Here is a 72,089-nt window from a genome sequence, read left to right as displayed (position 1 = left end):
GTTAGTGTAAGGGGAAAGACTCAGATACCCCCTTTCTTTTTCTTTTTTCTTGTGGTTTTTATTCTGCAGATGGACTCCGTTGCCTTGAAAGTAATTTTTGGACAACAGAGTGAGAAGCTTGTGCTCTCTTCAGGAATACCCAGGACTGTTGAGGAGTGTCATGAGACAGTGAGAGAGACATTTGGGCTAGTTGAGGATTTCATATTGCACTATTATGATGACTCATTTGGAGATTTCTTTACACTTCATTCTCCCAACCAAATCAAAGATAGGGGTACAGTCAAAGCTGTGGTCATTCCATCAGTAGTGCTTACATTGATTCCTCAGTGTGAAAATCCCTCAGATGTAAGTTCACTGAATGAAAGTTCAAGCTCTTCAACCTATAAAACCACAGAGGACCAAACAGATGGATCATCTCTGTCTTCAGACAACACTGTCATACTCTCCCCTCTTCAAAGTCCTCTAAAGACTACATGGCCAGATGAAATTGTCATTCCACTTTTCTCTGTGGCAACAGAGACTGTACTGAAAAATGCCAATGAAGTCTTTGTTCAAAATGGCACTGTGCTGAACAATACTTCAGTCAAGTCAGATATAATGGAAAAATTAGCTGATTATATGTACAGCTACACAGCCTACCCTACTGGCCTTCAGATTGGAGAAGTGGCAGAGGCTCTGGTCAAAAAGCATCCATGTCTGACAGAGCCAGGCAGTCGTAATGGCTGGATGGGATGGATGTATAGTCTTAAATACAAGATGGGAAATTACAGGTCAAAGTTACGAAGTCTTGGAGTTCCAGAGGTTACTTGCAACTCACTGAAGAACAAGCACCCTGATGACAAGGCTCCAGCGAAGAACATAAAGAAGGCGCGGAAAGGAGAAGTGCTGTTTCTGCCACACTATCCAGGACAAGATGGTAAAGAACAGCAAGAGCTGGAGCGACAACAACTGATTGATGAGTGTAAGAAGAAAAACAGCACAGCCATCAAGGATTTAATGTGCAAAACCTTTGCACATAGAAGACATGATATTATCAGCCAACAGCTGAGTGTCAACGACATCAAGGACAGATGGCCGGCGTTGTTTGACGTCTCCCAAGTAAGTGTACATTTAAAGGGATATCCCCTTGTAAATAAAATTTGGTCTGTTAGATCCCCCATCATAAGATAAGTGAGGAAAAACATGTTGCTACCATCCTAGTGATTTTGATGATCTTGCAGCAGCCAGGTTGCTTTAATTTGTCATAAGACTCTAGAATCGCTAGGAATTTGAATCAAAATGAGGAATCTGAATCAAAACCAGAATGGTTCTAATTGAAACCATTCCCAAGCCTATGGAACAATAAATAATTTCCGTTCACTTAACTTGTTTTAGGCTAAGCTAATGTAACCTGACTGAAGAATGATTGGGCTGATTGCAAAGTGCCTTTGTCTCACTTATCTAACTCTGGAGCACATAACGACAGACTAGATTTTACTGAAGAGTAAAGAGTGAAGAGTAATTTAATATTTTTATGAAACGTTGGTTACGTATTGTAACCCCAGATTCTATGAGTATAGGCGCAGCCCTTTAAGTGGGTATTCCCCTTGTGCGCGCAGCACTGAAGTATTTTAGTCCACGCCCACCTGCTGTGTGGGCCTCACCCTGGTCTAGTATAAGTTACGGTGAGACCAGGAAATCGACTCTGCCGTTTTTCTTCAGCCAGCCAGAAGATGTCCAGCGAGACCATCCGTCTGTGTCCATCCTGCCAGACCGGCTACATCATGTCGTATGACCGACATGCCGTCTGCGTGGGCTGCCTCGGTCCTCACCATGCAGACCTCGCCCTCACACCTTAATCCTATTGCCGCTCCTGTTAGCTCCTCCCGCCAGAGGAAAAGCAGCGGAGGTCAGCCTTTTTCAAGGCTGATGCTGAGGAGGCGTTCCCGCTAAGAGAGAGGTACTTGCTGGAAGAAGCCATCGAGTTCTTCGATGGTGGGCCGGAATTGGATGATTCCACCCACCGTGAGGAAAACGGCAGTGGTAGCAGCTCCACTGCCTCCCAGCTGGGCAGCCTGGCGACAGAAGGGAGGCGGATGAGCGGACGCTCATCCACCCCTGGCCTTCACATGTCGGCGAGGACGCCGCTCCCAGTTGTTGGTGCGCTGCTCCTGGATCTGCCTGGCATCATCCAGGAGGCAGCTGGTGAGAAGGGACTTTCCGTCCCTCAGCCTGCTCCACCCCCCATTGGATGATCTGGCGGGAAGGTATGGCTCCGCTCACTCTCGTTGCCCAGATCCCATCTGGCCCCAGTTCCCGGCGGTGATGACCTACCTCTCTGAGGCAGCAGCAGAGCCAGCGAAGATTAGAGCGCCGGTCTCTACTTAGGGCTACACAGAGGGCTTCACAGACCGGAGTTTTCCGCCTGTTCCCCCTCTAGAGCCGAGCCTCGCTTCAGTTTTCGGCACCAAAATGACCAAGGTCGTTGGACAGCAACCGGCCCATCCCGCCAAACTTGACCAGCTGATAGCAAGGCTCACTGATCGCACACATCAATGCACTGTTCAGTCAGCTGCAGTGACTAACAACACTGCCTTGCTAGCGTTTGTCATCTCCAGGAAGGTGGAGGAAGCAGAGCTGCCAGAGGAGCTGAAAGGCTTTCTCTGTAAAGCCGCTGACACGATTCTGAATATTTGCGCCACTTCAGTGGAGGTGTGTTCCTCTTGCATCGCTGCCTGGCAGACGATGGTTCAGAGGGCAACCTGGCTCCGCCTCTTCCCTCCAAGATTATACAATCTCACAGGGAAATAGTGCAAGCAATTCATAACATAAAATTTAGAAGCTTAGTGGAAGATAATACTTTATGTTAAGGCTTTAGTCTGCATACTGAACAACTCCACTTATATGGATTTATGTCTGGATGAGTAAATTAATCTTTTGCATGTTAGAAAATAAGGTCCAGGTTGCAAAAAATGGTAGTTCCACTTAAAGATTTTTTTTTTGATTGAATCAGAATTTTGGCCTTCAGATTTTTTGTCCTTGGTTTTTTGTCCTCTCCCATCCAGGCCAGTGCAGAGTTTCATAGGATCACGACCCTGAACCTTGAACCAAAGTTCATGTCATCGTTGGACTTGTATTCATGCAAACTCCTGTCCTTGTTTCAAGCCAAGAAAGGTGCTGCTGGACAACGCCACAGGGCACAGTTAAACCTTCTGCTTCAGGTAAGGAAGATTGCATTTTCTAACCACAAAAACGTTCCAACACAGCATTGAAGAGGCCCTTCCACTAAAAATGGCTTTTCTTAGGTTTCTGTTCAATATTTTAGCTCCACAGGTGTTCTTACCTTGATGGTGGGTGTGAAAACAGGTCAACAACAGAAAAAAAATAGTTATGTTTAAGCTAGAAATGGTAAGTCATGTTTTAAATGTGCAAATTTTGCCTCAGTTGAGACTTCCTGTTTTACAGAGTGGAAATTCCATCGAGAAAAAACAAGAAGTCATCATCAAATGTCTCATTGACCATCTGGGAGAGGATCCAAGTGCCTTAATCAAAACCTTTGAGGTTGGTGCAATAAATCTGTTTTAGGAATATTAGTAGTTTATTTTAGCTTGTGAGATCATAGAAAAGTGTTAAGATACTGTTCTAAAGGAAAAAAAAACACTTCAAAGCATACAAAAGAATAGCATTTGCTCAAAGACTTTGGAGCACAGTGTCCACATATTATGAGTACCGGTGATGGCATACAAATGAAACTTTTTGTTTCAATGTTTGGAAATATGTGAGCTGAAAACAGTTCTTTCTCTTTTTAAAGGACGGTGCTGTTGCTGTCTTTGTTGAAGAGGCTTTGGCTGAGGAGGTGATGAAGATTTACCTGCTACAGAATCAAGACAGGTCAGGTGAATCTACTGATGTGGGTATTGTTATTGAAGGCGTTACTGTTCTGGGCAAACTTGGGAATCTGAGCAAAGCCTGTTGCTATCTTTTGGGACTGTGCTATGCTCTGGATCTGAAATACCCCAAGAATTTCAAATGCACATTCGAAGCATTTCAAAAAGTGTTCATGGAGCTGGATCCAGGAAACCTTTCTGTCAAGGTTCAAAGACTGAAAAATGACCTCTGTTCATTGTAGACAAAATTTCACAGGGCTGTTCTTAAAGTGTTAGACTTGTTAAGTGACATGTAATGCTCATCAAAAGGTTCAGTTGCGGCATTACATTGTGTTGACATTCCTGTTCATAAATAATGTTTGTACCATAAACTGTTTTTGTATTAACTTTCCAGATTCACATTAAGGTGTAAATGGGAGAGTATCTTCTGTATGGTTTTTTTTTGTTTTGTTTTTTTTGTTTTTTTTTAGCGCAATCCTTTTTGAAACCTTTTTATTTAAATTATGGATGTTTTTTGGTCACTCTTTAGTTATAATCTTCCCAATTTTTTGGAATCAAAATAAGATGTTCAAAAACTATGTCACAGTGCAAAAGTTTTGTTTTTTTTCAGGATTTATATTTTTTTGGGATCTTAATTTTATTTTTGTCATTTGACCTTTTCTGAAAAGGTAAAGCACTGCGTTCACTTGAGCCACTTTTATTCTTTGTATGGCAGGTACATTTTTCTTGTTGTTAGCATCAATATGCCAGTTTTACAGAGTTTTGTCAAGCATGCCAATTTGGATGCAATTTTATTATATAAGGCTGTTGTGACTGAAATTTTATCCAAGTTCTATCCACTGAATGTAGAACAGATTTCAGCTCACTGTGTTCAGAGAAGGAATCTGCTAAATGTGTGATTCACAAAAAAGCTGTTTAAAATAAATCATTGTGAACAATGATGAACTGACGTGGTTCTTTTTTCCTGTGTGTGTGTGTGTGTGTGTGTGTGTGTGTGTGTGTGTGTGTGTGTGTGTGTGTGTGTATATATATATATATATATATATATATATATATATATATATATATATATATATATATATATAAATAAAAACACTTAATTGTAATTAACGTTTTTGCTTAAGTTAACTTAAAAATATTAAGTAAATTGAACCATTATTTAAAAACAAATAATTGTAATGGTGTTGGTTAAATGTGCCAAGCATTTCAGCATTTCCTAATTAATATTTTATGTATTTTGAACTTTTGGTTACTGTTGTTTTAACTTACATTTTCAATTGTATTTACTCAATTTTGTATGTTACTGTAACATCTTTAATTGTTCATAACAACTTATTCCATTTTAGTTGGATTTACTCAATTAATAAGGTGTATTTAGTATTTTAGTATTTATTTATTTATTGTCATTGTCAAGAACAATGAAATTGCGTTTGGGGCTTCCATACAACCCCAAAAAAAAGAAGAAAATAATAAATACCCCTTAAAACCCAAGTGTACATATTTAACCCAGTGTGACTCCAATGCAATAAGACAATCCTTAGCAATAATGTTCGTAGAAATTCAGACAAAGACCTGAGAAACATGACAAAATACAACAATGCAACCCATTCAATATTATTGTACTGTGAGATATGATATCAGATATGATAGTTATCTATTTAAGAAAGGGGGGGGGCAGGAGGGGGAAGAGAATAAAGATATGATGCACCAATGCAGACCAGTTCATTGCTATTAAGAAGTTGGATATGGTTATTGTCCGTGAGAGGGGGGCAGAGAGTTCAGGAGCCTCACAGCCTGTGGATACAGGCTGTTGGCCAGTCTGGATGTTCTGGCCTGTATAGACCTGTACCTTCTCCCTGAGGGCAGCAGATGGAAAAGGTGGCGCGCAGGGTGATGTTGGTCCCGCAGGATACTGTGCACCCTCCTCAGACAGCGAGTGGGGAAGATATTACTGATCTCTGGCAGACTTGTTCCAATAATTCTGCCAGCTTCTTTCACCACCCGCTGGAGTGCTTGCTGATCGGCCTTGGTGCAGCTGGGGAACCACACTAGAAATCCATACGTCAGAACGCTGCTGATGGCACAGTTGTAGAAGTTCAACATCAGAGATCTGGGAATGTGTGCGCTCCGCAGTCTCCTCAGGTAGTAGAGGCGCTGTTGGGCCTTCCGTACAACTGAGGTGATATGGTTGCCCCAGGACAGGTCCTCGGTCACAGTTACCCCCAAGAATTTAAAACTGCTCCCCCTCTCCACCGCCTCACTGCCAATGAAGAGAGGCAGATGGTTGTTATGACCCCTCTTCCGGAAATCTACAATGATCTCCTTGGTCTTTTTGGTGTTTAAGACCAAGTTATTGTCGTGGCACCATGACTCTAGTTGTTGCACCTCTGTCCTATAGTTTGTCTCATCATTGTTGGATATAAGTCCGAGCACTGTAGTGTCATCTGCAAACTTAACAATGAGATTGGACGCGCAGGAGGAAATACAGTCATGGGTGAAGAGAGTGTATAGCAGAGGACTCAGAACACACCCCTGAGGGGCACCGGTGTTGACCACAAGGGTGGAAGAGGTGTTCTTACCCACTCTGACACTCTGTCTACGGTTAGTGAGGAAGTCCACAATCCAGTTGCACAGAGAGGAGTTAAGTCCCAGTTGGTGGAGTTTGGGACGGAGTTTGTATGGCCGGATGGTATTAAAAGCCGAGCTGTAGTCTACAAAGAGGAGCCGTGCATAGGTGTTCCTGTGTTCCAAGTGCTTCAGTAATGTGTGCACCACTGTGGCGATCGCATCCTCAGTTGACCGGTTCTCCCTGTATGCAAACTGGTGCGAGTCCAGGGATGGTGGAAAAGCAGCTCTGATGTGTTTAATGACCAGTCTCTCCAGGCATTTGGCGGGAATGGGGGTGAGTGCCACAGGTCTGAAATCGTTCAGACATGTGACATTTGACTGTTTTGGGATGGGAACGATGGTTGCTGCTTTGAAACAGGATGGTACCAGTGAACAGGACAACGAGGTGTTATATATAGAGGTGAAGACGTCCGCCAGGTCCACAGCACAGTCTTTTAGCACCCGGCCCAGCACTCCATCCGGCCCGGCCGCCTTCCTGGTGTTAATGCTCCGGAACACACGCCTCAGCTCATGAGTGCTCAGGACCGGAGCAGGGTCGGTTGAGGGGAGAGGGGACAGGACAGGGTCGGTGTTCTCCCTGTCAAAACGGGCATAAAAGAGATTTAGATCCTCAGCCAGAGTAGAACTGTCGGCTGAGGGTGATGGTGTTCTTTTTTTGTAGTCCGTGATAGCCCTGATGCCCTCCCAGACCTGCCTTGGGTTTGTGTTGTTCTCAAACCTGGCCTCGATACGCCTCCTGTGCTGCTGCTTGGCAGTCTTGATGCCTCTTCTCAGGTTGGCCCTGGCAGCACTGTATGCCTCCTGGTCCCCGGATTTGAAAGCGTTGTTCCTTGTTCGAATAAGTTGTTGAACTCCGTGTGTCATCCAGGGTGGATTATTAGGGAACACACGGAATCGTTTCCAAGTTGTTACATTGTCCACACAGAAACAGATGTAGTCCAAGACAGTGGAGGTGTAACTGTCCAATGCGACACGATTGTCAGTGTCCTGCACCTTGAATACATCCCAGTCTGTGCAGTGGAAACAGTCCTGAAGCATCGGAATAGCGTCCTGCGGCCATGTTCTCACGGTTTTGGTTGTAATCCCAGTGCTCTTGATCTTTTGTGTGTATATTGGGTGTAGCAGAAGGGAGAGATGGTCTGACAGACCCAGGTGGGGATAAGCCTGGGCTCTGTACGCATTCGCCATGTTGGTGTACACCTGGTCCAACGTTCTATCTCCTCTGGTAGCACACTTCACATTACGGTGGAAACTGTGAAGTACAGATTTCAGGTCCGCGTAGAGATGTGATTGTTTTTGCATTTACTCATTATTTTTGAGTGTAAAAGTGTTGCACCAAAATATTTAAGTAATTATCAGTTTTAGTTCTTAGAGTGTACAAACCCCAAGTATGAATGTGTGTGAATGCTAGATAGAAGCACTAAGACAGAAAAAAGTTCTTGTGCAAATGGATGAATGAGGCAAGCTGTGTAAACCCCTTTGAGCGCTCAGAGTAGAAAAGTGCTATAGAAGAGCCAGGCTATTTACCATTACCATTTACCTATAGTTATGACCTTTGGTTGGTGGCCAAAATGAGACTGCGGAAACAAGCGGTCTAAATGAGCTCCTTCCCAGGAATGACTTCGTTGTCCCTTAGCGATAGTACTTTGCTTTCTTTAAAATCCTTTTCTGTAATTCTGAATACTTTGTGGCTTATGGTGTTTTGGAAAACTGTAACTTATGACAGACAGCAATAATAACACATTTACATCCTTCATATGGTCTTCGGGTCAAATTAACCCGCATACACAGAGACACACAAAAACATGCCCACACACACATACAGAAACATACAAACAAATAATGTTGATAATTATAATTATTATAATCAAAGCAGAGCAAAGCTTTTTGCTCTTACTTTCCCACACTCTTTACTTTAATTATCTTTAATTATTCTGGATATAAGGGGGGATGTATTTTCAGTGACCATTAAAAGAATGTGGACATCACGGACCTGTATGCCTATTTTGCAATGCTCATCCTTGCTGGTGTCTACAGGTCAAGAGGGGCATTGACTGAATGTCTGTGGGATTCTGCGACAGAAAGAGAATTGTTAGAGCTATGATGTTTCTGAAGAGCTTTCATGTATTCTCAAGGATTATCAGATTTGATTACCGGGAATCAAGAGCTATTAGAGGGCAGGAGCAGTCTGCACTGTGTGGGACCAGTGGGTGGACAAGCTTCCCCATCTTTATGACACTGGGCACTGTGTAACTATAGAAAAATGGTTTGTGGGGTTCAGAAGCCGCTGCACTTACAGGCAGTATACGGCCGCATGTACATTTTTACAGTGAAGGAGAAGCTGCTGAAAGAAACCAGGGGACACAGGTAGTGCTAGATCAGCATCGCACTTGTGTTGTTACCAGTGTTGGGCAAGTTACTTTGAAAAAGTAATTAATTATAGTTACTAGTTACTTCTTCAAAAAAGTAACGGAGTTAGTAACTGAGTTACAAGAGTCTAAATTTTATTAATTACATGAAAAGTAACTATTGTATTTTAACCCTCTGGGGTCCAGGTCATAATTGGCCATTTTTGACCTCTTTTGATGTTTCCTCTACATTTCACCTTTAAAAACGTTTTACTTTGCCTTGCATCATCCTTTTCAGCACAACCTCACGTGTCTGAATTTACAGTTATGTTTTCATTTTGACATACTGTATTAACACAATTGATCTAAAATCAGACAAAAAACATAAAATCCGAGTAGAAAAAGTTCTATTTTTTACCGTAACAACCACAAACATGTTTATTGAATCATATTTCACAACTTTAAATGCAAATATAAATTGTCAATTTTAAAAATCCTATGCACAAGTTTTGCAAACAAGTAAAGTAAAGTAACATTTTATTTATATAGCACCTATTAATTGTCAATTTTAAAATCATATGCACAACTTTTGCAAACAACAAAGTTATTTGCAGCCATTTACCTTTTACCCTCTTTTAATAACCATTTCAAACTGTTTACATAACAATCAGGTGTTTTGCATTCAATAAGATGCCACACAAATTATTTGTGCCACTCCAAAATAATAATTTCTGTGCACAGTAAAGGAGAACATCACAGCCTGATACCTGCAGGTCTGACAGCAGCCGGTGTATCACTGCTCCTGTTTTTTACCTGGAGACAGCAACCGCCTCATTGTTCTAACACACAACACAAAAATATCCACAACAATACACACTAACTACACACTCCAAACATGCTAAACACAGATCACAGATCTCTCACATCTCAAAACTCGCTGTCTCTCTTTTTTTGCTGTCTTTCTTTCTCTGTCTCGCTCTCTCTCTCTCTCTCGTGGTCACTCCTAAAACTTCCCCTCTTCCTAAACATCCAAATTTCATGTTGCCATATGATTTTTGATTGGTCGACATGGTGCATTTTTCCACCAACACGAACGGGCTGTTTTTTTTTAAATTTTTTGGTCATAAGCAGAGAGCCCTCGCTGCGCTGTCCTTAGACAGTAAACGTGACGAAACTGTTGAGGAAAAAAAACGCCGCGTATATATTGTTTATCATGACTCTGGTTTTACGTGGCCTACCAACACAATTTCAAAAACTGGTATATATCACCTTGTTGCTTTGTCATCTTGAAGTGGTCATGTGATTGGCTTACCATGACTACTTTATTCTTCCTCAGTCAAACAGCAGCACTCATGCGATTGTTTTGCTCCCTTAGCTCCAGGTGTTGTGCCAAAAAGTGATCGTCAGGCAGAAAGTGACTGCCGTCCGCAGGAGCGCCCGCAGCTGCTTAAAGCTGTAGCGTCCAGATTACTTACAGCTACGTCCGTGCAGCTTACTTGTAACGCCGTTATTCCCATCACTGGTTGTTGCTTGTGTTCTGGTAGAGACTGAACACAATCATTAAACATATAAGTTTTCTCTACTGTTTGAAACTGACATAAATACAATACGTGTTGAGAGCTTATGAACTAAAATTTTAGTTCGGACTTGTTTTAAAACCCCAAATATGTCCCAGGTCAATATGACCCAAATCTTTACATGAGCCAAGGTGTTTGTATGTGACGATTTTCTCCTGCCTCCTCCAAAAGTCCACAGGCATGAATGCACAGAAGAACATGTAAACAGTTTTTACATTTCTGACCTGACACATCTGTAGGGTATGCAGGTTGTCATAATATTCCAACTCTAATAAATATAGGCTGTAGCAATGGACTGAGCAGTCTTCGGTTTGTTTGTTTGTTTGTTTTTTATGTGCTAATGTCTTTTTTAAAATTCTGTTACAGTCTGCCTATAGTCCCCTGGCTGCACTTTAAGAACACTAGCTGTAAAGCTATTAGCTTATTAGCTGACCCAAACAATCCCAGCAAAATGTCCAAAACATCCTTGTCCAAAGACATTAAATACTGGCATTTCAATGAACAAAAAGCAAAAGGCTTCCAATTAATTCCACAAGACTCCTTTTCTTATTGTCTTGTCTGCTGCTCTTGCTTGCTTGGTGACCTGTGGAGCCTCTGACAAGCAACTACAAAATCTACCTTGATACAATCAGTTCTATTCAGACAACACCCTGTCTGATGGCCTCAGCTGACTCCCACTTCTGCAATATTTATCTCAGTGGAACCTATTTGCCATTCATTTTGATCTTGAAAGACATAGTAATAAATAAATATATGCAGTGGAACAGTGCGTAATGCAAAAAGAGCGGGTGGCATGGAGCCTGAACCCCACTCAAAGGGTACTTGAAGCAGATGAGATAATAGAGTGAGCAGAGACTGCATGCATGCGCACGCGCACACACACACACACACACACACACACACACACACACACACACACACACACACATTAATGCAGAGTTTTGGTGGCCTGTAGCATCTTTAGTGGCTTATGCAGCACAGGATCGACCACATGCTGTGTGTTAGAGCCCTTTTAATGGAGGAAGATCAAAGACACAAACCCACAGATACACACACACAAACACACACACACACACACACACACACACACACACACACACACACACACACACACACACACACACAGAGAAATCTGCTTCACATTCTCCTAACTAAGCTCCACATGAGAGAAATTAAGAAAAAGTTAATTTTCCATGCCATTTAACATGCATTGTATTTGAAGCTGCATGATCTTAAGGTCACAGACTATTTGGAGTAAGTACTTGAATAGGATTTTATATCACGATCTTTACATTTCTGCGTACTTTAAATGTCTATTCCAGCAGTTATTTACTGTGTGAGATTGCTACATGATTAATGCTCACTTTTTTCTGTCACAGCCATAGAGAGGTCTTTATCCAGTCACAGCTTTGTAACCCAAAATACTGGGGTTCATGTTTTCACCTCACGTTTATGCAGGACTTAAAGTTCTGTAATTCTGACCTGTGGCTCTTTTATTTTTGACCTTACTTAATAATATTGTAAATAATGATCCCACGGCTAGACTATAGGTGTATGATAATCAATTACACATTCAAGCTATGTACACATCCAAGAAGGCTATTTTTTTAATAAGGGAGAAAAAACTAAACTAAAAACCAAAACAAAATATTTGAAAACAATAAGCAAGCCTGGCTTCATTTTTATCTCTGTTTTGTATTTTTCTTGACACAAATAAAGACTGTGCAATGTTAAATTTCCTACCTAATATTACACAAATACTTTAACTTGATTGATCGTTGTTGTGGGAATTTCTGAATGAAGACATGAGCAACATTAATATAGAAGTGACCAATATCTAAATGACAGAATGCATCCATCCATCCATTCTCTCACACTTATGCTTTTCAGAGTGGCTGGGGGAGGGCTCTGGAGCCTAATCTAGCTACCACAGTGTGATAGGCGGGGTGACCCTGGACAGGTCACCAGCCTGTCACTGTCTGAATGCAACTACTTTAAAACAGGGGCCACATTTGTTAGGGAGGATTTATTTACTGTTGAGTGCAATGTTTAAATAAGTTCTTTAAAAAGCAAAATATTATATATTTAATATGAAGGCAAAATGAGCAGACAGTAAAAACATGTTGGCTGTGTTAGTTCAGTGAGAGAGTTATTTGTAATATATGTATATATATATATATATATATATATATATATATATATACTGCCTCTGCTATGGTTGGGCAGTCAGCCAAACTCCTTCCCCACATCAAGACTCTGACGACACGATTTCCGGTTCACAGGTTTATTGACACAGGGAAAGGTGAAACTGTAACAAACAGTACAAGGCATAATCACTGTACTTATTCACCATGTACATATATAACGATGAAAATATATTAACCCAGTTTTTTAATATGTCAACATGCAATGTTCATATGAATTACTTCCCTTTTTAAGTCAAATACAAACATCAAATTATGATTTTAACAAGTCTTACTATAATGAATGCCTCCAATTCGTTTGTCATTCCCCTTTAACTAGCTCCATAAGCGATTGCTAGCTTAAACTGCATAAGATTGTTTTCATCATTAAACTTACAGAAAAATGAACTTACTTGAAAGAAAGTGGTCTATACATGAACATAAAATATAAAACAAGAACATACATACCCACAATGCTACCAAAGGCATAGGATGTATGTGGATGCCACTGGATTTATCTGGCTAAGGCCACCATGCTGCACATGCCTTCTCCTTAATTCACAGACTTACTTCCTGTTTACCAACGACATCATGTCCTATTACAGACTACAGGTTTTAAGGTGGCACCAGAGAGTTACAATTGCATATTTAAACATTTACCAAATCCATGAAAACAGTCTACCTTAAAAACTTTTGATATCAGAACAATATATATATATGTGATATATATATATATATATATATATATATATATATATATATATATATATATATCACTAGTAGTTTAGAACTAACATGTACACTTATATCTGCATTTTTATTTTGTTAAATATGAACAAAATGGTAGCAGTAGTGTGGCCACAAAGAGCAGACCAGTTTGTTTATCTGGTAGTTCAATGAAAGGCTTCAGTTAGTTAAGAGTGAGAAAAAAAACTGTGTTCACATTTACAGTTTTGTCTTGTTAGGCAATATTTGAAATTTTTAAAAACAAAACATTTTCAGAAATATTTGAGGGTGTTTTCTTGCTTGTTTTTTTGGACTACTTGAACACTAAAGTGGTCCTCACAGAGATGACAGTGCCAGCAGTGACCCACAGCTCAATTAAGTTTGAGACCCCTGCTTTAAAATGTATTACTATCAATGTCTGAAATGGGCTTATACCTTTTAATACAGTGGGGCAAAAAAGTATTTAGTCAGCCACCGATTGTGCAAGTTCCCCCACTTAAAATGATGACAGAGGTCAGTAATTTGCACCAGAGGTACACTTCAACTGTGAGAGACAGAATGTGAAAAAAAAATCCATGAATTCACATGGTAGGATTTGTAAAGAATTTATTGGTAAATCAGGGTGGAAAATAAGTATTTGGTCACCTCAAACAAGGAAAATCTCTGGCTCTCACAGACCTGTAACGTCTTCTGTAAGAAGCTTTTCTGTCCCCCACTCGTTACCTGTATGAATGGCACCTGTTTGAACTCATCATCTGTATAAAAGACACCTGTCCACAGCCTCAAACAGTCAGACTCCAAACGCCGCCATGGCCAAGACCAAAGAGCTTTCGAAGGACACCAGGAAAAGTATTGTAGACCTGCACCAGACTGGGAAGAGTGAATCTACAATAGGCAAGCAGCTTGGTGTGAAAAAATCAACTGTGGGAGCAATCATCAGAAAATGGAAGACATACAAGACCACTGATAATCTCCCTCCATCTGGGGCTCCACGCAAGATCTCATCCCGTGGGGTCAAAATGATCATGAGAACGGTGAGCAAAGATCCCAGAACCACACGGGGGGACCTGGTGAATGACCTGCAGAGAGCTGGGACCAAAGTAACAAAGGTCACCATCAGTAACACACTACAACGGCAGGGAATCAAATCCCGCAGTGCCAGACGTGTTCCGCTGCTGAAGCCAGTGCATGTCCAGGCCCGTCTGAAGTTTGCCAGAGAGCACATGGATGATACAGCAGAGGATTGGGAGAATGTCATGTGGTCAGATGAAACCAAAGTAGAACTTTTTGGTATAAACTCAACTCGTCGTGTTTGGAGGAAGAAGAATACTGAGTTGCATCCCAAGAACACCATACCTACTGTGAAGCATGGGGGTGGAAACATCATGCTATGGGGCTGTTTTTCTGCCAAGGGGACAGGACGACTGATCCGTGTTAAGGACAGAATGAATGGGGCCATGTATCGTGAGATTTTGAGCCAAAACCTCCTTCCATCAGTGAGAACTTTGAAGATGAAACGAGGCTGGGTCTTCCAACATGACAATGATCCAAAACACACCGCCCGGGCAACAAAGGAGTGGCTCCGTAAGAAGCATTTGAAAGTCCTGGAGTGGCCTAGCCAGTCTCCAGACCTCAACCCCATAGAAAATCTGTGGCGGGAGTTGAAAGTCCGTGTTGCTCGGCGACAGCCCCAAAACATCACTGCTCTCGAGAAGATCTGCATGGAGGAATGGGCCAAAATACCAGCTACTGTGTGTGCAAACCTGGTAAAGACCTATAGTAAACGTTTGACCTCTGTTATTGCCAACAAAGGTTATGTTACAAAGTATTGAGTTGTATTTTTGTTATTGACCAAATACTTATTTTCCACCCTGATTTACGAATAAATTCTTTACAAATCCTACCATGTGGATTCATGGATTTTTTTTCCACATTCTGTCTCTCACAGTTGAAGTGTACCTCTGGTGCAAATTACTGACCTCTGTCATCATTTTAGGTGGGGGAACTTGCACAATCGGTGGCTGACTAAATACTTTTTTGCCCCACTGTATCTACCAGCTCACCAGCGACCCACTTTGGGTAAGGTGTTTACCTCTTTATATAATTGGTGCCTATGTATGGAAAAGCTTTTAACACAGAAACAGCATAATGCAACAAAGAAAGTATATGAAATGCAAAATGGTGTAGTTTTGGAAAACCCCTGGAAATCTTGCCCCTACTTCTAACCTCACATGGATCACCACCAACACAGTGGATGTTAATAGGTTTCTGCCTTCATTTCTGATTCTGCCAGAAGAAGCAGGGGAAGAAACATGGTTCCCATGTTCTCCTTCAAAGAGACTTTAAAGAAGGTGATCAACGGGACTCAACAGAGCTTCTCTCCTTGGCTGCTACCTGACAGGTACTATTAGGCTTAGTCTGGCTGCATGCTTCCTTCTGTTATCCACCCATGTTGTCATCTGAAAGTGTTGAATACACACTCCAATTAGCTGCAAACCTTAAACTCTGTACCGAGTGGCTCTTTTTGGTAAAATGATGGAGTTTAATGCCCGCTCTGTTGCTAACAAGTCATTCTTTTTAATGTTCTGCCGTAGGAAATGTAATTCTCTGTTTATCTCTAAGACGTGGCAGTATGAGAAGGAAGTCTCACATTTTTTAGAATCATATCGCTGTTCATTTTTTCTCTGCACCATGGATTTCTGGCCAAGGAGGTGGGACTGCCTTTATTTCCAAGTCATTTTTATGCCAGATGATCTCTTCAGGGTCTTATAGCTCCTTTGAGATGACTATGACCAAAATTGCAAGAGCTCACCCCTTGTATTATATTTTAATATACTGCCAGCCTGGCTCTGCTGCATCTCTTCTCTCTGACTTTGTAGCCTTTTTATCTTCTATTATTAAGCTAATCAGGATTATCATAGTTAGGGTCTTAAACATTCATGCTGATGACTCATCAGACAGTACTACTGAGGAGTGCATGAGCATTATGGACTCTTTTAACTTTGTTCAACATGTATCTGGCCCTACTCATATGGCAGGACGTGCCAGGGCTACCAATAAATGACCCTGGCATGTTTTGGTAACGGTAACTATGATTATGTATACGATGTAACAGGACATGTGTGCACGTTGTATGATATCAAAAATAAAATAAATTAAAATAAAGCACAGCAGCCTACCAGCGTTGACCACAATAAGTCAGCCATTTCCATTTTCAGGTCATGTCATTCGTTCTAGTGAATGACAGGGTTTGTGAAATCCAGCTGTGGGTGAAACCTAAAGAGCCCCTGCCTCTTTGTGGAATGAGGGCTAAAATAGTCTAGAAATATGTGATCTCCCTGTGACTCCTCCACTCCTATTTTAACAGAAAAAGAGAGAGAGAGACTCTGGACTGTTAATTTCACCAGTGTTATTTCTCTGGTTACCAATCAATGATAAATCATCCACTTCAGCAACGTTTTACTAATGATAATTAGATGATAATAATAACTGTGGGCTGTACCACCTGCAACTGTAACTTCATGTCAAGCTAAGGTTGGACCCCAAATCTACTCAAAGCATTATTTACAGTGGGGCAAAAAAGTATTTAGTCAGCCACCGATTGTGCAAGTTCCCCCACTTAAAATGATGACAGAGGTCAGTAATTTGCACCAGAGGTACACTTCAACTGTGAGAGACAGAATGTGAAAAAAAAATCCATGAATCCACATGGTAGGATTTGTAAAGAATTTATTCGTAAATCAGGGTGGAAAATAAGTATTTGGTCACCTCAAACAAGGAAAATCTCTGGCTCTCACAGACCTGTAACGTCTTCTGTAAGAAGCTTTTCTGTCCCCCACTCGTTACCTGTATGAATGGCACCTGTTTGAACTCATCATCTGTATAAAAGACACCTGTCCACAGCCTCAAACAGTCAGACTCCAAACTTCGCCATGGCCAAGACCAAAGAGCTTTCGAAGGACACCAGGAAAAGTATTGTAGACCTGCACCAGACTGGGAAGAGTGAATCTACAATAGGCAAGCAGCTTGGTGTGAAAAAATCAACTGTGGGAGCAATCATCAGAAAATGGAAGACATACAAGACCACTGATAATCTCCCTCCATCTGGGGCTCCACGCAAGATCTCATCCCGTGGGGTCAAAATGATCATGAGAACGGTGAGCAAAGATCCCAGAACCACACGGGGGGACCTGGTGAATGACCTGCAGAGAGCTGGGACCAAAGTAACAAAGGTCACCATCAGTAACACACTACAACGGCAGGGAATCAAATCCCGCAGTGCCAGACGTGTTCCGCTGCTGAAGCCAGTGCATGTCCAGGCCCGTCTGAAGTTTGCCAGAGAGCACATGGATGATACAGCAGAGGATTGGGAGAATGTCATGAGGTCAGATGAAACCAAAGTAGAACTTTTTGGTATAAACTCAACTCGTCGTGTTTGGAGGAAGAAGAATACTGAGTTGCATCCCAAGAACACCATACCTACTGTGAAGCATGGGGGTGGAAACATCATGCTATGGGGCTGTTTTTCTGCCAAGGGGACAGGACGACTGATCCGTGTTAAGGACAGAATGAATGGGGCCATGTATCGTGAGATTTTGAGCCAAAACCTCCTTCCATCAGTGAGAACTTTGAAGATGAAACGAGGCTGGGTCTTCCAACATGACAATGATCCAAAACACACCGCCCGGGCAACAAAGGAGTGGCTCCGTAAGAAGCATTTGAAAGTCCTGGAGTGGCCTAGCCAGTCTCCAGACCTCAACCCCACAGAAAATCTGTGGTGGGAGTTGAAAGTCCGTGTTGCTCGGCGACAGCCCCAAAACATCACTGCTCTCAAGAAGATCTGCATGGAGGAATGGGCCAAAATACCAGCTACTGTGTGTGCAAACCTGGTAAAGACCTATAGTAAACGTTTGACCTGTGTTATTGCCAACAAAGGTTATGTTACAAAGTATTGAGTTGTATTTTTGTTATTGACCAAATACTTATTTTCCACCCTGGTTTACGAATAAATTCTTTACAAATCCTACCATGTGGATTCATGGATTTTTTTTTCACATTCTGTCTCTCACAGTTGAAGTGTACCTCTGGTGCAAATTACTGACCTCTGTCATCATTTTAGGTGGGGGAACTTGCACAATCGGTGGCTGACTAAATACTTTTTTGCCCCACTGTAAAAATGAATCTACTAATAAAGGCAGTTCTCTCTCAAACACACAGTTTGTGCACAAGACTGTAGTTTTGCACACAAATGACACATAACTATATTTGTAGTATCGTGCATGTCTTAAGTCTGACTGAATAAAATAACTCTTGCAATAATTTCCTGTGTTGAGTGTTTGCACATTTTGGGCCCAGATACTGATTAATCATTTCGTATCATTTTAAAATTGAACGAATTCTAACTTTTTTTTTTACATTTTCAGTTTTAACTCACAATTATTATTATTATTATTATTATTATTATTATTATTATTATTATCATAATTATAATTATTATTGATAAACACATCCCAAAACATTTTCATTGTTAACTCTCTGTGCACGCTTACATGTGGGCACCATCATTCATAATTTTTTATTTGCTTCTGATGCAAGGAAATAATTTTTATTCGTATTATCTTACAGTTCAATTCAATTCAACTTTATTTGTATAGCTCCAAATAACAACAACAGTTGCCTCAAGGTGTTTTATATTGTAAGATAAAGACCTCACAATAATACAATAAAATAATACAATGGAGTACAGGATTATCGGAGAACACAGGAGTCCAGCCTTTGGTACTGTTGCCCATAATCTTTCACTTAATAGGTTTAAGGTTTTGGCTGGTATCTCCGGCTCATTGTTGGAATGGTTTTCTTCCAATTTATCTGATTGAACATTTTCTGTTTGGCAACCAAGCTCTCCTGTAACACTGTTTCTCCAACCTGTGGGTTTCTGCAAGATTCAGTCCTTCCACACCTGGACTATTTCCTTTTTATGTTCTTCCATTAGTATATATCTTTCAGTTTTTTTAATTACATTTAATGACACGCTGATAACATCCAGCTTTCTTTTAAACCTCACTTACTTTACTGGCTATCAAAAATAGGTGAGTGACTCTATTGTACATCTGAGTGATTGCTCCTTTTTGCTCAGTTGCTAAATCCAGCATGTGTTATGTTGGTGTAATACTCCACTCTGGACTTTTACTCACATGTAAAATTAATGTCATATTGCTATTTCTTTAATTTAACAGGCATTACTCAACTACAAGCTAAAAGTTCTACAGTTTAACTGAAAAAAATAAGTCAAGCATGCAAGTCATGCCTTTGTCTCTCTGTGCTCAGACTATTGTAATGCCTTGTTTAAATGTGTATAGAGCACTAAATGGACAAGCACCATTCTATTCTTATCTTATCCTTAAACACACTGTGATTTGCTCTTTCTAATCGCAGGGAGAAAATTTGTTAGTTTCTCCTCACTTGAGATTAAAAACAAGGACATTCACTAGGTTTACAGATGAGGTCCTGTAGGAGTCTCTTTTCACTATAATGACTTAGAATAATTACTGACCCCTAAAAGGAAAAGCTGGAAGAAGAAGAAGATTAAAGCTTTTTTAAAATGTTAAACTTTTACTTGATAGGGGCTTGCGCGATGGTGCAGTAGTTGGCACCATTACCACACAAGAAGGTGGCCTTAGTGACATGCAGATGCCAGGCCCTCTGTGTAGTGTTTGCATGTTCTCCTGTGTCTGGGTGGGCTCTTTCTGGGTGCACTGGTTTCCTCCCACAGTCCAAAGACATGCAGTTGGTGTTAACTGGTGAGTATGAAAGTGAATTGTTGTCTGTCTCTCTGTGTTGGCTTTGCAAATGAAGAAAATGGATGGATTAACTAAAGCTAACCAGTAATTGTCTTTTTATGTTTTTCCTTGAAAATGATCTTTGATGTTAGAAATTTAACAGTTTATCTCTTATACAGTGTAAAAACTAAGAGCTAAGCATGCCTCCTTTGTGTGTTTGTGCACATTTTAATAAAGCATGAATAATAATAATAAAGTAGCATTATTAGTATTTATATACAGTCCCGATCAAAAGACCACTTGAAAAATGGCAAAAAATCATATTTTGCTTTTTCGCATCTTAACAAGGTTCCAAGTAGAACTTCAACATGCAACAAGAAGAAATTTGAAAAATATTTTGAGCACGCAATGTATTGAAAACAACGCCTAAACTGAAACAGGCTGTTTTTAAAGAATATACACTATGTCAACAACTGGATATTTTACTTTTTCAATAGTTTTTTTTCTGGCAAAAAAGGAACTTTTTAGAAGAATGAAATTACTTCACTAATGTGTCTTTGTGCTCACACTCTGCTAGCAGCTTGGAGCAATTTCTTCTTTTTTGTCTGTGTAATTTTGACAAGTACAGGTCATGAGGTCATTTTCACAATCTAAGGATGAAAATTATCTGTCTAAAAAGAAGTTGAAATAAAATAACTCTGACGGTTTTGGTTTCTAGGCTCTACGTTCGTTCAGTGAATGGCAATGGTTTCTTGTGATGTAATCAGTGTTTATTTATTTATTAACAGCCCAGAACCTAAGGCAACACAATTTGAAATACCACATATGGAATTATGGAGTAAATAAGTGTGAAACACAAATATTTTACATTTAGACTCTTTGTGTTATGCACATTTTAGATAGATCTGCAAACTCACTTTAAATTAGTATCCAGGAATCCTTATAAGAGGCTCTACATATGCTTGCAACCTAATTTCCATTTGTACTTCATCTCAACTCATCCCATGCCAAATCAGCAGGGTAATTATGGAGCCCAGGTCTCCAGCACTCCAACATGCTGCTTCTTTGTGAACAAAACTCACAGATGCTCATGGTCCTGGCATGCTGAGGAAGCGACAAACCTCTAAGTTCAGCCCAGACATGTCAGAAGACATTGCAGTACCTCATGCTGTTATAAATGGTACGCACTGAAACTCTTTGATAGAGCACTGAATTCTGAGAAAACACACACAAGACATTATAAAAGACCAGGTGCACTTACATCCCTAAAGTTATTATTTGTAGACATCCTTGCTGCACACTGAACACATTGTTCTCTGTGTCTTTCACATACAAACATGCACAGTTGCATATTCAGGCTGACATGGTGTATCACCGCTTCTTTGTTTGCCTGTGATTATCAAACCCACTCATGTTCTATTTCTGCCATGCATTAACCTTTAGAAATCATAGCGTGTCCCTCAGACACGCACAGCTTTCACTGACATCAGTGAGTAATGCAGACGACATAGGTGCCTCCTGCAAAAATATGGGAGAAATTGGTGTGTCACACATTGAGCTTCTCAAGAGCATGCTGACATGTTTTGTGGCTATTCTAGTGGTACTCACATTGACTCTTGTTACAGTGCATACACACATCTGTGTGCAAATTGTGCATATGAACATTTCATGCCCGGACGCCATGTCAATGGTTTAAAATCATTATTCTATATTTTGGGGGGTTAAATTAGTTTTTCCTTTAAAAACAAACATTATTATTATTATTATTATTATTATTATTATTATTTACAAAATGACATAAGTCACAAAAGTGCTCATAATCATAATTACATTAAAAATAAAATAAAAACAATAATTTACATATTTAAAAAAGTATTGTTACATCTTATGTATGTAAGAATAAAATATGGTAAACAATACTTTTAGACTGAAATGAAGATTTATGGGGCAGACGGAGGAATAATAAAAGCAAGAACATAAAACCACACAGTGCAAGAGAAGGCAGTGTTTCCTAGAGGCTGTGACATTAACTACACCACAAATAAACAGTGATTATGCAACCTACCATCACAGTTTGCCTTACAGATGATAAGATGGCTTTTGTGAAAAAGTGATATTCAGTCCTTTAGTTAGCAGCACATGAGAAACACTGATTTATTATCCAGTAATGGATGGTTTCATCATTAGAAGTACATTTGTGTGCTTTCTAAATAGTGTAGGCCATTAGAATTCTCTGCCTTTAGAATATTTACACGGAAACTTCTGTTTGGCTCATAAATATACAAAATCCATTTGCATGTTGGTCCTTGTGTCCACAGCAATAGTATTTAAAAGTATTCCAGTATGCTTTAAAATGTGATCATATATTTGCATTAGCAAACCCATTCAGTTGCAAAACTACTACAGTCCACAGATGCTGCACTGACAGAGACAGAAGCAACGGCAAGAATAAATAGTGACATGCTGACAGTGTGACAAGGGGACGTCACGATGTAATGTGATGTTATTTTTTATTATTTAGGCAACAAAAGCAGAGACCTTCTAAGAAACATCGTCAGACAAGTTTGTTAAGCCTTTAAAACATTGGTTGTTTTTGCTGACATTCATATGAGACCATATATTTATATCACTTTGCTTGTGACCTTGTAAAAGTGCAACATTATTGCATGGATTTTGTGGCTACATATATGACCAGATGAGTGTTTTCCAATTCTTTTGTGTTTTTTTTGAGTCTTTCAAGCCAACTTATTTCAAGTTTTAAGAGCATCCATCAGTTAATAACATGCAGTGGTACATCCTTCTTTGCTCACAACATTTCTAACAGTACAAGCTCATCTCATCATCGGTAACCTTGGCTACTTGTTCATTTGCAGAGCTGCTTTTATCCTAATCCAAATAAAACAGGTTTTTCATTATTGTGCAAGTATTTATTGATTGGTTTTAAGAACCAGAAAAATAGTGCCCAATTCATAGACACCTTTCTATCTCATAGTGACCATTGGTTTCCCAGTTACCTAAGTCACCAATGCCCATGTCCTCAAAATCATAGGTGTAGATTATAGTCTGCTGTAGACACTGGCATGGATAGCTGGAGACACAACAACTGAGTAATCATTCCTTTTACACTTTAAGGTTGGCTTGGAATTTGCTGTATGAGGCTGATGTGTAATCTGTGCAACGTAACATAAACTCTCTTTAAGTATGACAGAGGTTTTTGTGCTGGGTCATTTTAATACTGGAAAGAATTCTGACATCCTTCGTCTTATATGTGTCCCAGTACACAGTCTCTCAGCCTTAAGAGGTTACCATCAACTGGAAGACCACCAGTATAGTAGATGCATTTCAAGGACAACTGATAGAAGTAGGTTACACAGCAGCTCAAAGTGTAACGGTAATGGTTGTACCAATATCTTACAGTTAAAAGCATTTTCAACTACATTCACATTTATATAGCGGTTTATTCTTATTATTTAAACCAAATTATCAACCTCAAACTGGTGTGTGCGAGTGTGTGGTAAAGTATCTTGCCCAAGGACATTTGATTATCAGACTGGATGAGCCAAGGATTGAACCACTGACCTTCTGATAACAGTTCTCAATACTTTACTTTACTACTTTAGTGTGAAACGTAAAGGTATAAGTCTGAATATACTGACTGAACTGCAAATATATAGAATAAACCTTCAATATACTGAATGAAAACATCTTGTGTTTTAGAAGTGTACTATTATAGCATGTTATGTCGCCAGCAGCATTCCTATGAGGAATAAAGACATTATTCCATGGAAATGTTTAGACTGTATAAACCAGTCACAGTATTCATTGTTGTACTACAAATGACAAAATTTGGGTAGTACTTCAACATACAAGTACACACTATTTAGTGACATTTAGCAGTGCTAAAGGAGGAATATGTGGAATGAAATTTGCATTTCCTTTCCTGTCAGTCTGTGGGACCAAGACCCCAATACAGCAAGTCTAGATCAGGTTATGTTTAACAAGTCCAGACTTTAATCCTGTGAGTCGTATCCAGTAAGTTTAGATGGAGCTTATGGGTGAGGGGACTCGCCCAGTTCTAACTGTCTCCTCTAATAAAAGCCTTGCAGGCCTGGTACTCATCAGCTACACCCGTCACGAGCAGCTCCCCTCAAGATCAGTGCTCTTGGAATATGACTGGGTTTAGTTTAGTGGTTTGGTAAACTAAGCCACAGGGGTTAGAAATGATGGGGAGAGAGGGCAAGAGTACAGTTAGTGTGTAGTGTTGTGTAGTTAGTGTGTAGGCTAGTATTTATTTATTTATTTTTTGCTTTATGTGTTAAAACAATGAGGTAACTATTGAATGTCAGAAATGCTAGCCCTCGGCCCTCGTCTCGTGTGTGTTTTTAGTTTGTTTGCCCTTCCTGACCTGCTTATCTTTGTATATTAATTAGAACTTCCTATAAAGCTGTTTAAAGTTTTACTTACCTGCTGGTGATGTTACTGCTGACAGAATTCCAATAGAGCAGCCACACTGATAGTAATACAAATACTTTTTAGAAGAAGAATAAAAACTCTATGGAGCAGCAAACATCCCAAACAAACGACCTTAAAATAGGTTTCCTTTATGTTGTGGCAGCAAAAAAGCTTGTACTACACTCAAAAAAATCAACTAGGGCATGTGTTTGATTAACAAAGTAGTAATATGTTTACATCACATGAAGAAATCATTTTTATGCTCATTAAATGATTCATTCTTTTTTGTTGAATATAAATCAAAGAAAACTTTGATGAGTTAAATTCGTTCATGGCAATCCAATGAGAATGAGGTCCATCAAACCAACGGCTCTGATAGCGTCATGTATTGCGCATGCTCCACGCCCACCGGATGCGGAAAGGTCCGTTGAGAAGTTAACGAGCGCACGTGGAGTTACTTCTTTGGCATACCTGATAGTGAGGTAAGTAATATTTCTTGATATATTTATTTAGGTTAGTGGAGTGAGAGATAAATACTATTAGTTAAAATTTTTTACCTGTGTAGTGTGGAGATTTATATATAGCAGGGAGGTTGTAGACCCAAACATTTTTCAAATGTAAGTCGGTGAATTTAATGTTTTTTTTAAAAACTTAACCGGAGTCGCTAATTGTTGCAACAGAGCAAAAACTGATGAGGTTATTTTGGTAAGTTCGTTTTTTTGTTTTTGTTTCTGTCGACTTTGAATGAGGTGTGTTTCATGGTTATCTGCGTTGGTAGGACTGTTTTTCTTCTCTGGAGTTAGCTAACTTTGAAGAGCGGGAAAGCCGCATAGAGCCGTAACGTCTTCGCATATAGCTCCATGAATGAAGGGTTACTTTCTGCTTAACCGGAGTTGGTGATTGTTGGTAGTAGTGGTAAGACTGACCGACATGGTTTTGGTGATTTTATGAGTGTTTTATGATGCTCTATCTAAAATTCCAGTTTTTGTCAGTGGAGTTTAGTCGCGGGCAACCGCATTAACTGGATTGATGAAAGGTTTAATTCAACTAAACCAGCGTTTAGGGGAGTTAATAACAAGGAGTAAGATAAAATCTGTCACAATAATTGCATGTGCATTTTCTTTTTTGTAATATATTCACTTAATTTTTGAATTCAGAATGATTTAGGTGGATAATTGTTTGGGTTATAGTTTCTCTGGTGCTCTGCATTAGGCTGACTAACGGTGCGTTCACACCGAACGCGATAGATGCCCCTAGCTGATCTCGTGCACATTTGCACCTCGAAGCGCGTCCAGCATGAACTGGTCGAGGTTTATATGCAATTTTCACGCGTATGAAGAAGAGATCTGGGAGGAAGTAGTGGCAGACGGTATGTTATTAAAATGGCAGCTGTCAATCTAGCGTTTGAAGAAAGAGTCTCCCTTCTCTATTTGCTGTGGAGAGCAGAGCAGTGCCTAAAGGACGTCCTCACTGTACCTGGGTCCATCAGGTCTTCCACAAGCGTGAGCAGTTTGGTGAGTTTCACCACTTGCTCCAGAAGCTCCGTCTGGATGACGGCCGCTTTCAGCTGTACCACCTTCTGTCCCTTGCCGAGTTTGAGAAGCTGCTGTCCCGCAGATTTTACCAACTCGAGCGGTAGACGTGATAAGCGCGAATGCACAAAATGCACCACACAAACTGCAGTGCGTATTTTACTTCGCGCTTCAAAGGCGTCAGTCGTGTGAAGTAGGCAGAAAAGCGTTTTCTCAATGCAAATCTGCTTCCGAAGTTTAGCTGGACCCCCAGTCGCGCTTCATCGTGCTCCTCCATTGACTTTACATGTAAACCTGAAGCTCTGGTCGCGTCTATCGCGTTCGGTGTGTACGCACCGTAACAGTCTTCACATTTCACAGTATGTAGATATTAACACAAATTTGTCAGAGTAATAACTTTGTTTTAATTAATTTCTCTCCCCAGAAATACATCACAAAATAAAGCCACATTCCCATGCTCTGAGATTCTTATGCACCTCCTCAACAATACATGGTAAGTTCATGTTTGCCTTATTATTATTATGTTATTTATTTATTTTTTTTGGATGATGCAGAAGTTTAATCTCCTTGACGTTTTCTAATGCATATTTCATTTTTTATCAGTGACGTGTATGTGGCAGTGCAAGCATTGTGTTACCAGAGAGAGCAGCAGGTACAAATTACTTCAACATTATAAACTACATCATCATTACGGAATAGGTCAACATTATCTGTGCATATATGTTAATTGTCCGTGCACATTTAAGACTTGGAGTGGACTGAACACTCATGTCTATAAAGCTCATTCATCTCAGTTTACACAGACAGCTTCAAGTTCAGTAACTTTTAAATGTGAGTTATGTGACTGCAGTGACGTCTTCTCTGAGAGAGATTTTTTTGTCCATACTGGAACACATCTGCGAAGTAACGAGACAGTTAGTTGTGTGTTTCTTGGTTGCCCTTTCAAGACAAATATTTACAATACATTTTATACACACAAAAAGAGGAAGCATCATCCACACACACTTAAAGATTTTAAAGCCAGTGTAGTTACACGTGTGGACCCAGTTCAAGTGATAGAGTCCTCTGATAATGTAAGGGCTAGCTGTTCTGAAGATGTATCCTATAGTGAGTCAGTGACAGAATGTGATAATAGTGCTGTTGAAAATCAGCCCGAACTAATTGAACGGAAATTAGCAGTAATATTGTGGAAATTGGAACACATATTTCATGTTCCAGCAAAAGGATTAGATGAGTTCTTAGAGGAGTTAGTTTTTCTGTTGAGTTCAGCTAGTGTACCTCTGACAAAACGTACAATTACAGAAATTTTTAAGAGCCATAACCTCCATATTAGTCAGGCTGTTATTGAAGAGCTTGCAAATTCTGTATGTGTTTCTAACCCTGTGGCTAAAATATTGGGAAAGTGTGGCCCTCTTGCCACTCCTTATAAAAGAAAACTATACTACATACAAAATTTTAGGGTTGTAGAGCCTGTTGAGTATTTTTTATCGATAGACCAAAGGAAGTCATTTCAGTACATCCCTTTATTACAGTTATTGCAGGAAATATTGAGTCACAATAAATTGCTGGATAGAGTGATTGAAGAACAAATAGCTCAAGAAAATAGAGAGAATCTGAATGGTGATCAGAGGGTTTACAGATCTTTTCGAGATGGGGAGCATTATAAAAGAAATAGCTTTCTAGATGGTGAGAAGTTGAGAATTTCTATTAACCTTTATATTGATGATTTTGAGGTTTGTAATCCTCTTGGGACCTCACGGAAAAAGCACAAGCTTTGTGGTGTATATTGGGTCTTGGGCAATTTACCACCTGGTTCTCATTCAGCCCTTTCATCCATTTATTTGGCAATCCTTTGCAAGAGTGAAGATTTGAGGACATTTGGGTTTGAAAAAGTCTTTGATCCACTTTTGAGAGATCTGGTAACTTTGGAGCAACATGGTGTGTTCATCAGTCAGTTGAACGAGTGTATTAAAGGAACTGTGAGCTGCGTCATAGCTGACAACCTAGGAGCCCATGGGCTGGCAGGTTTTGTGGAAAGTTTTTCTGCTGAATACATATGCAGATTCTGTACAGCTAAAAAATCTGAAATAAAGTCAGTGACTGCTGGTGATTTTGAGCATAGAACACCGGAACTTCATGAATTCCATTTGAAGCGTGCACAAGAAACAGCAAGTGCTTGTTGTGGAGTTAAGCGAGATTGTATTTTGAGTAAGAATCTGAGCCATTTTCATGTCACTGCAGGCTACCCTCCAGATGTAGCACATGATCTGCTAGAGGGCATAATACCAGTGGAGCTTGCGCATTGTTTTTCTTTTTTAATCTCTAAAAAGTATTTCACCTTAGAAAAACTTAACAACTTGATCCAAAATTTTGAGTATAAATGGGCAGATAAAACCAACCGGCCTCATGCAATTCCCCAGACTTTCTCATTAAAAAAAAATATTGGTGGAAATGCACATGAAAATTGGTCTCTGCTTCGTTTGTTGCCTCTAATTATTGGTCCACTTGTTCCAGAGGATGAACCTGCATGGCATATTGTTTTGGATCTGAAGGACATTGTGGAGCTTGTTGTAGCCCCTGTCCAGTCTGATGAGTCGATTTCCTACCTTGAGTGTAAAATCAGTGAACATCGCCAGAGATACCAAGAACTTTTTCCAAACAACAGTCTTCTCCCTAAACATCATTATTTGGAGCACTACCCTGCTCTGATTCGGCATTTTGGGCCTCTTGTCCACAAATGGACAATGAGATTTGAGGCGAAACATAGTTTTTTTAAACAAATTGCTCGCTATACAAACTGTTTTAAGAACATACCTGTTACACTTGCCAAAAAACATCAGCTCGTGATTGCCTCTGACTTGCACTCTTCTGACCATAAGACACCTTTAATGGTAAATGTTGGCTCATCAGTACCAATTGATGTTCTGAAAAGTGATATCGCAGTAGCTATAAAGCAAAGATTACCAGATGAAACTGATGTCCATATTACAAAAAGCGTGTCATACAATGGCATGAACTACAGCACAGGAATGATAGTTGTTCATGGGCAAATATTTGGTTTGCCAGAGTTTGCAGAAATTCTGCAGATTTTTATTTTGCATGGCAGAATATACTTTTTTGTAAAAAAGTTCTCTGCTTGGTATCGAGAGCACTTCAGAGCTTTTGAGCTTGACATGTCACATGCAAGAGAGGTGTCTCTGATTGAGCATGGGGAACTACTCGATGACTACCCGTTAGCTGCCTATTCAGTGGGAGGCCTGCGTCTGGTTACTCTGAAGAGACACACTAACTTGCAGGGTAAACAGGAGTGATGTTTGTAAGTATTTTCCCCCTATATCACCTGGCACAGTAAATAATACATCATACTTTGCAGACCAATTGCTACTTAATTTATTGAGAGTAGATTTCTTTTAAGCATCTTATGCAAGAATTGTCATTAATTAGAAGAATGCAAGACAAATCTGGAAAATGCACTATTCACTTCTCCAGTAAAAAAATTCCTCGAGGCCAAGGTGACATCATCAAATTATCGTTGACATTAGAATTTGTTACACACACTCGCACAATAGTCAATGAGTACATCTTTATTTATTTTTTAAATATTTGATATTTGTCCAGGTCAACATGATGGCCCAGCCCATAAGACTGAGGATCATTCTCGGAGAAGATGATGCCAGGAAACTAATTTTACCAGCTGGGATATCAGACTCCATTGAGGAATTGTGTCAGGAAATAAAGACAAATTTTGGAGTGCAACAGGATTTTCGTCTTCAATATCAAGATCCTGATTTCGGAAATGATTTTGTAAATCTGACTGCGATCTCTGAAATTAATGATAAAGCAACTTTAAAGGTTGTATACTTGGATAGTGTGCAGTTGCAAAGTTTTACAGAAGATGGAGTGACATGTCAACCAGTGCGAAGTCCAACACATTCCTTTTCAAGCTCTTCAGACACAGACAATACAAGGCCCGTTTCATCGTCAGGTTCATCACCGTCTACAAGACTGTCAGTGTGGCCAAGTGTCTTCACAGTCCCTCGTTTCAGCTATGAGGCTGAACTGCAACTTGAAAAGGCCAATGCTGAGTTCATTGCTGGTGGAACTCATTTGACCCCCTCACCAAAACTGAAATCCCACCTTTTAGAAAGGCTGGCTGAAGAAATAATAAAATTTAAAGTCTATCCAACTGACAATGACCTGAATGAAGTTGCAGAAGCCCTTGTCAAACAGCATCCTTGTCTGAGGGAGCAGGGATCCTTTAATGGCTGTTATGGTTGGAAAATTAGCCTCAAGTATAAAATGGCCAATGTCCGGACCAAACTGAGAGGCCTGGGCTGTGCTGAGGTGTTGGTAAATTCACTAAAGAACAAGGCCCAAGACAAAAGTAAGGCAGCATTGAATGTGAAAAAGCCTAGAAGAGCAGAAGTCAATTACTGTCCGCAGTATCCAAAAGGAGAAACCACTGACAGCCTGGAAAAAGAGAGAATTGCACTGCTTTCAGAGGTTCAGAAGAGAAACAATGACAATATAGTGACAATGAAAATGCAGAAGACTTTTTCGTACAGAAGGCAAGAAGTTATTCAAGGACAGCCCTTTATTGCAGATTTTAAAAGCAGATGGCCAGCTCTGTTCACCGAGAAAGAGGTGCATGTCCTATATGTCTAACTTTTAGAGTGTGTTTATGGTTGACCAGTTATTTCTTGCTTCACTAATATTGACATAACATAGTGATAAAACAGCTAATAATTCCTGGTATGTCCTTCCTCTGGTGCATATTATAAGTGCATTGTTCATGTTTTTCAGATTGACAAGGAATTCCTGCGCATATCGACAGTACCGCTGCTATCTAGATTCTTTTATGAGCTAGACTTGTACACTCCAAGTTCAAGTTCAAGTTCAAGTTCAACTTTATTGTCACTTCAACCATATACAGTTTAAAAATACACAGTGAGGCGAAACAACGTTCCTCCAGGAACCAAGGTGCTACAAGACAAGTTAGTGCAAAAAAAAAAAAAAATATATAATATATCTAGGTAATATATAATATATCTACGCATGATGGAGCTCTTTCGAGGCAAAGGTGGGGTGGCTGGCAGAAAAATGAGACACATCATGGTGGCCATCTCTAAGGTGGGTTAGTTCTGTGCTTAAGAACATTTTATGCCCATAATCTGGCAATTTTATGAGCAAAGATATCTATACATATGGTAGGCAAAAGTCCTAAGAGGTTTTCATATTTTATACAAATTATATAAGCATCAGTCTTATATTAATAAGTAATTGATAAAATCGTATGGTTAATTTTGATCAAAATGGGGAAAAAAAAACCCCAAAAAAACATTAGTGTTGCCTCATTTTGTGTCTGATTTGGTTTAGACAGATGTTTTGAGGTGGCTGTAGCTCAGGTGGTAGAGCAGGTCAGCTACTAATCAGAAGCTTGGCGGGTTGGTCCCAAGCTCCTCCAGTGTGCATGCCAAATATCCTTGGGTAAGATACTAACCCCAAGTTGCTCACCGATGCATTCATCGGAGTGTGAATGTGTATGAATGTTAGACAGTAAGCACTAAACCCGGTGGCGCCAGTGTTCGACAGCCTCGACCTCTGTCAGTGCGCCCCAGGGTGGCTGTGGCTACAATGTAGCTTACCATCACCAGTGTGTGAATGTGTGTGTGAATGGGTGGATGACTGGATATGTAAAGCGCTTTGGGGTCCTTAGGGACTAGTAAAGTGCTATATAAATACAGGCCGTTTAAACAGTTTAGAAAAAGTGATTGGGTGAATGAATTGTTGTATAAAGGCAGCTTTGAGTGCTCTGAGTAGAAAAACGCTATATAAGAACCAGTCTATTTACCATGTGGCCTTTTGGACTCTTCCAAACTAAGTATTCCTTTTTCAAACTGCTGCCTAAAAGTTAAATATTGTCATTATGGATTCCCTTTTTTCTTAGGATGACACAATACATACAAGACGAGCATGCATCCTGAAGTCCTTGTGTGTCTACCTGAATGAAGACCATGAGAAACTTGTGAAGGAATATACGGTCAGTTATATTCACAAGTTGTTCTGTGTTATGTAATTTGCTCCAGGAGTTATGGGTAATTTCGATATATGAAATGGTAAAATGTGACACCACATGTGAATAAAAGATATTGCAATTGGTCCTTGTTTTGTTTCATGTCAAATTTCTGAGGTGTGAAACCAGAGACATAGAATTTAGTAAATATATCAGCATATTCACGCTGATTGCTGAATTCCTTTTTTTTTTTTCATATGTAGACTCAAACAAATGTATTATTATATTTTACGTCACAGAACACTGAGGCCAACACTGAAGCCATGGAACAAACTGTGATGGGAGTGTATGTCATACATCAGGAGGGTGCGGAGCCTGGAGATGACCCAGAGAACATCGGTGTCCTGATTGAAGGCGTGGAGGTTCTCACTGGTTTGAGGAGCATTGCAATTGCTTGTGCTCTGTTATTTGGACTGATATACTGTCTGAACCTAAGCTACCCACCGGAGCTCAAATGCACTTTTGAAGTCTTGCAAAAGATTATCATGAAGCTGGATGGACAGAGGTTGTCATCCAAGGCACAGTTCCTAAAAAACAAGCTAATGGGGTGAATGAGCTTGAAACGGACTCATGCAAGCCAGATTTTTTTTTTCAAGGTTTCTGCAATGCAAATATGTGTTTACTGTTTTAAAGTTTAAAATTGTAAGTTATAAAATGTTCATATAAACTATGTGGTTTGCTCTGTGGCTATTACACAAAGATTGTTCGTCCATAACTTAAAGTCTTATACACTTGAAGTGTAAACACTGATTTTTGCCAGATGGCAATTGTTACAAAGGCAAATGCACACTGGTTTTCACAAATTGTTTGAGTGGAGCAGTTATGCTCAAAATTGAATGTTTTCTCCACACGTTAAATAGCATAAAGTCACTATTAATGGATACAGCCTGATTAAATGGAGAACTAATGTATGCAAGCAACATAGTAATGTTGTAATATTATAGTAATGTTGAATGTTATGTCTGAGCTTTAAATTGTGTTAAAATTCATATTGTTGTTTGCAATGCATATTTTACTACATTTTACGAAAGTTGCTTTGGGGATAATATTTTTTGTCTGCAAACTATTCAACAGACTTATTTCATTTTTATTATTAGGGTTAGGGTTATTTTATTGTATTTTTTCTTTCAGTCAGCATGTCTTGATCTGGAAGTTCTGTGGTCTTGGTATGAGATGGTTAAAGGGGAGAAAGCTAGGCTGAACTGGGATCCTGCCAACTGTTTTAAGAATGTTCAAGCAAAATAAAAGATGGTTTTGCAAGTTATCATTTATGTATGTTTCATTAATTTAATTAAAAGTAATGTTTACATAAGCAATACAAACACTAACTGAAACATGATTGGTGTAAGTACTACAGACATAAATTACATTTGTTCATTCAACAAGATTAACATTGGTGTAACAAACAAATATTTTACTAGTTCATGTAACAAGACTGACTTTTGATGTGCCAAAGTGTTTAAACAATATAACATGAATTTAAATTAATTTAATTAGACTAACTTGGTACAAACATGTTAACTGAATAAAAATCAAATTAACTGAATGTTAATGTTTAAATTATGTTACACTTACAAACATATTTAGTGTTGAAACAACACAATCAAGATGGATTGATTTAACATGATTTGTTTAGATGGAATATAGGTGGCAAGATGAAATTAAGTTCATCCAATGAATTATTTTTTTGAGTGTAGCCAGTTTTATTCCCACATTATATTAACTTGTGTAATTGTTCCACCACTTACTGCAGATATTGATGGAAGTTTGTAATGGTCTGTTAATTTAGGTTTAAAAATATGCAAATAATCTTAACTCATATTACATTGGATTATTATTAATTTCATTATTAAATCATTTGTTGTCAGTTAACATTAGCTAGTTGGAGCCTTACATGTGTCTTTCATGTTGCTCGATAACCAGTCCACATACCAGTAAAAAATCTTTACCCTTTTTTGTTTTTTAAAGAAAAAATATTGTGATGCCAATTCTTTCTAGCCTATAGCACGTTTAAACAACAGAAGTCCTTTAAAAACAGGCACATTTACATCCCAGGTCTCTATAACCTGTGTTAACTAATTAATGTAGGTAGTTAAAATCACAACAGTGGAAAATGCATGAAGATTCATGACTCATTGCTTTCCCTACATAAGCTCACTTTATAGGTTACAAGTATTAGTATCAGCAATGTTGCTCTTAATTTACTTGAGATTGATGCCAAAATTTGCACACCACTCATTTCCAAATGAGACATGAAATGTTGGACGGCGCAGCCATTTCTTCCTTCAGGGCTTCCAGAGAAAACATGACTACCTTGTTTCATTTGAACATAATTGATTGTAATGGACTGAACATCATTAAACAATATATAGAAAAATGTAAGACCAATTGAGAAAGTTAAGCTGGTTATGTTGGATATATGAGGTCCTTATTTACAACTTTAACAACCGACCTGCTTTTTTTCTTTAGTGTGCTGCTACTGCATTTTCTGATTTGATCTGCCCAGTGTAGAAAATCACACATTGAAAGTGCAGCTGACTCTCACTGACTTGAAATGACTGTCTCTGCAGTACAGAATGGATGGGTGGGCTCTGCAAACAAAGATGACAAGCTTCTTTTAACACTCAAACATCAGGATGGGAAAAAAGCCCGAAATGAACATTTACTCTTCTGAGGTTTGATGACAACAAAAAACTGTAATCTGTGATATGGGCTGGAGGACTGAATTATGAGAATCTAGGGGGTAGCTATCACAATGCTGATGTTCCCATTGTCATCGTAAAATATAGCAAACACTGAGAGGAAATAGAGTGCATAGGAAAATAAAAAGAGAGCAATTTCACTTGTGATCAGGCACTTGTATTAGCGCACATCCTTCGTCCTTATGTATGGCAGCTGAAATAACCTTCACTCAAAGCTGTGTCTTTCTACTGGCTCAATTTTCCTGAAACAGTAACTGAAAATCATTAACTAAAAAGGCAGTATTGTGCAGAAGTCATTTATAGCTGCATTTTGTTGAGTAAATGCACCATAGCGATAGAATGGCTTACTCCATCTGCACAGCAGGTTAAAAGCAACCACTGAAAATATACTGCATTTAATTTAGCTTGGTGCTATGAGTGATTTATTTTGAAAGTCCCATTAAAAGAGGGGAAAAAGCCTTTTTTCCTAAAGTGTAGAGGTTACAGGCAATTTTTTTGCATTAGTCCAATTCAAGTGTGGACAAAAGGAGATTAATTTGAGTGTTGTAATGAAACTACAGCCTACTGATAGACACATTTATTTGGAGCTTTTGAACAGCTTTTGAGAAAGATAGATTGTTTACTATGTGTGAAATAATTGCCTGTATCATTAAAGTTCATTAATTTAAAGCACTCTGTGTTTCTAACCATCACACTTGGCCCTTAGTTGTTGCTCCTTCAAACGCTGGTAATTTCGGTGACAGATATCCAGAACAGAACAAAAACTAATCTCAGGTAATCATAGCCTAGCACTGTATCTATATAATTAAAACTACAATGTAAAACCAACAATATGGTTACAAAATGCTGCTGCAAAGGCTGAATGTTTACAGCAGTACCCTTAAACAGTGAGTAACAATAAGTGAGACTCATCATGTGCAATCAGAATTCAAAGGCAAAAAGAAAAATTGTACAGTTTCAGTTTCAGCATGATAGAGTGAACGTTGGTGACGTCTTTAAGGACTTTGGGTGTTCAGCCTGTTGCTTGCAGATCATCAGCTCATTCTTGCTTCATTAGCATCTGTCTAAGAAGGTTCTCAGTCATCCAGGTCATCATAGTCGAAAGAGCTTGGAAAGAAAAGTGTCTGGACTTCTTTAAATTTCCTTGAAGACATTTGGCACCATGGCATGTGACTAGGTAGAGGATCAACAAGGGGTTCATGACCCCCTTGGGGGACACTCCCATAGGGCTTAAAATCTATCTGGGACTCTCCATCAATTGCTCTTAGAACTGAAGAAGCTTCTTGGATGAGAGGTGAAACGTCTCCAAGGAAACTTGAAAAAGTCCAGATGCTTTTTTTCCAAGCTCCTTAAATCCCATTACCATCATTATTTCAACCTATGCTGCTATCAAAGAATGTGCAAAAACACATTGTGCTTTGTGGACACAACAACAGTTGCCTTGTGTCAGTTAAATTATTTGAATTTGTGCAGTAATGCAATAAAGAATGTTTTCCGGATAGTATCATTAAAATCTCGATCACTTCTCTAACAAAGTAACAAAGTTCGTGAATATATTCAGTAAAGACAAATCCACAGCTTTGGCCATTCTAATGCAGTTTTGGATATTTTGGCAGCAAAAACAGGCTTGCAAATATATATTAATGAACAGTATTTTCTAGTGTAGCTGTATATCAGTACATACAATTTGAAAGAACTTTCTTTTATAAACAAATCACACAATTAATGTGCTCTTACAAACAGAGAATAAGTCAAGGCTCAGAGTCCCAAGAAAGATTAAAGGTCTTTCAGTGTGAAAGAGAAGGACAACAGTGGCTTTTGACTAAAAAGCTTTGGCACTTGGTTAAAACACAGCATGAAAATTAAAATGGTATTGTGAACATCTATCAGGCTAATCAGACAATTTAACAGAAGAATACGATGATGATATAATACCAAAGCAAATCAATTTTCACATAAAAAATCAATTTGGTCAAACCCGTATGGGTCACCTCTTCAACACCTGAAAGCAACCTTTCTTCCCCAGGCATGAACTCCAAATGACCTCACTTTTAAGTGCTTTGGGAGTGTCATGGTTATTGCCATGTGCAGTTACTCTATATTACATCTACTGAATGATGTCCTATTGACAGCTTTTAAAGAATATGTATAGCTGCAATTTTCCCTCAAAGTGCTGCTTGTGTGATAAGGTTTGATTTATGATCTTGATCCTAAAATCTGAACAGATTGGAAGTAATAATCACAGTGTTGGACGCATATACCTCCTATTCTCCAAAAGATGGCTTGCACTATTGCTCACAGTTCAGACTTATTTTTTCATAGCAAAATGTAAATTAGGTAACCCTCTAGCAGTCCTAACCTGTATTTGAACTGGTCCTATTTTGGCATTGAAAGCTATTCTCTCAGTGTTTTTCCCCACAACAATAATCAGTCACTGCCTCTGTGCAATCAAAATGCAATGATTTTGAAACACGTTGACTTGAAAAATGAATAATGTCTCAACTTCAAGTTGTTTGATCAAGAGCATGTGAACAAGGATGATGTTTCATGGCCATAAGCAACATTTGCAAGTACCAGAACATGATTACATTATTAATTGTTTTGACACAGGCAGAATGAAGGCTAAAAAATGAACTCAGGATCAAAATTTATACAAAAAGGAGAACTTGTCTTTAACTATAGTTAAATCAGGAATAGGGTTGCTTCTCATCGATGATAATTTAGACCTCACATTTTACCTGTAGACACCTTAAACATAGCTTTTACAGTAAGTGTAGACACTAAGCTGACACATTTCATGCAAGTAAGAAGAATGTAATTTTCCATTAACTGTGCTTAAATTCTTTCTGAATTCTCTCAGTGATATAAAATTGGTCTTTAAGACATTTCAAACAGCTGATCATCTTACTATTTACGACTGAAAAGTGGGGAGAAAAAAAAATAAGAGCCTGAATTGGGCAATATGTCGCCCAAAGAACTAAAGTAAAGTTTAAGTTTAATACCCCCAGGATAGAGCTTGGGCTTTGCAGTAGAGGCAATTTTGTGAGCCTTTTTGTCACGTCAGCTTCCACAGTCCTGAATGAAATTAAGATTTTGAGAAGGCACTCATGGCCTGCAAGATGCTGCTACTGAAGCCATGCAGTAACCCCTTAACAAAGAGAATAAATCTCTCATGTGCATTAAGTGTCTGCATGAAGAATGGCAGTGATCTGAGGCTGGGGAATCTTCTGCCCTCCACCCATTCCACCATCACCCACATTGCTACAACAGGAAAATAGGGAGGAATTCATGTGTTCCCAAAACCTAATAAGTTCAAATGTGGTGGTATATGATAATATTTCACTGAATATATACACCATGTTATAATACAACCCATGGTGAGTATTATTTCCATCTCCTGTGGCTGCGTGTTTCAAATAGCTGTACAGCACTTTGTTTGAAAGCGCTTTATAAATAAAGTTATTATTATTATTATTATCATTATTATTATTATTATTATTATTATTAAGTGATGACGTGACGAATCCTACTTCCGGGCCTAAAGTAGTCTGTGTTTAATATGGCTTTTGTGTTGTTAACATGTTTAATGTTTTGCATTTTCTTCTATTTAATCTCAAAAAGCTCCTAAAACAGTCAGTGATCCCTGTTGACCTCCCTCGGCTTTTATTACCACTAATCATTTATTTAAGCTCAGTTTTTAAAACCTTAGGATGTAACTACAGCCCAGCCCATGCAGCAGTATATGAATGACTAACCTCGTATTGTGGAGGGATTATCTCAGTTGTTCTCCTGGCTGAAGTTTGGTCCTTTTACAGCATCCTGCCATGCGATTACATTTGTTCCTGACCACCGAGAACACTCACGTTAACTTTTATCGAGTGGAAAAAAAGTTAGCTTGTTTATATTATGCTAACATAGCTGTGTCGCTAGCGGTCACGTAGCACATCGTTATATACCAGCTAGCCCAACTTCAGTAACCCTACAAACGTCACTGCTTTTTAGTTTTCTGTCTTCATTTATGCTGGAAGTGATAACAGAGCTGTACGTTTTAATTTGTTTCCAAAACCCCGCAGTCAGGACATGCTATATTGCTTGGGGGAGCTCGCGACGAGGCTGCCATACTCGGCACCATCTTGAATCCAAATCCCTGGTCAGGGACTTCATCCGCTCTGCACTACCCGACTCACTGGACCCTCTACAGTTCGCTTTCCTCCCTCCAAGACATCTACAGGAAGCGCTGCCCGAGGAAAGCGGGGAGGATCATCAAGGACTCCAGTCACCCCAGCCAGAAACTGTTCAGACTACTTCCATCAGGAAGGAGGTTCTGCAGCATCCGGTCCCGAACCAGCAGACTGAGAGACAGCTTTTTCCATCAGGCCATCAGACTGCTGAACACGTCATAGACACCTCAGCTTCACTACTGGAACTTTAACATTATGCACTCCACACTGTATATAAATGCCACTGTTCTGCACATGTCTCAACTCTGTATATTTTTATATATTTTATTTATTGTTGATTCTATTTAATTTGTAAAATATGTGTATATATATACACACACACACACACACACACACATAGAAAAACATTTAGTATACACATCCAGAAATTTTTTTTTGCATATACTATTATATATTGTACTTACTTTTCCCTCGAACAGTCTCTCACTGTCGTTCTCTAAAACCTAAAAGAGAATTATGGATTTGATCAACTGGTCTCTGAATGCTATTGACACCCTTTTCTCAACGAGAAGCCTGGGCTCGGGAGAGCCTGAGTGCCCTGGAGGGACTTTCCCTGCCGGATACACGATGGACGGGTGGCAGACCTGGAGGATCTTGTGCCTGGCGGGACTGTCTATCGAGGACGCTGAAGATATCTACCTATTCGGAACCATGATAACAGGGTTCTTGCTGATCGGAGCTGGCTTGGCCCTGACTTATCGGAGAAATAAGAGAGCGGAACCAGCTGTTCAAACCCCCCCAAAGCTGACCGCTGGAATTGAAGCGATGGGTCGAGGCGCGACCTCTCACACCGAACGCAGTATGGTTAACACCTTGGAGACGCTTACAGCTGCCGTGAAGGCTCAAACTAACACCACTGAGCGTATGATGGGATACATCAGAGAGGGGCCTGCTCATAATGACACCCTTGAGCGAAAGTTGGATCACATCGCAGAACGGCTCACTGCAGTTGTGGGGTCTCAGAATCAAAAGAATGACAACACCACGGAACAGAAGTTTGATACCATCATGGGGAGGCTCGCGGTTCTCCAACGGGAGATCGAGAGACCAGTGTCAGAGTGCTAAATTCGGAGCTGCTCGCATAACGGAGAAATCAACAATATTCAACATTTGGACACCACGGCGCCAGCTGCTAGGCCCAAGGCTGGAGCCCACCAAAACAACTCCCTGATAACGACTGTGTGATGACTATTCTTCCCATCCCATGCAAGGACACCTGGATTGGCTGGAGGACTGTTTACTTAGCCTGATAGGCCGAAGGACACTGTCTCAGCTGAACTATGGACACGCACACACATACACTTACACTGATAGGCACTCACTCATCCCCCCTCCCTTTCCAACGCCTTCGATGCTTGTTTCCTGCGAGGGAACACGGCGGGTCTGTGTGCCGCGCTGGAATGGTAGCACTGTGCAGGGGGGCTGCTGTGTTCGCTTCGGATTACTCCTCACCCCCCACCCACCCCTGTAGCTTGTCATGTCTTCATAATGTTGTGCTGTGGACATTTATGTGCTCTTTGTGCAGAGGAGTTTTTTTGTTTCCTGTTCTCATGCTGTCCTACCATGGAAGCACAGCATGAGTAGGGGTCTCTTTTTTTCCTCTTGTACTTTCCCCATTGTAGTGTACATTTTAATGTTTTTTTCTCTGATTCTACCAATCTCCGACCTGTATCCCCATGTAATGTTTGTGCTATATGTGTAAGGTCGGGGGGTCCCATTTCACTGCAGGGCAACCTGCATGTGACGAATAAAGCTTTGATTGATTGATTTGATTGATTGATATATTTATTAGTTTCAGATTTAGCCATTCGTATATTTGCCTGTTTATGTTATTGTATTTTGCACAACTCTGTTGCTTGTGAAGCTCGCACACAAGAATTTCACTCACATGTACTGTACCAATGTACCTGCACATGTGATGTGACAATAAAAGTGATTTGATTTGATTTGATATTGTATTTAGATAGAAGCTAGCGAGCTAACTCCCTGCTAACTTCTAACTCTGTTAAATGTCATGAATTCCATTTTCATGGATGCCTGAATGTTAAACTCAATTGTTACACCTGGTAGAGCAGAACGCTGATCATTTTATTAAAGATGAAAGACTAGACAGTTTTTCAACTCTCAGTAATGCCATAGTGATCGTTTGATATATGGACCTGCAGCGGAGTTTAGGTCCAGACACGGCTAGTGATGTCAGACTTAACGCCCGGATAGCAAAATGTGTTTGAAGAGACATCTAGTGATTCAGGGACCTATTGTGTGTTCCCTTGCAAATGTGGCATGTGGTCCAGCCAGTGAGAAAAGATTTTCCTTTTTTTTTTCATGTGCTCTGAGACAGCACAAGATGGTAAAGTGACATGCACCACCGTTCAGATTGTTTGCTTTGGACAGTCTCCCTCAGATGCCTTGTTACATTTGAACGCTACACTGATAGTATCATCTTGGAGGTGAATTCATGGTTTACATTTTAATGAATGCTAAAAAAATTTCAACTGGTCTCATTGCCCACCTAATATACCACCTCTTATTACCAGTGATACTCATTACCAGCATACAGCATTCAGGTCAGTTTGAAATAGAATTTGATGTTGGCTATCTCCACAAGTTTGTAGTCCCCAGGGAAATCACAGAGCACACAGTGCAAGATTGCAAGATTTAAATCTTGTTTCTTTCTGATCACACTGTGTATATCTGAGTGTGCTGGAGTTTTCCTTCTTTGCATCTCAAGATCTTCTGAAGTGGGAATAACAGTTGTGGTGAGTACTTTGGCAACTTATTTGATACCTTTGGACATTCTAGTGCCATGAAGTTGAAAAAATCTATATGTCATCATGGCAAAACAATACTATCTGGTCTGTAAGTCTGATGTCATTAGCCGTTTCTGGGCCCAAACTCCGCTTCAGGTCCCAAAGTCAAACGAACACTGCAGCATCACTGAGAGTTGAAAAACTGATCATCTTTAATAAAATGATCAGTGTTGCTGCTTTACCAGGTGTAACAATTAAGTTTAATACCCAGGCATCCATGAAAACAGAATTTATGAAATTTAACGGAGTTAGAAGTTAGCAGGAGGTTAGCTCACTAGCTTCCACCTAAATATGATATAGCATGTTCTGACTGAGATTTCTGAAACAATTCAAGTGTACAGCTCTGTTATCACTTCCAGCATAAATGAAGACAGAAAACTAAACAGCAGTGACGTTTGTAGGGTTTCTGAAGTTTGGCTAGCTGGTATATAATGATGTGCTACGTGATCGCTAGCGACACAGCTATGTTAGCATAATATAAACAGTGAAGCTGGAGGATGAACGCTAATGCTTTTTTTCCATTTGATAAGTTAATGTGAGGGTTCCTAATGGTTAGTAGGGTTGCCAACCGTCCCTTAAAATACGGAATCGTCCCGTATTTCGAAACAAAAGTACACGTCCCGTATTGAGCTAATAAGCGACGCACTTTGTCCCATAATACAGTGAGAATCAAAAGTAGTCTATAAATGTTAATGGAATTAACGCTTTGTTTGAAAACATAATTCCCAGCCCCTCTCCTGCTTTGTGACCAATGAGCTGACAGCACACTTATGACAATTCGAGTATGACAATTCAGATTATATCATTGGTCGAGGAAAGGTCGTTTACAGAGAAAATACCGGAAGACAACAGATGACCACAACAAGAAGCATGGCCAACAGGGAAACAAACGCCGACACTACGGTGCAAGTCTCGGATGACAGTACACCTAAAGCTGGGCAGACACTGTGTGATTTTCAAACTGCACGATTGACTCGCAGGGGTTAGAAGTTGGTAGGTCACGATGCAGGGTCTCACACTATACCGCCCGATGCTCTGATGCGACCTGAGAGCTCACACTGTGCGTCCATAAAATGAAGGTTATAACAGACAATCTGTCGCTCTTGCTTTCTCTGTCTTTCACTCACACAGACACACCACCACCATCAACTTTGCTAAATTGCTAATGAAAAACATTGATCAGGCAGCTGTGATTGAGCAGCAGTGTAAATCCAACTGTTTTCACGGTTGTTGTGGTCGTGATAATTTTGTGATGCCACATCGAAAAGGCTCGGATGAGCTTTCCAAAGTTCTACAAGTTGTGCCTCCATGGCTTGTGTCCAGATCACACGCTGCACAGCCGTGCTGCTCCGTCTTTTTCACCGACGTTTACGTGTTTGCGCGTGAGCAGTGTGAGCGGCTGCGGTGACACCCTCACGAGCGATTGATGATCGGGAGCTGGTCGTGAGGTGTTAATCGCTTCTCGTTACCCCACGTATACTACACGACGCACGATGAAGGCCAAAATCGGTCTGATCACCAAATCGGTCGCACGACTCAGAAATCGTCTCAAAATGGGCCAAAAATCGCACAGTGTGAGCCCAGCATTAGAGCAGCAATGTTTGTTCGCTCAGAGAAAGAAAAATAGGCTGCAAAAGCACAGGGAGGAATGGGAAAAGGAAAACACCTGGCTGGAAAAAGTTAATATGGGCATGTGCAGTGAATATCAGCGCTATGTGGCCAGAAGTGTGATAATATAACTTATTTTGTGTAATAAACAACTGCAAGGATAGATGATTACAACAAATACATCACTAATACATAAAAGTAATACATAGATGAATAATGATGATGAGTTAAGGTGCGTAATCATGGGAACAAGCGGGTTTACAAACAGGAGCAGCTGATTAGCATTAGAAAAGCTGAAATAATACCTCAACTGAAGCCAATTGTACTAAATGCACTATATGTGCACTGTTACAAGAATATTTTTCTTTCTATTGTTTTCTATTAATTTATATAATTTTAAGTTAAGCAGGACAGAGTTCTTTTAAAGAAAGATTTACTTATATTCTCAAAAGTTAAGCATGACAGGCTTCTGTTTAAGAAAGAGACCTGTTTTACTATGTTAATGTTTTCATTTTGAGCTAAAAATAAATGGCTAAATGATCATTTGTTTCCCATGTGTTCATATCACAAAGAATATGCATCTGCTTAAATCAACTTCAAGTCAAATGGTTAAAAAAATAATTTCACACACAAAAAAAAGAGCTACCACACTGGGAAGGGTGAAGACAACTGGGTTGCCCGGCCCTGGCCACGAGGTGTCCCTTATTTATTTTTCAGGGAGTTGGCAACCCTAATGGTTAGGGACAAATGCAATCACATGGCAGGATGAACTTCATTCACAAGAACAACTGAGATAATCCATCCACAATACAAGGTTAGTCATTAATATACTGCTGCATGGGCTGGGCTGTAGTTTCATCATAAGGGTTTAAAAATTGAGCTTTAAAATGATTAGCAGTGATAAAAAAACGAGACAGTGATCACTGACTGTTTTTGGGGGCTTGTTGAGATTAAATAGAACAAGATACAAAGCATTAAAACATGTTAAAAACACAACAGCCTTAATAAACGCAGAGTAGTTTGGGCCTGGAAGCAGGATTCATTACGTCATCACTTAAAGACCGGATAACAGAAACTACCACAAAGACTATCCTGATTACTTTGAAAGATACAGTTACAGAATGTCGCAAATCCATCTTTAAGCTTGAAATGAAAATAAAACAAACAAAAGAAAAACAAAAAATAAATAGTAAACGCATAGTCAAACACTTAGCTCTGTTACAGCTGTGTTATCCCATACAGCATAGTCTCCTCTAAACTGACAATTTGTTTAATAAAATTAAAGTATTTTTTAATTTAATTTTAATTTTACTTCCTCAGATCTTCTGTATGATACAGCAATATCTTAGAGAGAACACAGGTAAACACAGAAAAAATTGGATGCATTAACAGAGATGACAACCTCCAGGAGAGGATGACCTGCAGGATGAAAAACAGCCAAATGGAAACCGCTTTACTAAACATCAGTTATTGTTCGCTTCATTGCTGTAGGTTGATTTAGGTCTTGCTTACAGATGAAGGCAAAAAGAGAGGGTGGAGACAAAACATCAACATTTTAAATGCATTTTCAAAACCAAGCCTTCAATCTCACCTCTAGCCCACGGGGACATGAAACAAAGTCTCATCTCCATATCTGGCGGCTGCTTTGCTCAGCTTTGCCTCGTTTACCTGCACAAATTGCAGCAACCCAGGATGGCATCTCATAAAATTGTGAGATGGAAAAGAAAGGTCAAATGCTAGACATACTCTGGGCGCCAAATCGTAAAATGTTTTCTACAATTGTTCTCAGAAAGAGAAATAGATATGGTATTACCAACCGCCATTCTCACGAAACTTAAATTGTATGCCTTTGGGAATTTGTATTCATAGCCTTCCTGCCAAGCACACACATGAAACAGTGCACATAATGGAATATTTTTGGTATCTACCTTTCAAACTGATGGAATAAAACACTGAGAAAAGGCGCTAAGATGGTTGAATTCAATACTGGGATTTTAATCTCTGAGAGAAAAATACCAAACCTGAAACGTTACCAGAGTTGACAGTCTGTGTAATAAAAATGTATTTAATATGCCACTTAAAACGAGCATTATTATGATTTATCATTATTATCATTAACTGACTTTATATGGAAAACACCAACAGCCTCCTTAAAATGAATTAAAGAATGTGGTGATAATGTTACACAGCGAAGGAAGACATGTTCATCCATATGTACTTTGAGGTTTATTACTCTGAAGCACATAAAAATAGCAGTTCTGACAACTTCCATTGCCATGACTGGCCTGCATTACTTTTGTAAAAGATTACTTGTAATGGACCCTTTTAGCAATCAGCCGTTAATAAACAGAGTAACTCTCATGGTTCTGAGTCATTTGACCCAGCTCTCTGAGTTTATTGTACATTTGTGATTCCTGAGTTGTTATAATTGAGTTTTTTATAATTTAGTATTGAGTTTAGTCCTTCCATGCCACTGAGTTTACTGGTAATATCTGGTTTATGTTCTCTTGTTTGTTATGTCCCTTTTGTGAAAGAATACAGCTGGCAAAATTTTGGTACAGGATATGCATTGAGGAGCAGTTCAACAACAGCCATGGAACATGTGGAGAGGACTCAGGACCATGGCAGACTGCAGGAGCACCAGCCAGCAGGCATCTCTCACTTACTGATACCTTGAACAGTTTCTTCTCCAGATTTTACACCACTAGTGGCAGCATAACCGTTTCTCCCCTCCAACTAGAGGAACAGTATCAGCCCCTGATCCTGCAGCTCCAAGTGACTTCTTCTCTCAAGAGGATTAACAGTAACAAAGCCGCAGGACCGGACAAGGTGTTGGGGAGGACTCTTGAGGACATGTGCTGAATGGCAGGGGTCTTTTTGGACATTTTCAATCTGTCCATGCAACTTTCCACTGTCCTCGTCTGCCTTAAGTCCTCCATCATTGTGCCAAAACAATCAGCTGTGACCTGACTGAGTGCTTTGAGAGGATCCTCCTAAGACACATCAAGAACAGACCTTCCTGCTGGTGTGGACCGGCATCAGTTTGCCTACAGGGGGAACTGGTCCACAGCAGACGCTGTCTCCATTGCACTGCACATAGCCCTGACACACCTGTATCATCCTGACTCTTATGTTAGGGTGCTATTTTTGGACTTCAGTTCAGCATTTGCTACCATCATCCCAGACAAGCTGATAGTGAAGCTCCATGACCTGGGACTTTCAACACCAATGTGCCTATGGATCAGAGACTTTCTCACCAACCAGTCTCAGGTGGTGAGAATAGAAGACAGAACATCATCCTGAATACAGGCACACCGCAGGGCGTTGGGCTCAGTCCAGCTCTTTTATACTTTTCACCTATAACTACACAGCTATCTACTCCTCAAACATGGTGGTGGAGTGAAGACAACAACACCATAGTGGGTCTTATAACAAACAATGATGAGACCAGGGGCAATTTTAGCCGAAGCACCCCCAAGATGAATCAAAGCACCCCCAAAGATTTCTTATTTTTTGACAATATTTGCTGTTTTTGTGACACACTACTAAAAATATAAAAAGCATACAGCACTTGGTTGAGACGTAACATTTCTACAGCAAAAGTATAGATACCCCCCCCCCCTCCCAAAATGGTTTGTTCCAGCTCGCCTCTCTCCTACTCTGAGACACAGCAGAGCAGAGGTGGAAGTGCCTGGCTGGAAACAGGACATGTTAGCTACATTTAACCTTCAGTTACTCTTTCTATAGTTAGGTAGGAGTCAGACCATGTTTCTTTTTAGCTGAAAAACATTACACCAGGTAACCTGCAGTGTTGAAAACGTGTTTTCCGACGATGTTTGCTACCCTACAATCCGTCCTGCTCTGTAGTAAAATCAGCGACATTTGACCGTCCTGTTGCGCCCATTGAAATGTATACAGCCTATTTTAAATCTAAAACTTATAATTGTCCATAGCCTGTTGTTACCACTGTCCTGTTTGAAACGGATACTAACTGACTGAATGTCCATTAACCTTATAATTCCTGTTGTGTGTGTGTGTGTGTGTGTTTTTGTGTACAGAGAGACAGCCAGGTTCATAATGGATATAAGGAAGTTTTTTCAAAAAAAGGAGCCACATTCAGGTAAAAGTGTAAGATCAAATGATCCGTCAATCAAGAATAATGTTGGATCAGTGTTTCAATGTTTATATCTTTTATTAGATGTTCGTCTGGTTTGGTTTTTTGCCTTTTGGTTAAAAGTACACTGAGAGAGGACTTTTTGTTAGTGATCTTAATAGTATTTTTTTATATTAATGTAATTTTTCATCTAATTGGATACAATCTATTTGTGTATGATTGTCAGTCCAAAGAGGGAGAGAGGAAAGAGGAGAACGTGAGGAGAAAGTACAAGGTCTGTCATGGTCTCCGTGCCTGCCCGGCCGGCCCCACAAGGCTACATTTGCTGTTTCGGTTCTCTCCCTCTCTGCCTGGGTGGAGCTCACTGTGGGCTCCCGCCCTTGGCCCACACACCTGACAACAATCACCTGTCATCACCGGGAGCACTATTTGAGGCTGGAACACAGATCCTCTCGTCGCTGGATGATTGTACTACTGAAGTTTATTGTTCTCACAGCTCCTGTGGACTTGTGCTTCGTGATTAGTTTGTGACTTCCCTTCTCTTCTGCTTCAGACCTTCCCCCCCGGACCTGCGACCTCCCTGCCGTGTGAACGTGTGTGAGTGTGGGCAAGAAGACGTGAGCGAGTGTGAGAGAGCTACCCTGTGATTCCCTGGAGTTTTGGATTCCCTTCACTGTATATATATTGTGCACTGGAACTGTAAATAAACTGCATTTTGGAGACATCTAACCGCTCTGCGTTTGAGTCCCTATAACCAGATCGTGACAAGGTCAGGAAGAACCAGGTAAGAAAACAGACAGGGAACAGTGACAGGCAAAACAGAAACTGTTAAACTGACAAAGAGGAAAAACCTGATTTTCCTCACAATCTGGAAGTTGTGTTCTCTCTATATTAAAGCTGCTGTACAGAATCTGCTAAACAAACTGAGTTGAAACATTTTGACCCTCTTTAACAACATTCCAACATAACATTATCATTGATCGGGGAGACTGAAATTCATGATATATTTTTCTGTGGTTCAGCCACAACTTTACTAAAACCTCAGCCGGTAATAGGTAGGCCAACTTTTGGACCGTCCAGTTGTCTGTATGACTGCTGCAGTACCTACATCACATTTGCTCACTATCAGAAAGAGCCAAACAGCCCTGGTGGAGTGAGGAGCTGCAAAGAGAAGCAGATGCTCTGTTTCTAAAAATCTTTTAAGCTTGTTTCAAAGATTCTGTACAGCAGCTTTAAATGTTTTCCAAAAGCACACAGACACTTCTCAGTGTTTCTCACACTTTTTACAGTGTGGACCACCTGATAACAATGTCAAGCTCTCCCAAGGACCACTATGAAAGCATGAAACTCATAAATCTTACAACACAAAATTATTATTATTAAATTAGTAAAATTAGTATCTGCAGTAAAGATTTTTTCATACATTGTATACATTCTACCACAGGCAAAGTTGCCTCCATTTTTATAGTTTTTATTAATATTTTGTAATAATTTATTCTGTTTTGGGAGTTTTTTTTATGTATCTGTATTATATTATACATACACATTAAAAGTGAATCTCTGTCCAAAAAATGCACTCAGTTTACTTCTTACTCACTATGAGCATCACTCATTATTCTCCCCCAGTAATTAAGGTTAGGATATGTATTTTTTTTTATTCCAATCCATTCTTCTTTTGCAGCATTTAAATAACCTTTATCAGATTTGATGGTTTTGTTACAGACTTTTCAAAATTTGGGGATTAAATTGTGTTAAAATGTACAAAACAGTGATGTCATGTACCCATGGACCCAGGCACAGAGAGACGTGATGAATTTAAGAATCTTATGATTTGATAATACTATGATTTAATAAAGAAATTTGCAGACTTGCACAGAGATGGTAAAATTCTGATGACTGATAACGGAGACAAAGACAACAGATGATGAGGGCAGGGAGGAACGGGGGTTTAAATGCACCAAGGAGACAGTCATAGACAACTTGGGACAACTGGAGACATTTAAGGATGCAGGGACTGACAGAGACAGGGAAGAAGTCTCATCGAGATTTATTTTGCCTGGCTGGGCAGCTCTCTGGGTGCTCAGCATCCCCAAAGCTCTTATCCTAGAATCGCCCCTGGATGAGACCCTCTACAGAGAGGAGAACCAGCATCTGTCCAAGTGGTGTTTATTGAACAATTTTGTGCTTAACACCAGCAAAACCAAGGAGGTCATTGTAGATGACAGAAGGCCCAGGAGGACTTTGCAAGCACCCACCTCTCCTCGTCCAAGGGGAGATGGTGGAGTGTGTGACCAGCATCACATTCCTGGGACTCCACAACACCTCAGATCTGACTTAGTCACTGAACACCTCCTTTCTGGTGAGGAAAACGAAGACTCCAGTATGGCACAGTCCAGGACAAAAAAGACTTGGCCCGGGTGCTGAAAACTGCCCAGCAGATTGTAGGGGAACAGCTAACAGACCTCAATTCAGTTTACGTTGGCAGACTGCAGAGGAAGGCCAGTCTTGCTGCCCCCAGTCACCGGGGATACAAACTGTTCATACTGCTGCCATCTAGGAAACAGTATAGACACATAAAGACAGCACCACCCGGCTGAGGGACAGCTTTTTTCCAAGAGCTGTGAAAGCTTTCCACCCACCTGCCCTTTGGCTCTGCTCCCCTGCAGACACAGTCACATAGACTCATGGACCCACATACTCACATTCAGTCACTGTACTCTAAAGACTGCTAAAGACTTTTGCATTTATCTTTTAAATCTTATTTATTTATCTTTTTGTATTTTCTTTATCACTGAGCACTATGTTTTTAATTATGTTCTAGCAACATAATTAAGCTATGGTGAGCTCTTGTGAATAAGGGCACAAGGAGCTTCCTACACATGGCTAGCTTCATGTTTAGTTTAATATTTTTGTGAGGGTTTTGTGAGTGACCTAGCTCAGTGAATCTTGCACTGAATTACATGACATTTTCTATTCACATTCACATTAATAGACCAAATAATCTTTTTCATCACTCCTAAGAAACTGTATTTCTTTTTTTCCTCTCAGACAAAGTCACCCTGACCTCCTTTTGACCTCAGCTCAGCAAAACAAAGAGAAGCGCAACACTTGAAATAACGGCAGCATTTCACACGTCTGATTAAAAATTTAGACTGATCAAATCAGCCTTATTTATTCACAGCACCAGAGGCTACGCATGATTGGCTGAAATCTAGCATCAAGCTGTACTTGATTAGTGATGTCTGATGAGCTTCTTTCTGCTTGTGGGGTACGGGTGAGCTGGGGGTGGGGGGTGCTGTTGATTTGGGCTGATGAGACTTAATCATACTAATCAATGAGCTCAAGGGAAGTGGGGGTTGGAGACAAGGAGTTGAATGAGGAATTAAAAAAAACATCAGCGGATGGATGACTGTGGGAATGTGCTCCATTCAAATTATATAAATTACGTAATGTGTTGATACTGCAAGTTTTGGGTACACTTAGATTAATATTAATACACTTACAGTAATATTGCTTATTTAATTCTAATCAGGAGTACTTAATCAATTGTTGCAGATGATTTGAGGAACATTCAGCAGTTTTCTATTGGATTTTCTCATGAGCTGCTAAAGCTTCACTGAAGGTCACACTGAATGCTGACTGCCGTCTTTCACCCAGTATTGTCCTCAGTTGCATCCTTTTTAGAGTTGGCACAGAGGATATATACCATAATTGTCGGGCTAAAAGCCGCTACTTTTTGCACAAGCTTTGAACCCTGCTGGTTTTAGTCAGGTGCGGCTTTTCTATGGATTGTCCATGATTTTTGTGATCTCGTGATATCGTAAGACGATTTGTTTTGTTTGTTCCACTGTTGTACGGCACTACGTTGCCTGGCGGAAGGATCGGGGTTCAAGAGTGGTATGTTGGTCACATGTCCGTCTGCCAGGCAACGTAGTGCCGTACAAGTAGCGCGAAAAACAAACTTCAAATTAACGCTACGCGTTCAGCGGGAGGCGTGGATGATGAGCGGCGATAAACTTGCGAAAAGCAAGGTATGCCCAACTCCACCAGCGGATTCTGACAGCGTGGAAAAGTGTGAAAACATCCATGATCACCAACGGATTTCGAAGGGCTGGACTGCTGCATGATGGAGAGGAGGACGCCGCCACGGCCCTTCTGAGGGTGTTCGACTCTGACACTGACAACGAGGATTTGTTTGGTTTTGAAAGTGACAATGAAAGAGAGAAGCTGAGAGTGGATGACGAAGCCATCCTGAACCTGTTTGTATCCGACACTGGAGAAGAGGACTTTGGTGGTTTTAGTGCGCAGGAAGAAGAGGAAGATGGTGGTGAATGACTGACTTTTCTTCTTGTTAAAGCCGTGTCGCTGCACCTGAGCCTAAAAGGTAGTCCGAATCTATTTTTCTGGTGTGCTGCAGGTTACTGTTATGTACTACATTTGTTACTCATTTATGAAGCACAGTACATGTTTTGTACTTGTAATTACCGGTACTTGTACATATACCTAAAAAGTTATGCAAATATGTATCCATAACTTGTTTTTCAAAATATTAATAAAAGGGGTGTGTCTCCAAACAGCCATCTCTTTCCTGGCAATTCCCTTTGTGCATATTCTCTTACATATGATAATTCAACATTGAAACACCTGCGGCTTTTAGTCAGGTGCTGCTAATGTATGTACAAAACAGGATTTTCCCCTGATTTTAGCTTGTGCGGCTAATAATCGGGTGCGCTTTGTAGTCCGGGAAATACGGTACTTAAGATCTGTTCCATGCACTAGGAGGAACTTCGTTCTATAAAGGTCAGTGACTAGACCAGAAATGTCTTGGATAGGCATGCATGCTTGGATGACTGCATATAAGAGATAGAAGTAGCCACTGTCCTATCACCGGTTGCAGAACCTCAAGCTGAGCTGTTGCAAGTAGCTCCTCGTGGACATTTCATGTTGAGGTAGTGTTCACCCATGTTATTAATATTATCATCATGCAAATTACTGTGTGCATTTGATGTGTAAGGGATGTTGATGAAACAACTTGCAACACTGTTGTAGTTTGCTTATTTGCATAACTGAGTTGTTATATGTGAGCTGTGAAAACACCTTCCTTTGTATACTTCAAAGCATTTCTTCTATCATGTCAACTGTGGATGGTATAGGATCCTCAGCATGTCCCATGGAGCTCTCTACCTGAAACAGAATATTGAGGACTGTTATAATGAGGGGAGGTATCCTTCATGTGCCAGTCAAAGGGGAAGGGAAGAGAAAAAATGCTTGAATGAAGAGGTGAAGCTGTTCAGGAATCTGATCGTTTTAAGCTTTTTTGTTTATTGCTTCTTTTTTTAAAAAAAAAATCTGTGTTTGTATGTGTGGTGTTAGCAGAAATATTCAGCAGGTATTTTTACGTTATCTAATGATGTATCATGGCCAGAAAGACCAACTGACTGCTTTAAGTGAATCATCGGCTCTTACATAATTCTACAAATAAGGATGAAATTCAGTGAGAGCTGCTGAAGTTTGATTACTAATTCAGAAGATCAAGGTGGAGCAGCGAGAACACTCAGTGTCTTTGCTGTTCTGGCAGATGAATGCCAAAATCAATCCTGAAGTGAACTCTGAAATATTTCCTTCATGGTGGCATGATTAAAGAAACTCTGTGCTGCTCTGTGGTCTGCATAAGTAGTGTTAGGGAAAATACCTGTCTTACTGCTGATTGCTGATCTATTGCTTCATAAGGCTTTGTTTTTCACCATGCTTCTGTAATGAGGAAAAAGGTTTGTGCATATTGTTATAAAATAACCCGTGCATGATCAGATGTGATGTTATTCATGGTAGTTAGCGGAAACACAACGGACCTACCAAGACAAACTATTGTTTGCTTTTGAATAAGCACCGTGAACACAGGAACTTTCTGTTTTACAAACAAAAATAGCTTATTTTATGACTAGGGAAAAGGAGCATTCCCAATCAGTAATGTGCACAATGGTACACATGTACAACAAGGGCGTAGATTTGGCATGGACGGAAGGGACATGTCCCCACCAATTTTTGATCTCTACGAGTAAAGAAAAACAAACCCGATAGAAAGAAAAAAAATGATCTGTCAACATCTCATTCACCTAGCAGTGCAGAAAGAGTTAAATTACATTCTCTACTGGAGTCCTACCTCATGTGACAAATATGGCCAATATGATTGGCTGTGCCTTTCAGGGAGCTCTGTTTAGTTTTTGTAGCGGCGAGCCTGCGCTGCGAGGACCTGCAAGGAGGAGAGGAGGATGGCAGCAAAAAGGAAGACCATGGATAAAAGAAAGTATTTTTCAAAGAAACCTGTAAGTCACTTAAAGTCAAGTTAACTCATAAAATGTGTCCGTCATAATACAGTGGGGCAAAAAAGTATTTAGTCAGCCACCGATTGTGCAAGTTCCCCCACTTAAAATGATGACAGAGGTCAGTAATTTGCACCAGAGGTACACTTCAACTGTGAGAGACAGAATGTGAAAAAAAAAATCCATGAATCCACATGGTAGGATTTGTAAAGAATTTATTCGTAAATCAGGGTGGAAAATAAGTATTTGGTCACCTCAAACAAGGAAAATCTCTGGCTCTCACAGACCTGTAACGTCTTCTGTAAGAAGCTTTTCTGTCCCCCACTCGTTACCTGTATGAATGGCACCTGTTTGAACTCATCATCTGTATAAAAGACACCTGTCCACAGCCTCAAACAGTCAGACTCCAAACTCCGCCATGGCCAAGACCAAAGAGCTTTCGAAGGACACCAGGAAAAGTATTGTAGACCTGCACCAGACTGGGAAGAGTGAATCTACAATAGGCAAGCAGCTTGGTGTGAAAAAAATCAACTGTGGGAGCAATCATCAGAAAATGGAAGACATACAAGACCACTGATAATCTCCCTGGATCTGGGGCTCCACGCAAGATCTCATCCCGTGGGGTCAAAATGATCATGAGAACGGTGAGCAAAGATCCCAGAACCACACGGGGGGACCTGGTGAATGACCTGCAGAGAGCTGGGACCAAAGTAACAAAGGTCACCATCAGTAACACACTACAACGGCAGGGAATCAAATCCCGCAGTGCCAGACGTGTTCCGCTGCTGAAGCCAGTGCATGTCCAGGCCCGTCTGAAGTTTGCCAGAGAGCACATGGATGATACAGCAGAGGATTGGGAGAATGTCATGTGGTCAGATGAAACCAAAGTAGAACTTTTTGGTATAAACTCAACTCGTCGTGTTTGGAGGAAGAAGAATACTGAGTTGCATCCCAAGAACACCATACCTACTGTAAAGCATGGGGGTGGAAACATCATGCTATGGGGCTGTTTTTCTGCCAAGGGGACAGGACGACTGATCCGTGTTAAGGACAGAATGAATGGGGCCATGTATCGTGAGATTTTGAGCCAAAACCTCCTTCCATCAGTGAGAACTTTGAAGATGAAACGCGGCTGGGTCTTCCTACATGACAATGATCCAAAACACACCGCCCGGGCAACAAAGGAGTGGCTCCGTAAGAAGCATTTGAAAGTCCTGGAGTGGCCTAGCCAGTCTCCAGACCTCAACCCCATAGAAAATCTGTGGCGGGAGTTGAAAGTCCGTGTTGCTCGGCGACAGCCCCAAAACATCACTGCTCTCGAGAAGATCTGCATGGAGGAATGGGCCAAAATACCAGCTACTGTGTGTGCAAACCTGGTAAAGACCTATAGTAAACGTTTGACCTCTGTTATTGCCAACAAAGGTTATGTTACAAAGTATTGAGTTGTATTTTTGTTATTGACCAAATACTTATTTTCCACCCTGATTTACGAATAAATTCTTTACAAATCCTACCATGTGGATTCATGGATTTTTTTTTCACATTCTGTGTCTCACAGTTGAAGTGTACCTCTGGTGCAAATTACTGACCTCTGTCATCATTTTAGGTGGGGGAACTTGCACAATCGGTGGCTGACTAAATACTTTTTTGCCCCACTGTAACGTTACAGGCTATGCTAGGCTTTGGCCCACATCAGTCTAAAATTGTATGCAACCATGAATAACGTGTTTTGGAAACTAACTGCACAACATGCAGCACTATTAGTTCTCTCAGTCTCAGAGCAGCATTTCTAATTTTGATTATTACTGTTATTTATCAGGTGACAGAGGCAGCTCTGCCATGTTGTAGCTCAGACAGAGGTGAAGAGGCGAGGTCACAGGTGACTGACTGATGATTTGGTGCTATAGATTAACAAGAGGAGCAGGCTCCTTCACATAGTGGATGTTGAGTTGTTGTGTGGGACACCAGTACTCCATGTCTGTTGCTGTAACAGTAGTTCATGTTTAAAATAAAAAAAAATCCCAGCTCACTGAGTTGATCGGGGCAATAGTGCCTAAAATCTTGCATAATTTTGCTGAGAGATCTTTTACTCTGTGGTAATCTTAGATGAGTAGTTTTATGGACAAAACCCACCAGGTCATTCAGTGTTCCCTTAGTGCTAACGTATAACAGATTTTGGTGTACTATAACTGAGGTAATGTTGTTAAGTCCTTAAAGTCTTATTTTTGTATTGTCATGACTGTATTTGAAGCTATTTTTATTTTTGTATGATACCTGATTTATATGGAATATGGCTGAAGTAAACTAAAGTCTAAAATACTTAGTCAGTTATTTGTTTAATAGTAATTTAGCATTATATAATTCACATATAAAATTATGAATTATAATTTTAAATGGTTTAAAAGCAGGTAGAATAGCATATGTAAGCAAGTATGTTTCTCCTCTTTTTATTAAGAAGCAAAAACAAAAGGGAAAAAAAAACAGGGCAGGGTTCGGTGGTTGAATCATCCGTCCCCACCAATGCCAAAACCAAATCTACGCCTTTGAGGCACACACATCTGCAAGTATACCAAAGTCAAGATCAGCAGCATTTTCTTGCTATTACACCAATGAGTTAAACTGCAGGAATGTCTTAAAGACATAAAGACCTGGATGGCCGCTAACTTTCTGCTTCTTAATTCAGATAAAACTGAGGCCCTGAAAAGCCTAGAAATATGGTATCTAACCAGATTCTTACTCTGGATGGCATTACCTTGGCCTCCAGTAATGCTGTGAGGAACCTTGGAGTCATTTTTGACCAGGACATGTCCTTCAACGCACATATTAAACAAATATGTAAGACTTCGTTTTTCCATTTGTGCAACATCTCTAAAGTTAGAAATATCCTGTCTCAGAGTGACGCTGAAAAACTAGTTCACGCATTTATTACTTCCAGGCTGGACGACTGTAATTCATTATTATCAGGATGTCCAAAAAACTCACTGAAAAGCCTTCAGCTAATCCAAAATGCTGCAGCAAGAGTCCTGACAGGGACTAGAAAGAGAGAGCATATTTCTCCTGTTTTGGCTTCCCTTCATTGGCTTCCTGTTAAATCCAGAATTCAAAATCCTGCTCCTCACATACAAGGTCTTAAATAATCAGGCCCCATCTTATCTTAATGACCTTGTAGTACCATATCACCCTATTAGAGCACTTCGCTCTCGCTCTGCAGGCCTACTTGTTGTTCCTAGAGTATTTAAAAGTAGAATGGGAGGGAGAGCCTTCAGTTTTCAGGCCCCTCTTCTGTGGAACCAGCTTCCAGTTTGGATTCGGGAGACAGACACTATCTCTACTTTCAAGATTAGGCTTAAAACTTTCCTTTTTGCTAAAGCATATAGTTAGGGCTGGACCAGGTGACCCTGAATCCTCCCTTAGTTATGCTGCAATAGACGTAGGCTGCCGGGGATTCCCATGATGCACTGAGTTTTTCCTTTCCAGTCACCTTTCTCGCTCACTATGTATTAACAGACCTCTCTGCATTGAATCATATCTGTTATTAACCTCTGTCTCTCTTCCACAGCATGTCTTTATCCTGTCTTCCTTCTCTCACCCCAACCGGTCGCAGCAGATGGCCCCGCCCCTCCCTGAGCCTGGTTCTGCCGGAGGTTTCTTCGTGTTAAAAGGGAGTTTTTCCTTCCCACTGTCGCCAAAGTGCTTGCTCATAGGGGGTCATATGATTGTTGGGTTTTTCTCTGTATCTACGAAGCGCCTTGAGGCGACTTTTGTTGTGATTTGGCGCTATATAAATAAAAAATTGAATTGAATTATTATACCACACTGTCTTTACTCCAGCTTGGCCCTAAAGCTCTTTGAGCAGTGACATTGCATATTATTACCAGAAGCGTCAGCTATCGATTAAGCTATTAAACCAACTCTTCCCTCTCATGATTTTAAGAGGAGATGATTGCTAACAAATAACTAAAGTGATGGTGGTTGTTTAAACCTTTTAAGCTATTGGCACACAATAGTTAGCATTCACTCCACATGCTTTAGGCACGTACAGTCACATGGATTTGTTTTTCTTTCTCTCAGCAGATTTGTTATATGATTTATTGATGTCAAGGGATATTTTGAAAAGGTGAGTTTGCACCATATGCATGTTAAGATGTACATGTCCTGGCAGTGATGTTTTTGAGAAAATCCTATCTATTGCATTAGGCATGTTACATATTGGGTTGCAAATCTAATGACAACAGTGATAATGCTTTCAAGTGTGTTGTTTATCCACTAACTTTTATCTTCTGTGTCACAATCGAAGATTTTGCAGTGACCCTTTATAGAGTAAATTACAAAGTTAATGTAGTTGTGATTATAGTGTTTTTCCCTCACTGTGGTCTTTAAGTGTTATTCTTTTTTTTTAAATTCTTGTCTCTGTGTCTCCCTGTTTCAAATGACCATGCCGTTCTTCTTTTATTTTGGCAGCCATTTGTCTCCTGTTTCTTGTGTCTAACTTTGCTTCCTTTGTATCATCCTCTTCATTATTTTTAGCTGCGTCTTGTTCTTCATGTATGTCCACTTTATTAATTCTTTTATTTCCTTTGTTTGACCATTTATTGTTAACCTTCACTTGTGTGCTCTTGTCTCTGAAGACATGAGTCTCTGTGGACTTAGGTTTTACATTATCATAGACTTTGATCAAATCAAATCAAATCACTTTTATTGTCACATCACATGTGCAGGTACACTGGTACAGTACATGTGTGTGAAATTCTTGTGTGCGAGCTTCACAAGCAACAGAGGTGTGCAAAAGTACAATATAGAGCAATGATAGAGTACAATGATAGAGCCCAATCAAAGGCTGACCTACTGGTTAATATTTCGATGGCTCTTATTCCACACTTTGTGACAGAACATAAATACTAATACCAAAGCTATTATACAAAAATACACAATAACTACACGGTTTATAATTTGTAATATTAAAGTATACCTTGTTGGAAATACACACTGCTCAGGTACAGGAATAACATGCTGACTCCTACCACAAACGTGCTCTTTGCAAATTCCCAGTAATTGCATGCCTCATTGGTAATATTTATAAAACATATTGTTCTAACTCACCAGATGCCTCTTGAAGATAAATCCCAGCAAAAGATGAAAAAGGGGGCTGGTGGACTTTTCTTATTTTCTTTTATATAGGTAGATATATCTTATATATACACACACATATGTGCGTGTATATAATATACATATATATATATATACACATGTGTATATATATATATACACATGTATATACACTCAACAAAAATATAAACGCAACACCTTTGTTACTGCTCCCATTCCCCATGGGATGGACGTAGAGACCTAAAATTCATTCCAGATACACAATATAACCATCCCTCCCAAACAGTGGTCACAAATCAGTCCAAATGTGTGGTAGTGGGCACATCTGCCATATTGTATGAGGGGCCGTACAAGCCAAAATTCATACTTTGACTCTCACATACATATATTCTTCTTTCACACACATATATTTTCACTCTCACATACATATATTCTTCTTTCACACACATATACTTTCACTCTCACATACATATATTCTTCTTTCACGCACATATACTTTCACTCTCACATACATATATTCTTCTTTCACACACATATACTTTCACTCTCACATACATATATTCTTCTTTCACACACATATACTTTCACTCTCACATACATATATTCTTCTTTCATGCACATGTATTGTCACTCTCACATACATACATATATTTTCACTCTCACATACATATATTGTCATCTCGCACACCTTTATTCTTAATTCATATCCATGTATATTCACTCTCACATAAATCCATTAATCTTCCTTTCACACACATGTATTCTATTTTTCTTAATGCTACATACTTTTATGTTGACATATATTTATTCTCCTTGCAGGTGCAGCCCTTTCTAGTCATACATATATATACATACCCTTTACCTTTCAACACATATATATTTGTACTCCTATACTCATATACACATACAATCCCAGTGTTTATCCTTTACCCTTGCATACATACACTCTGACATTCACATCTGCATTTCCTAACACAGGAAGTTAATCCTTTAAGCAGGAAGTTATTCTTAAACCAGGAAATGTAATACACTTGGAGAACTTACTTGACATACCCAGACCTAAACCAGAAGAACCAAGCAATGAAGCTGTTCAAAGTTGTCCTGCTTTCTTTGCTAGTATTGCAGTTAATTTGTCGAGTAAGTAGTAATGAAAATGACATTAGAACTTTTTTAAATAATGTATTAGAATGTTTGGAACAAATTCAAAGAGAAGCTACAGATTCTTTTGTTCGTCAGAGGCTCCATAGAGAACTTGGTGATCACATTCAAACCTTATCTGGAATTTTGTCCATCTCAAGATTTGTTGACGATGCAAGAAATAGAGAAGCAGTGAATACATTACAGTCCTTAAATGGATGGCTAATTTTTTTACTGACTGCTTATGAAACCAGACAAGGAACTACATCTGAGAACAGACTTGTCTTGCTACCTCCACCTCTCATGACTTGCTCTCAAGGTCGACCGCGATACAGCATTTCAAGAGAGCAAATATCTCATTTAGTATCTCTTGGAATGAACTGGCAAAGCATTGCAACATGCTTAGGGGTTAGCTCCCGTACTCTGTACAGGCACAGAGAGGACCTTGGCATTGAGCCACTGACTTATGCAACATTATCCGATGAAAACCTGAACAGGGTTGTTAGGGAAATCCTTCAGTATACCACAAATGCAGGTGAACGATATGTGCATGGCAGCTTGAGATCACGTGGGTTATGAATCCAAAGGTGGCGTGTAAGACAAAGTCTACAAGAAATTGACCCCTTTGGACGTTCCCTCAGAAGACGCAATGCAATACGTCGACGACTGTACAGTGTTCCTTTCCCCAATCAGTTATGGTGAGAAAATTCTAACAGAAAAACAGTCCTGATTCTAAGTCTATAGCGAAATGGATTATCTAAAGCAAAATAACTCATTGTTTTATTTACTCAAACGTGTGCATATCCTTGACCATGTCATAGTTTCCCCATACATAACTTCTACTTATTTCATTTTTCTATAGGCATATAGATGGAAACCACAAACTTGTGAGATGGAGGATGGTGTTCCATGGCTGTGTGGATGGTTTCAGTAGAACCATCATCTACCTTGCGTGTTTAGATAACAACAGGGCATCAAGTGTTTTGTCACTGTTCATGGTTGGTGTTCAGAACTTTGGAATGCCATCCAGCGTGAGATGTGATCATGGACTAGAAAACACTGGTGTTGCCCGTTTCATGCTTTACAGGCAAGGACTGAACAGGCATAGTGTTATCACTGGCAGGTCTGTGCATAATCAAAGAATTGAGCGATTATGGGCAGAATTAAATCGAGTGGTCTCATATCATTTTGTTAATCTTTTCAATTTTATGGAGGAGCATGGTGTATTAGATTCACTTAATGAGGTCCATTTATTTTGTCTTCATTATATATATTTGCCACGTATTCAAAGAGCTGCCACAGAATTTCAGAACCAGTGGAATAACCATGGACTTTCAACACAAGGAGGGCAAACCCCTCTTCAGCTGTGGCAAAGGGGCATTATCAACAATGCAGGAATACATAACCCAAATATGAATGGTATTTGTGAAAATGACTTTGGTATTGATGAATGCAGACCACTGCCAGAGCTGGAGACAAACAATAATGTCGTTGTTCCATCAATTAACATTTCCATCAGTGACACCATGATGGTTACACTTCAACAGACCTTTGATCCATTTGAAGATGATGGCAATAACGGTATAGATTTATTTTGCAACCTTGTTCGTTTTCTTGAGAGACAATCCTAAAATATCAACAAGGCCTCTGGAGAAATTTCATTTACTGTAATTGTGGTTGTGCAGCTTAAAAAGAATACAGTGCCAAGACTGTTGTTAGTTCAGTATTATTAGAAGTTTAGTCACAGCTTTAAATTTCAAGAATGCTACTATCAACCTTTACATGCATGTTTACGGTTTGTATACAATTTTAAAGAATTTATGAGTTGTATTATGTGAGTGTGTTGAGATTTTACAACCATGTTTTGTTTTAAAACACCTTGTTAAAAGAAAAAATAAATTTGTGCAACCACATTTTATTGAGGTTTTTGGTCATCACAATCACCAGATGTATTGTCTTGGAACAAGATGACTCAAACTGATAACATTAACATTAATACAGTCATACAGTCAATACATCAAACATGGATCACTGATCAAATAGAATAGAAGTGTCAGATAAACAATATTGAAGAACACCAGAGAATAAAAGCAACAAACAAGTACAAACCTAGAAAACAAAAATAATCACAATGCACATAAATTAATGCAATGAAAAAATTATTATTGAATTATGTTAGTATATATAACTATTGTATACTTGTAGAATGGTACCCTGACAAGCAAAAAGACTTGAAGCAAATGAACATTTGTTAAAAGGTCAATGCAAAAACAGAGCCTCCAATCACAAAATAGGTGGGTGACATATGAAATATGGCAACATAAAGTAAATTCAGCTTGGTCTCAAGCGTGTTAATTGGTGTTTTAGGTGGAACATTTTGAACATTTGTTTGATTTCTGGGAAAGAAAATGCAATGATATTCAAAACACCCCCCCCCCCCCCCTCTCTTAGAATTACTTAATGGCTGACACTCATTAATTTAACTGAGTGCAAAACTCAGATTAGCATACTAACCTGACCAGGAATTAAGCTATTCCAAAACCATGTGTATTGCCTAATGCAAAGTCCATATTCTCCTGAAAGTCTTTGTAAGAGGTATGAAGTGGTAACTTTAAACAATTGATGCACGTGTTTGCAATGGGTAGTTTAGACATGGTTTGTGCATCTGGCTCTTGGTGAAGAAATTCAATGGACGGTTGTGGAGAGAAGCCAATTGGTGGAACAGTGTTGGCTCCAGTGGCGAAGGCAAGAATTGTCCCCAGCTTCTGTGTTCCGTCTTGATCTAAAGGAAAAGCAATACTGTCAAAAATGGCATTAAAGACAAAAAACACAGCAAGCATTTCTACTTTTAACTGATTCAATGAAAAGATGCACTGCATTATAAATTGAACACAATGCTTAAAGCGCTAAATTTACCTTCTGCATCTGTTAGGTAGTCTCTCCAGAAACTAATGACAACTGCTTCAGCCTGCCTTTTATTGCTCCCAGCTGGAGAAAGGCGGATGGTAAAGAGGCTGTCAAGAAGGTCAGCTGTAAGCACTGAAGGTGACCAGCATAGAAGGGTGCGAAAACTCTCTGGGTGATCTTGGATTTTGTCCAGCACCTCAAGTGTCCGTAGTCCATCCTGAAATCTAAATGATAATCAGAATTACCTTTAAAATCACAAATCACATCAAAAATGAATGGATCCAAGAAGTATAATCTAAAACATATGAATTTATATATACAATAACTTTTACTTCAGATTATTCACGTCATCAAAAGTGTATATCCCAAATCTGCATTTTTCATGTGATGCTGTCACCTTTGGAGGCATGGTGTACCTACACATAAAGAAATGTCACACAAAATTCCCAGAATACAAGGCAATCAGCATGGGTTTGAGTTACTTATTGGACAACAATAAATACATACATACATACCTTTCAAATGGACCACGGACTCTGTGTATTACTTGGAACATGATAATGTCATGTATAAGCAGATCCTTGTCTTCCAGCCTCCGTAGCGGCCTCAGGCAGCCAGTATTGGCTAAGTATTCCTGAAGTGGCTCAGTTGCTACTATCAGATCTTCAAAGGATTTACACTCTTTAACCTTCAAATAAAAAAATAAAAAATTAATGGGCCCCAATTAATACATGGAGTAGAACGAAATGCACACAATACTAAAACATTATCCAACAACTGACAAATCAGTTTTACCCTTTTAATTTTTTCACGCAGGTCACTATCGGCAACATCTTCTAAAACTGGTTTAGCCAAATCTGGGCCATCAACAAGGCAAGAGAAGAGTGTTGGGGACAGAAAGCCTGCTGGTGGACCACCATGTACAAGGCTTACTGCAATGGCTCTGCCTGCAATGAAGTACCTGTCCTCCCTCATGGCTAGAAATAATGAAAAACATTACATGTCAATAGATGCATGAAAGCGCTTGACAAGAACTTCATAAAAATGATTTTTTTATTGCATTACTCCAGGGATATCAGCCTAAAATCAATACATACCAGCACTATCAAGCGCCAAGTTCATTTTGCCTTCTTCACCCTCAAACATTGGAGACAGGGGCAAAGCTTCGATCAGAAGTCTTAGAAATTCTCTTCTTGGTCCACCCAAGTCAACAGCCTCTTCAGGTACTCCCATATCGTCAGAAAACCTGACAGAAATTGTGTGGCATGGATCATATGTCGCTCGTTTAAAACCTCTAATTGCTCCATCCAGGACTGTTGATCTATTAATGTTGAACTTGCATTTCTTCTGTTGGTTTACTTTTGCAGAAAGTTCCTCCAAAATATCTTTTGCTGATACCAAACAACTTGAAGTCCTGTAGGATTAGAAAAAAGAAAAGAAAAAAAAAGAAAAAATATTGAAAAGAACATCAGTAAAAACATTCACATACAAGGGCTACAAGGACATACAAAGTTTTGTCAAAATCAGAATCAGCATACTTTATTAATCACCAAAGGAAATTATCATAATCATAAGCAAAATGTACAAAGGAGTATATTGCTCAGTGGCTTTTTATATTGTTTATATGTTTTGGAGAACTAGAAAGCACTAGAGCAAAGAAAAATAGTTTCAATGCACAATAAGTAAATTTCATTTCATTGTCAGATAGGCTGTTAAAAATTCGCTGCCTATTTCAAATAAAATAAAATTTGCCAGCATTACAGCATTATCATTTGACTCTGTAGACATTATTCAAAAAACTGTTTTGTTAACAGCAAATATAAATATCATATATGCATATAAATATCTGAGGATGGATTACACTCCTTCACAACACTGGTTACAGTATTGGATTGCAACAAATATGGTGTGTTTAATTGGCTACTGTAAAACATTTGTATTTGAAACTAACCTTTCGCTCTGCAGGCTTGCTAGTATAGCCTGGTTAAGTTCCTCATCATCAGAAGACATGTCAGATAGTGGAGTCATGATTGAAAGGTAGTTATCGTAGTTTACAGATTGACTGTGTGTTGATGTAGAGGGTAATGCTGAACAATGATTCTCTGGATTCCTGGTCTGGTAGGGTGAGCTTGAGGTATTTCGGCACGTCAGGACCAGAACTGGATCACTTAAAGATGCAGATGATGAGGTAGAAGGCTGACTAGTGGAAGGGTAGATTTCCAATGAAGACACTGGTAACTGGCTGAAGGAAATGTTTGTTGAAGCGCTGCTGTACTTGTGTGAGATACTACTTTCATGGGTCAAGGCAGGAGTTTCCGTTAATAATGTTCCATTACAAACTGATGAGGCAGGAGATTGCGTCGGAGCAGAGATTGGTTGGAAGGCAGCTGTTGAACTGGCAAAACTGTCTGAAGATGATGAGCGCAGCTGCCTTGATGAAACAGGGTTTTCTTCACAGTTTTCCTCACTGCTGTAGCTTGTAATATCATCCTTAGAAATAAAATAATAATTATAATAATTCACATATATTGAATTTGAACATTAAATACCATATATCCAACCTCTTCTGCTTATTCTTATCAGAGGTGGGGTGGTTGGAGCCTATCCCAGCTACCATAGGGTGAGAAATTTCAAGAGTTAATAGATCTTTCTCACAATTACTTTTACATACTAGGCAGACAAAATTGTAACACATCTCCTGAACAGCAGTAGTCTTACGTTCTATAATTCACAAACAATCCAACAGAGCAGCTGTAAATTTAGTCAATACCAGAGCTTAGGATTAACATTTTAAAAAAGGAACATTAACTTGGTACTATTCTATCCAACTACAAAAGGTGAAAGGCAAGTTTAAAAAGAACAGACATGAGAAAGTTCAAAGGTTGTTTATGCACCAATTTCTGGTCTTCATATTATTACTGTACAGTGCTATGTAGATTCATTCAAAAGTCAAATAACGTACCAAAATTGGTTTTGATGGTCTGATGTATAGGGCTTTCGATTTATAAATTTTATGTATGAGATTTGCATCCAGCTCCTGTCCTGCTCGCAGTTTGGGCGCAATCAGTCTGTTGCCACAAGCCATCAGAAACTCCAGGCTGGAAAACAGTTACAGTAAGTTGTAAAATGTTTAAAATCCAAAACAGCAAAAATGTTCCAATAACTTTTTTAGAGCTAATCTTGTTTTCCTCTTTGAATCAGACTGAAACCAGTAGTAACAGAAGTAAACTTTATACAAATGTCAAAAAAGTATGCCAAAAATGGAGTGTTCAAGAAAGGATAACTGATTTGGTTCTTTTATTTTAGTTTACTGATTCATGTCTACCTGTTCTCTGACTTAAATCGTTATGTAAAGCTTTGAAATGCCTAGATATCGAAAAGACTACTGACAAAAGCTGTGTCGCATTAGGTTTCGACTGCTAGCACAACCTACCTTACATCAATAGAAAGTTTATCTCCAAAGGCGTCCCTTATTTGTTCAGAGACAGTTTTCTGGTCCCAGGATTTTTGGAATTCAAATCCATTCAATATATGCCCTTGTTCATGTAAATGTTGTTTTGTGCGATGCTTGACAACAACACTGCTTGATGGCCATGGAAGAAGGATGACATCTTTGTTGAAAGTATCATGATAATGTGTCTTGGCCCTATAAAACCAAACAGAAACTATATTCAGATTTATGTATCTTTTGTTTTATTTACCTATACTTAGACACTATCAGTTCCTTAAGAAAGTTGCTTATGTCACTTGGTAGTGACCAGCTTACACATTAAACTGTTGCTAAGCTTTTATGAATAAAATAAAATGTTACACAGTTTATATTAAAAAAAACAGTATCGCAGCTAGCCATTTAGCCCACTTGAATATGTTTAAAGTTGCTTGTGCATGTAAGAGTTGACTATAATAGCAAACACAAATAACAGAAACATAATTTGAAAGAAAAAAAATGCATAAAGTAATAGCATGCCTATAAATTGCCTTTGAAAAAAAATGGAAACTGTACGTAAAATAGAAAATGTTTTGGGGTTTGACCATTTTAATTCACTGACGCTTGAATTAAATAAATAAATAAATAAATATATAGTACAATGCATAAGGATTTTTTTTACTGCTCTACAGAGAGGCATACAAAGAAACATTTGCTATTACTTTTTACTTTGACTAAAGAACAAAAAAGACACCGATCATATTTCTTTTTTTCTTATTTCATACACTGTAGAAACTGGACTGAAGGCATGACTTGGCATCCATGTTTATCTACCTCTACAGTGGTACAGATATTGATCCACTCACAACACAGAGTTGGATTGATGTCTTCTAGCAAGATTAAAATTCTACCCCAAAAAATAAATAAATAAATAAATACAAAACTAAACAAAAACAACAAGAAAATTAACCCAACCTTTTATTTAGCAGGCTAATGTAGCTACCACCTCCCACATTAATAAAGAAGATTTAATAAAGTAATCTTAAAGTAAGCATCAACTTACACTCGGGTCACAAGTACAAACAGCCACTAATATTGAAATAAATGCCACGGTCTTTACTGTTTTTAATGTGGATGCTGCTGAATAAATTAGCTAGGGCTAAACATTTATAAGGGTAAAAAAGTGCGTTGCTAAATCAGCAAAGCACATTTCGTATTTTGTATTTCGCAGTTGTATAGTTAAGTGGCAAACTGTTTTGTTCTTACCTTTTCCTTGATCTGCAGTTCCAGTTGCCAAAGTGTTTTTGGGTCTGATATCGCAAAGACTGCCCCACTCCAGTCGAACTCCGTGTAGCTACTTGACTCGTTGAAGAAAACCGGGTGTTAGCTGATCTAAAAAGTTCCCTCATCTCACTTTCCACCGTGCTGTGGATAACACTGGGTGCAGTTGAGCCCGTCCCATCTCGATCAAGTGACGAGGACAATGATGTGACCGTTTCAGGAGATGATAAAATATTTCTTAACAACCCGACAGCTTGCTGAAGAACTCGAGTTTCTTCTCCCCCCTCCATGCTGTCAGACACTTGAAAGTGACCCGCGCGTGCTTCTCAGCCAATCACAGCGGTACAGACACCCAGCCTTCCGTTTCCATTAAACTCCTTCCGTTTCCACTATACTCTTTCATTCACATACATTATTCTCTTGCATACATATATTTTCTTCAGATATGTATGCATTCTCTTCTTACATACATATATTATTTGTAAGATTAAATGCATTTTGAATGCATGTAAATGAGAGCAAAATGTAGGAATGCATAAATGAAAATGCATGTATGTTAGAGTGCAAATGTGTAAATATGTAGATTAAAATACATGTATAAGAGAGCATAATATTGCAATGTGTGTGTTAAATATGTGTAAACATGAGAATAAAAATATCTAAATATAAAAATTAAAATAAAACTACGTGAGAGTGAAAGTATATGTATGTGAAAGAAGAATATATGTGTGTGAGAGTGAAAATATATGTGTGTGAAAGAAGAATGTATGTGTGTGAGAATGAAAATATATGTGTGTGAAAGAAGAATGTATGTGTGTGAGAGTGAAAATATATGTGTGTGGAAGAAGAATGTATGTGTGTGAGAGTGAAAGAATAAATTTTGGCTTGTACGGCCCCTCATACGTATATATATATATATATATATATATATATATATATATATATATATATATATATATATATATATATATATATATATATATATATATATATATATATATATATATATATATATATATATTGGAGCTGGCCTGGGAACTCCTTGGTGTTCCCCCGGACAAGCTGTAGGAGTTGGCTGGGGAGAGGGAGGTCTGGGCTTCTCTGCTTGGGCTGCTGCCCCTGCGACCCGACCCCGGATAAGCGGAAGAAAATGCACGGATGGATGGATGGATGGGTTAGAGCATGTTAGGTAATTTCATATAGAAATTTGTTAAAATAAAACATTCAATGTTATTTTACAGCGACGACAAATTATTTTAGCAACTTTAATATGGAAAATTTCTGTATTTTTACATGATGGTGAATTTACATTATTTTACCATATTTTTCTGGTTTCCCATATGGCAGATTTTTTTGTGTATGTATATAAAGAGGTAATTACAAAATGTCAGAACAAGAGCACACTCGCATACCGACATCGAGCTGAAAACTCCTTTGATAGCAAGAATAAATTAATAAAGTTCTTGAATCTAAGGAACCCTACATCCAGATTTATTTGTGATATTTTCTTAATTATGTCTTTTTAATGTTATATTTTTGCTTTTAATGTTTTTCATCTTAAGCCTTAAATTTACTCTTAAGTTAGAGATGTTATTTCTGTCTTCTCTTCTATGTTCTTGTCATTTAGAGTGTTGTATTTTGTCTGTATTTCTTTTTTTTTTTCAAAAATGTTATTCTCAGTTTTGGTTTTCTTTTCCTTGGTAATTATATTCATAATTTGCAGTTCTCTTGAGTTTCTGTTCTCCTGTACTCCTTGGCTACTTATATCTTTTGAATATGGATTTCTGGGTTAGATGTTCCTGTGTTTAGTTACTTCCTGTTTGATTATGATATCTCTCATTTAGTTTGTGCTATGCTTACTCTTGCTTACCTTGTTTCTCCCTACATGTTTCAGTTTCCCATCTCCCCGATTACCCCGAAACCATCAGTTTGCTTGTATTCTTCGTCAGGTTGTACTGTTTGTGCTCTGTTGTTCTGCTCTCGTATGTCCCCCGGTTTGTTGGATTTTGGCTGCCATTAGATTTCCTGTTTATCTAAATTAAAGTTTGTTTTTTGTTGTAAAAGACCACATTTGGGTCTGCATCCACATTCCTTCTGAAAAAAAAAACCCTGCAATTTTATTCTATTTATTAATGTTTGGTGACCAGTATGAATTACAAGGTGATGGCTCAAATTTATGGATCAAATTCTCTGGCTGACTGGGTTCTTTCTGTGTTACGCTTGCATGTTCTCGCTGTGCTTATATGGGCTCTCTCTGGATACTCTAACTTCCTTTGACAGTACAAAGATATCTGTGTTGGGGTAATTAGAGTGTCTAAATTGGCCATAACTGTAAAAGTGAGAGTGAATAATCGTCTGCCTCTCTGTGTTAGCCGTGTGACAGACTAACGACCTTATTGATTTTACCACTAAACCGTTCATTTGCAACTAGAGCTGATTCTCAAGGAAAGACAGTCTTGTTCAAGTCAACTTTGGCATTTTAATGTACAAGATATGTTTCAGTTATCTTGAATGTAGACTCTCTAATTTGTGACTTAAATGGAACAAGATGAGAACTCCATATTACAAAAACAACAGAAGAACCTCCCTGGTGAACAGGAAGTCAAGACCAAGGCACATGTTCCACTGGAAAATATTGTGAATAAGAGCTGCTTGTTTGTTTGGTTTGTCTGGAGAACGCACACAGACACACACATTGACACACACAGATACACAAACATACACCAAAGAAAATATTAAAAACATTTTTTAAAAAAGGAAAAAAACTCAAAGAGGAAGAACAACGAATGCTTTAAACTGCATGGATCGCTTGAACCCATGTAGACATTTCAATGGGAGATTCACTAAAGTCCCCCAGACTTCTGATACTACAATAAATAAAAATATATTTAGCTTCAGTATTTTGATATATTTTGATCCGTAATACATTCCTCAAACAAACACAATAAATCTCTTAAAAACATAAAACTGAAGAGGTTTAGTTCATATTGTACATTATAGTACACTTCTAGTGAATAATTTGTTTAGGTCAATCCCACTTTTGATAGCTATGCATCAATAAATGCCATTATGGTCAAAAACACCTCACAACATGGATACTGGACTACCTCACTGACCGACCACAGTATGTGAGGACTCAGGGCTGTGTGTCAGACAGGGTCGTCTGCAGCACGGGGGCCCCACAGGGAACAGTTCTGCCTCCGTTCCTCTTCACCACCAATTGCAGACTTCTCCCAAAACTCCACCCAGTGCTTCCTGCAGAAGTTCTCTGCTGACTCTGCAATAGTCAGAGGGCCCACTCCTGAAGACCTGCAATGACTCTGTGGTGGCCTCAGCCATCTGTTATGGTGTGGTCTGCTGGGGCAGCAGCATCTCTATCGGGGACAGGAAGAGACTGAACAGGCTGATCAGAAGGGCCAGCTCTGTTCTAGGATGCCCTCTGGACCCAGTGGAGGTGGTGAATGACAGGAGATGTCATCCCTGTTGGACAACATCTCCCATCCCATGCAGAAGACTCTGACAGCACTGAGCAGCTGTTTCAGTGGCTGCAGCACCCACGATGTGGGGCAGAGAGATTTTGCAGGTCTTTCCTTCCAACTGCTATCAGACTCTACAACAAAGACTTCACAGCTGACCAAACACACACATCCACATGTGTAATAACACTAATTGTAATTCTTTTTTGACAATGTAGTATTTTATTCTATTGTATATAGTATGTTTTTCTTTTTTATCTTAGCCTATTCCATTGTTTTTGCTGCTGTAACTTTGCACTGTCCACTTTCTGCTGTGGCACAACAAATTTCCTAATTTGTAGGACTAATAAAGGTTTATCCTATCGTATCTTATTTGAAAAAGGAGGCCTTCATTGTTTGAACTACAGCTGATTGATGTTGGGAATAAGAATCCCTGTTATTTGCTCGTTGATCCAATCAAAGACAGCAGGATGTCTCCCAGTGTTTCTGTATGTATGTGTGTATCAACCAGGTGCCTGAGCTCTGGGGGAAAAAAATATATAGCAGTCTTCAATTGCTGATTTCCTGGATTAAACACCTGGACAACATTTTTCAACATCACTGATTTGAATTTAATTTTAGGTAAACACCTGGGACTTCCCCCATGGTTCTTCAGGACAATGTTACTTTTCCATTATACACACCTCAAAGCATTTAAAGCATCATATCATTAAAGCATAAATAATAAGACATAAGAATAATCTGAGCTAAATCCTGAACCTGATTTCAATCCAAGGCTTAACACTAGTGCTGATTT

General features: G+C 39.3%; 4 protein-coding genes across 6 annotated transcripts in view; 3 read left to right on the top strand and 1 right to left on the bottom strand.

Moving 5' to 3' along the window:
- LOC147321456 (uncharacterized) overlaps positions 1–2,790 on the top strand; it is a 3,262-nt gene extending 472 nt beyond the window's left edge. The window contains exons 1-3 of the mRNA XM_086305232.1: positions 1–1,098; positions 1,860–2,184; positions 2,420–2,790. The exon at positions 1–1,098 is cut by the window's left edge and continues 472 nt beyond it. Of these exons, the coding sequence (XP_086161358.1) occupies positions 70–1,098; positions 1,860–2,184; positions 2,420–2,790 (1,725 nt within the window). The 5' untranslated portion in view covers positions 1–69. The remainder of the gene's footprint in view (positions 1,099–1,859; positions 2,185–2,419) is intronic.
- A 21,959-nt stretch (positions 2,791–24,749) lies between these two features.
- On the top strand, positions 24,750–32,735 carry LOC147321455 (uncharacterized). 3 transcript variants are annotated; one of them, XM_086305380.1, is made up of 5 exons: positions 24,750–25,041; positions 26,516–26,584; positions 26,695–26,743; positions 32,039–32,131; positions 32,404–32,735. In XM_086305380.1, the coding sequence occupies exons 1-5, from the start codon at positions 24,902–24,904 to the stop codon at positions 32,713–32,715; spliced, it is 663 nt and encodes a 220-aa protein (XP_086161506.1). In that variant the 5' UTR covers positions 24,750–24,901; the 3' UTR covers positions 32,716–32,735. The 3 variants fall into 3 exon arrangements, with proteins under 3 accessions (XP_086161506.1, XP_086161509.1, XP_086161508.1); XM_086305383.1 differs by lacking the exon at positions 24,750–25,041 and adding an exon at positions 25,063–25,264; XM_086305382.1 differs by lacking the exons at positions 24,750–25,041; positions 26,516–26,584; positions 26,695–26,743 and adding an exon at positions 30,983–31,221.
- Positions 32,736–39,533: 6,798 nt separating this feature from the next.
- On the top strand, positions 39,534–40,467 carry LOC147321454 (uncharacterized). The gene has a single exon (XM_086305078.1). It carries the CDS (start codon positions 39,564–39,566, stop codon positions 40,170–40,172), a length of 609 nt encoding a protein of 202 aa, XP_086161204.1. The 5' UTR covers positions 39,534–39,563; the 3' UTR covers positions 40,173–40,467.
- Positions 40,468–62,727: 22,260 nt separating this feature from the next.
- Positions 62,728–68,481, bottom strand: LOC147321453 (uncharacterized). Its single transcript, XM_086305379.1, has 9 exons — positions 67,803–68,481; positions 66,543–66,755; positions 66,072–66,207; positions 65,061–65,599; positions 64,207–64,523; positions 63,905–64,086; positions 63,625–63,797; positions 63,119–63,333; positions 62,728–62,984 (listed from the first exon to the last, which is right to left on the bottom strand). Exons 1-9 carry the CDS (start codon positions 68,105–68,107, stop codon positions 62,728–62,730), a joined length of 2,337 nt encoding a protein of 778 aa, XP_086161505.1. The 5' UTR covers positions 68,108–68,481.
- Positions 68,482–72,089: the final 3,608 nt, after the last annotated feature.

The sequence above is a fragment of the Aulonocara sp. 'chitande type north' Nkhata Bay genome, linkage group LG9, assembly GCF_057382095.1.
Source record: "Aulonocara sp. 'chitande type north' Nkhata Bay isolate Kocher_YH1m ecotype deep benthic linkage group LG9, A_spYH_male_GT1.1, whole genome shotgun sequence".
Classification (NCBI taxonomy): Eukaryota; Metazoa; Chordata; class Actinopteri; order Cichliformes; family Cichlidae; genus Aulonocara; species Aulonocara sp. 'chitande type north' Nkhata Bay.
This window is presented reverse-complemented; position numbering and strand designations above follow the sequence as displayed.

Coding starts and splice junctions, on each gene's coding strand:
- LOC147321454 (XM_086305078.1), top strand. CDS start 39,564: ATGGATTTGATCAACTGGTCTCTGAATGCTATTGACACCCTTTTCTCA.
- LOC147321453 (XM_086305379.1), bottom strand. CDS start 68,107: ATGGAGGGGGGAGAAGAAACTCGAGTTCTTCAGCAAGCTGTCGGGTTG. Junction 64,524..65,060: donor GCAAGCCTGCAGAGCGAAAG/GTTAGTTTCAAA, acceptor CTAATCCTACAG/GACTTCAAGTTGTTTGGTAT. Junction 63,334..63,624: donor GTCCGTGGTCCATTTGAAAG/GTATGTATGTAT, acceptor ATTATCATTTAG/ATTTCAGGATGGACTACGGA.
- LOC147321455 (XM_086305380.1), top strand. CDS start 24,902: ATGAGAATGAGGTCCATCAAACCAACGGCTCTGATAGCGTCATGTATT. Junction 26,744..32,038: donor GTTACCAGAGAGAGCAGCAG/GTACAAATTACT, acceptor CTTTTTTCTTAG/GATGACACAATACATACAAG. Junction 32,132..32,403: donor AACTTGTGAAGGAATATACG/GTCAGTTATATT, acceptor TTTACGTCACAG/AACACTGAGGCCAACACTGA.